Source organism: Orbicella faveolata, unplaced genomic scaffold (assembly GCF_042242905.1).
Source record: "Orbicella faveolata isolate gen_17 unplaced genomic scaffold, um_ofav_v1 contig_13, whole genome shotgun sequence".
Taxonomy (NCBI): Eukaryota; Metazoa; Cnidaria; class Anthozoa; order Scleractinia; family Merulinidae; genus Orbicella; species Orbicella faveolata.
Window position 1 is genome coordinate 15027191 of NW_028301540.1, and position 70310 is coordinate 15097500.

Genomic DNA, 70310 nt, shown 5'->3' on the forward strand with positions numbered 1-70310 from the left:
CAATATGGTTCAGTAGGCTGAATAAACAATCACCTTGTACATAAAATGCATCTTGCTAATGTCAGTTTGATTATTTCACATAATATTTATTACTGTCAGTAACAGCTTGTGTTTACCAAGTGTTCAATACTGTTTACAATTAAAAAACAAATCTTACCTTGCAGCAAGTATGCAGTATATTCATTTTAGATGATACACAGTTTCCACCAGCAGCTGCACCAACAACCTCTTCTTCCCCAAAGGATAAAGTTTAAGAAACCTTCAAATTTCGCATACCAGCAGAGCTCCAAAGCAGGAAAGGCAGGCCTGCTGAGATCATAGTTCACGAGTTCATTTGAGACTAAGTGGCCTGTCTTCAACAGTCTGGAATATCCCGATAAATTAGGACGGTCATGACGTCATGAAGCTATTGTTAGCAGGGAAAATGGCGGACCTTTTATGTGGACAAAGAAAATGTTGTTTCCAGTCTCGTATAGAGTCTGGCCAGCATTATCTAGGACTTTTTGCAACCAAACTTTGAGAAGGAGAATACACCGAATGCAAATATGGCGGACCACTCGGGCGGCCCGGGACGAGTTGCGTGAAGTCGAGGCTAGTTAGGCCTCGAACTTGTTTACAAAACACGTATTCAGCAACGCGTCTCTTGTACTTGTCGAAGTTTTAGCGAAGTTTTTACTATGCCTACGGGTTGTTGTGTCCCTCAGTGTCACCAGAAAGGGGTTAAATTGCCAAAAGGAGAGAAAGTGTCGTTTTTTGCATTTCCAAAATCACCCGAAAGAAGAAAACAGTGGATTCACGCGATCTGCCGAGATGAAGGAAAACAGTGGCAGATCACACCCGATACAAAAGTATGTTCATTGCACTTCAGACAAGAGGATCTCAGGACATCTTTAAACGGCCGACAATATATTGCCAAACGCGGTGTGCCTTCACGGTTTGCTTGGTCTGTTCCTTCTCCAACAAAAAGAAAAGCACCTACCGAAAGGGTTTCCATGCCTATGAAGAAAACGTTGTTTACACCTGAGGTGAGTTCTGAAACGAACGATGAAGGTTCGACTGCTCCTGAAACCGTGCATGTAGATTCAGGAATTCCAGATTCAGCATGTCAAACAAGCGAAATGGATCAAATAAAACGAATTCAGGAACTTGAGATCCAGCTTCTGCAAGCTCAACAGGAGTTAACAAGTCTTTGCCTCGAGAACACTGAACTAAAGAGAAAGCTTGCTGAAAGTGACAGCCAGCAGGAAGAAATTTCTTCTCGTTTATTTTCACTTGATTGCTTCAAGTCTGATGCCGATATTAGTTTTTACATGGGTCTTCCTAATTATGCCACTTTCACAGCCATTTATGAGTTCTTGAATCCTGGCGAGGACTGTGAAAATATTTGCCCTCGGAGCAGCTCAGACATCCCAGAGGAGTTTTACAACTCAGACAGCTCCGATGAGGAGGAAGACGTCCAAGTGGCGAAGAAAGGACGCCAATGAAAAATTAGGCCAGTAGATGAATTTTTTATTGTTTTGTGTCGCTTAAGAAGAGGGTTTTCTGAACGACATCTAGCCAATCTTTATGGTGTGGCACAATCTACTATAAGCAGAATGTTTATACCGTGGATCAATTTTATGTACTTGAAATTTGGTCAAGTCTGTTTTTGGCCATCTAAGGAAGTTATTCAAAAAACCATGCCAGCTGAAAGAGAAATTCCCCTCAACAAGAATTGTAATAGACTGCACTGAGGTTTTTTGTGAGATGCCTAGTAGTCTGCTTCTGAACTCTGAGCTTTTCAGCTCATATAAGAACCATGTGACACTAAAGGGGCTTGTTGGAATTTCCCCAAGTGGGGCCATCACCTTCGTGAGCCAGCTTTACACTGGGAGTATTTCTGATCGGGAAATTGTGCTGCGAAGTGGTTTACTGTCCCAAGCATTTGATGATGGGGATTCAGTGATGGCCGACAAAGGTTTTCAAATTCAAGACATTTTACCCCTGGCTGTAAGTTTAAACATCCCACCCTTTCTTGGAGGCAACAGTCAGATGTCAGCAGAGGATGTGGTCAGAACTCAACAAATTGCCAGTGTGAGAATTCATGTGGAAAGGGCAATTAACAAAATTAAAAACGTTTGGATCTGGGAAGGAGTTGTACCTTTGAGTTTATTCGGAGTTGTAAATCAGATGTGGACTGTATGCGCATTCCTCTGCAATACTCAGGATCCACTTATATCAGGATAAGTAAAGTTTTCTAGTCTGTGTGTAACTGTCTCGTATATTTTCCTCAAATAGGAAACCCCTGGCTAAAGCTAACAATAATTATTATAAGTTGTTTGGACAAATATTTTGTCATTTTGTCATACTTTTTAACATTCTCTACATTTTATTGATAAAATTATTTCAAGGTTTTACAATCTAATTTGGTTTGCTCAAAAATACCAGCACTTAAATAACATGAGTAAAGATTTTTATCATATGCATTGTCATGTATATTTACAGAGAATTATTACTCCTTCTGCGGCTAACTACTGTTGTTTGTACAAAATAATGGACAGTATTAAACAGGAACATTACTGTTTTGTTAAATTGGAGTACTAAATAACATCAGTATTGTTATAATGGTTCTCTTGCTGCTAAAGCTAGAAAGTGCCTGAAGTAATACAACTTTAGTGTTTCCCTTAAATTATTCCAGTATTGAACATCAAATGGGATGCACTCAATACTCATTCCTTTGCTGGTGTAGACAACAAAATTGCACCACCTGGCCCCAGTTACCCCCATCAAACCCTGAACTTGAGTAAAGTACTTATGCGTTTGCTTAAGTTTTGGCATCCCGTTCACTTCTTCCAAAAAGAAATTACTATCCGAACATGCATCTAGAGGAGTCACTAGATATTTGGTCTCAGGGCACTTAACTTCAGAGAGTCCAAAAGGGTTTGAACACCCGGGGTCAATGACCTTTCCATCGGGGGAGGCACCTAAGTATGGGGAATCAGAGCTTATGACAAGTCCTGACTTAAAGACCTGTACAGGCCTGCGAATTGACATCATGTACTTCTGGTACTGTTCCAATGCAATAGGCTCATATTTGAGACCATGATTCATGTACCTTGAAGTGAAGGGTTTTGGGTTCAGCAGATTCTTCACTAGGGTCTCATGGTTCCTTTTCCTGTCCCGTATCAGGCCAAAGTTTGAAGCAGTGAACCTCAATTTCCTTTCATCCTTCCACTCTTGGCAGTTTGACTGACCTCGTGTTTTTCTTTCAATTTCATTTACTTTGTTCTTATCTGCTTTTAGTTTTTCTAGTAAAGATCTCTCATCCCCAGAAATATCAGCTGGTATTTCAAATTGTTCATTTAATTGGCTGAGGGGGAATCTGGGATATTCAGTTATTTGCAAGTCATTAGAGTTGTCTGAGTCTAACCTGGGCACAGATGAAATATCACAGAACACTTTAAAGTTATCTTCAGTCACAGATAGTTGATAGCTGCAATAGGACCGCTGTGGACTTTTACCAAACTTAGTTTTCAACAGTGGTGTTGTTTCTGACCTTGGAGTCATAACTTGTGCCAAGGCCATTTTGGGGTTTATCTCCTTCAAATGCTCCAGTAATTTGGATTCATCTGTCTGCTGATTCTTCAGGGATTTCCTTGCCTCGTATAGTAGACATTTAACACCAGGGTCTCTAGACTTTGATGGCTGGTCTTGATCTAGGGAAGTTTTGTTTACCAAAACTTCCATAACCGGCTGTGGATTTATTGAGTCTCCTCTGCCCTTGCGATGCCATTGCTGCAAACTTGATGTGCAGCTACGTTTTGGCTGCATGTCCTCTTCACTGTTAAGGTCAGTAATACTTTTGCATTCGTATAAGGTGAACTTGCATAATTTGAGCAAAAGAGCTAGAATATGATTGCAGTACCCAACCTGACCAGCAACACAGGAGCAAGAGGCGTCAATGACCTCCCCACTTAAAATACACAACGCGACCTTTAAGTTGTGCGGAGGATCATTTTTTCTAAAACTGTGGTGGCAATGACAATGGAAATAAAAATAGTTATCGTTGCTTGCTGCTGACAAGGCCTTTAAATATTCGTCGTTAAGAAACGTTGTGGCTTTTCGCACGCTAGTTGGTACAGAGTGACCGTTTCTGGAGTCTACGTTTTCACCAGACTTTGAGATGTGACTGTTCATTTCAGCACGAGAGAAAAAAGGCATTCGCTTTAAGTTGCTGGACCAGCCTTGCGAAGGGTACTTTGGTAGCGGCTGCAAACTGGAAGTAGTTTTCGAACTGTCGCCGTCGCTTGCATTTTGGTGTTCCTTGCGTTTTGTGTAAATGCTGTGAGGATCTGGATCCACAATATTTCGGTCAAGGCCCTTTTTGATATACTCTTCAACCCTTGAAATGAGGAAATAATAAAGTAATCTCCTTAGTTTAGAAGGCTACAGCATGGTCTAAGTTCAGGGGTTCTTCGCACGTGTAAACATTTGACAAGTTGTAAATTCGAAGCAATCTTGCACCTTACCTCTTCACTAAAGCAGCTTTTGTTTTTAAACCCTTTAATGAATCTCGTCTGCATTTTAGCCAAAATTGGAGTTCTTCGTTTTTTAATGCTGCTGGGGCTCTACTGGCAAGAGAAGCTCCGGGAATATCATTCTCAGTAAGCACACGTGGAGCCATTCGTGACGATCAAAACATCAGGGAAAAATCGCTGGAGGCCTAACTAGCCTCGACTTCGTGCAACTCGTCCTGGGCCACCCGAGTGGTCCGCCATATTTGCATTCGGTGTATAAGCAGCCATTTTGGTAGTAGGAGAACGTTGACTGTCCTCTAATCATTGAGTTTTTTTGGTGTCAAGCGACGATGTAGACGCGATTTTGTGGCCAAATATTAAGGTTAGTATAGAGTACACGTTATTTTCTAGTATTCACATATTTTTCATTGAGCTGTGTATATTTTTTACTGGTTCTAGTGTTGTTAAAGTTTCATCATGCCAAATTACACGGTTGTAAACAACGCCAATATTTTGTAAACTCTCTTTGAATTTGAGGTGTTACAAGTGTACCTGAACCGCTGTTGTTGTAAGGCTTGAGTAATGCATCGTTCCTTCATTTGTATGACAGTTGTTTTGAATTTCTCTCTCTAAGTAGATGGAAGAGCATATTCGACTGCTCGAGGCACTTTGCCGAATTTTTTGGGAAAAAACAAAGTCAAAAGAGAGGAAAGAAGATGTCGCTAAGTAGGCGCACGAAATTAAACAAATTTGGGAGGTCTCTTTTTTGGTGGATTCACCGAATGTGCACCACAGTTTTATCACTGGAGAGCCAGCAGCCTATTGAAAACCACCTACAGCACAGAAGTGGCAGCGAAACAGACAAGCCAGGGGTAGTGCAGTGATTCCCTGTGAATGGATGCTATCAGTATCCCAAGGAATGGCACAAAGGGTAGAGAGATTGTTTGTGCTCATTTACCAGACATTGAGGGCCATGCAAACATGTAAGTTAAGGTTTGTAGGGGGCATTGTACTCTTTTTTTTTTTGGCATTTTTTAAAAACCATACACACTGCAGCTGTTCCTAGTAGATGATGATTCTTTTCACCTCCCCATGAAGCTTGAATGTACCAGAAAGTAATATTTTTGCTAAACAATTTTTATGAACGCAAAGACTGAAAAGGTACAAGAGTTGAGAATGTAGTGTCGAGTGTTGAGCATTACTAATTGTGTAACTAGTGCAAAACATTAATTGGTTGTGAACAGGAAACATATCAGTTTGGTTAAGACTATGTAAAAAAAAATAGAAAACATAAGAGTTATCAGACCACTTGAGGGCAATCTCTTTTTTAGTGAGACTAAGGTGGTAACTACATTCAAAATAAATTCATATGTTAAAACGAAAAATACATTTGTAATAATATTGACATCTGCAAGCAATGCAATAATCTTCTAAGTGCTTGTGATCTGTTTCAGGTCCTGCATTCTGCTAAGAGGCAAATTCAAGGTCGAGAGTACCTAAAGAGTGAATAAAATAAAATGGATTTCACTTTCAAGACTGAATTTGGTTTGTATACTTTAAATAAATATATCATAAAACCTTGGGACATGTGGATGGATTGTGAATGATCCCTTGTCAACCTGTTCAGGAATTATATTGATATTTTTGGGTAAATAACTTGTGAAAGTCAGCAATTATATGTAAGTTTTCATAATTTAAATGTGGAAATCAGACATGATATCTTTTAGCACAGTGACAAATAGATACAAGAAATATTTGAAATAAATCCCAAAATAGAGAAATTTCAGATTTACAAAGAATATATTGACAGAAGTTTTGACTATCCCTGCATCTGACAACAGTAAATTTTTGGATACATTTTTTCAAGCTTAGTTTATTTCGTATAAAAGAAAAAGAATTTCTCACTCGTATACGTTATTGAAAATTCTGTTTTAATGATGACTTCATTTCCACGATTTAGCCAAAACGTATAACATTTTGGACATTTACAATTTATCTCTACTGGCATATAAGAACACGTGCGTGCTGTCGATTTCGGCCCAATAATCCCCAGATAAGAGGAAAGCCCCAATTCTCATATCGATCATTTCTGTGCTTAGAAAAATGCAGAGTAACAATGCTTACCGATTGTAAGGTCTCTTTCCAAAGGATGATAGCAGCTCGTCAAACGTGGCCCGCATTGCTTTCCGTGGTGCTTCCTTCGGTCCAAGGATAATCGTTATCTGGGCAGAATGGTCTGTGACTTGGGACGCGAACACAAACTTTCTTTTTAGTTTATAATTTGGACAGTATTTAACTCAATTCGAGATAAATATATACCTCCTGAAGGCCCGCATTCATGGCATTGGAAAGTATTAGCGACTCTCTTTGTCCGCCATCTTGAATCTCTTGGTTTGTTGTGAAACACAACACTCCAACCAAAGCACGCATTCTCATTGGTTGAAACGTGAGTTTTGTGACATCACAGATGTCCTAATTTATCGGGATATTCTGGACTGTTCAAGCTTTATATAGGAGTGACACAATGGACATATCAATATAAACAGCTGTAAAGTGACCAGCTCGCAGATGGCTTGATAGCTCAGTTAGTAGAGCACTGCACTGGTATCGCAGAGGTCATGAGTTCAAATCCCGTTCAGACCTGCATTTTCTTCAGGCTTCAATTGCACAACTGCTCAAGTTGAGTGTATACCTGCAATGATCATGTCTGTCGTAGTATCACTCAGCAACCTGTCTTGGTTTCCGGTCTGTGGTCGCTTGTTAATTCCCAGGAGCCCGATATATATAAGCAGTATTCATAATGCAACTTGTAACTTTTTCTATATCACGCTCGTGTGATTTAAGTGTGTGCTTTTCCTTCGCCGTACGCCTCCTAGTTTCCTCGAGAACTACAACATGGTGTCAGGAGTGGTTGTCAATTTGTGAACTGCTCACTGCTACCGTTTCTTCAGCGAACCAGGCTGACAGTTATTCCTGTTTTACGCTCGTCGGAACCAACATGGCGGAACTTGCAGGTTTACTTATCTCAACAGTGGATTGGCATTCGCCGGATGCTCCGCAAGTGTTCAAGAAGTTTAAAGCTCAATGCGAACTTTTCTTCCCTGGCCCACTGAAAGAAAAATCGCAGGAAGAACAAAATAAGCTACCTTCTTGTCTAGTTGGGTGACAATGGCATCGAACTAGATTCCACGTGGGCCTTATCTGCCGTGGAAACGAAACTCAATACCAACTGGACTCGCTTTGAGAACTACTTGTCTCCAAAGAGCAACTCTTGGCTCTCAAGGTACAAGCTCAGGACCCTGAAGCAAGAACCTGGTGAGACAGTGCATTCATTTGTTAAGAAAATTCGAATTCTGGTCGAAGAATGTTGGTTTACGAGCCCTGATGTGAATATCATTGATGCTCTTATCTTTGGATCTAATTCCAAGCGTACGCAAACCAAGCTCGTAGACAAGGACACCACTCTCACACTTGATACCACTCTGGATATCACCCAGACTGAAGAGGTAACAACTAACCAAATTTAAGAAATTTCACCTGGTACTTCAACTCACATTGACCCATTAAATTGTGATCCTCCCATCAGGCCCCGAAGCCCCACCATTCTTTTGTGTGGATGTTGCAGCCTCGAGCACGATGTTTCTGAGCTATCTTGTCCTCCTTTGGTTCAAAATGTAGTGCATGCGGAAAAGAGAATCCCTGGAGAAATGTCTGTCGTTCATCAGTCTGACAAAAAGGGAAAAACTAAGCATGGTGGTCAAAAGCTTCCTAAACCCTCAAAAAGGGAAACCTGATAGAAGGAAGCATTTCCACAGCCTTGAAGCTCATGATCAAAGTGAAAACAGCTCTCCTAAACATCATTTCCAGATCAGCTATACTTCTATACCTTGTCAGTTAATCAAGTCACCAAGAATGACACTGCAGCCTTCCCAAAGGTGGAGGTGGTCTCAGATCACTGTAAGAAATCTCTCTTGTGTAAGGTTGATACTGACACTGAGGGAAACGTTGTCTCTCTGAGTACGTAGAAGTTGCTCTTCCCAAATGCATACTGTAACCCTGGTGGGATTCCCACTAGCTTCACACCATCTAGCACCATCATCACTACGTTTGGTGGACATGCTGTTGGTCATCATGGCACTTGATGACCAACTACTCAAACTGGATTATGGTGGCTCCTGTAAATCATGCCCATTCCATGTTGTTGATGCTGATGGTCCAACATATTAGGCCTGCCAACTTGTGTAGATTTGAACCTGATAACCATGAATTTCAGTATCACAAACCATGAAGGGGCTTCCAAGCCAAGCACTCCACCTCAACCTATGTGCAACCCAGATCCAGTTGCTGAAGAGCAGGTGCTCAAACAGTTCAATGATTGCTTTGAAGGTGTTGGTTGCTTTCAGGGCAAATATCACATCACAGTTGATCCTGCCATTCCCCCAGTTATGCACTCTCCATGAAGAGTTCCAGAGGTTCTCAGGGAGCCCTTGAAGAAGGAATTTGATTCATTGGTTTAGCAAATCTTAGCAAAAGTTACTGATCCTACTGACTGGGTCAACTCCCTTGTATGCGTCGCTAAGAGCACTGGTGCACTGCGGCTTTGCTTGGACCCTAAAGATCTGAACTGTGCTATCAAGAGGCCACACTAGTTTACACCTACATTAGAGGATGTTCTACCTAAACTTAATGGTGCTAAATGCTTCGCAATCCTTGATGCACGCAGCGGTTACTGGAATATCAAGGTTACCCAGGAGAGCTCGCTTTTGACAACCTTTAATTCACCGTTTGGAAGATACAGACTGTTATGTCTGCCTTTCGGCCTAGTTTGTGCCCAGGACATTTTCCAAAGGAAGGTGGACAAAAACTTTGGTGATTTACCATGTGTCACTGGAATCGTGGATGCCAGGATAACGGTTTGATTGGAATTTATCATTCAAATTCCTGGAAAAGTAGTAAAAACAGACTGATGGACCAGTTCAAGGGTTGTGGAGTTGAACGTGTCATTGTGACAACAGCACTTTTGCGATCTCCGTTTTATAGTTAACTGGGGCCCAGCACAATCAATCCTAGACCAACATCAAGAGGCTGGAAGAGCTGGGAGGCACGGGAAGAAGTCACGTCATTATAATTTATCACGGTCAGCAAGTTGGACATTGCGAAACGAAGTGAAAGACTTTGTCCGTGCAACAGGCTGTTTTCGTGTTTTGGCCTATAAAACTCTGGAAAATTTAATTCAGCCCCTCTCCATGACTGTAGCTCTTTTTGTTCTGAGCTTTGCAAGTGTGGGGGTGAAAGTTGCAGTGCAACCACTCTACCCTTTGAGGTTAGTGAACAAGTAGTGGAGAACCTTTCTGACACTAAGGGACATCTTAGGCAGGTTATCTGACAGGACAGAAATGTATTAAAGGAAGCCTTGTACGAGGTTCTTAATGGGATGAGCAGTGAAGCCCTGTGCTAGATGAAAGCTCAAGTCATGGTTTCTCTACACAACTAATTGATGATATCACACCAAACTGTGAGAGCATTTTTACTCTAGAAGATTTCGTCACTGGTTATCCTGTATTTCCCATTTCAAACGTCCTGAAAGTGTTGGAAGTTATTCAAGAAGTGTTTATGGACATCCCTAACTTCAAGGAATCATTGGCACTCATCACCCAAAATTTTCATGGGTCATTCTTGCAAGTGGAACCGGATACCAATGAGTGGTTTGACTTTGAAAGTATTACTTTACGTATAGACAGTGACCCAGAACTGCAGGAACTCTAATGTTCTTGTTTATATTATAAAAATATTTATGTAAGACTGTGCAGCCCAGAGGTTACAGAAAGCGAGAAGACTGTAGTAATATTTTAGTTTCTTGAAAAGCTGAGGTTTTCAATTCACGAATTTTTTTTGTTTGCCAAGACAAAAACGTAGAATTGTTTCTCTCATGAAAAGTGTACCTTGATTTGAATATGTAATAGGACTACATGCTGTCCAATTTGGAATTGGATGGAAAAAATTCCGAGGACAGCCAAAATTGGACAAGGCTGCAGGCCAAGTCCAATTTGGCTGTCAGAGTTTCTTGAATTTCTTAAATCCAATTATTTCCAAATTGGACAAGCATGTAGTCCTGTTACTTATTAATTTTATAACTTGTGAGGTAATACAGCTTCAACATGCAAACTGCGGTGATAAACATGGCGTATAAGGCTAGTTGCTGGGACTGCCAGGATTTCTACATTGGAAAAACAAAACGTAGATTGCATGACAGAAAAACTGAACATTTTAAATTGATCACAAGTAGCTGTCATGCTTCTGCTACTACAGACCACATCACGTCAACTGGTCACAACTCCAAATGGGACCACTTTGATATATTAGCAAAAGGTCAGACAGATACACATTGCAAGATAAAACAGACTCTGTTAATAAGGGAATTAAAACCCACCCTAAATGATAATGTAAGCAGCGAAAAGCTTTATCTTTATTAGTTTGCATTCTTTATATTCAAATTTTTCTCAGCTTCTGTCATTGTAATTGTTAATTAGTTACTTATTTTAAATTGTAATTCAGTTGTTACTTCTATTCCTAACAGTCACTTCTGAAGATGTATGTTGAAACATATGAAACGTCAAGTAAATGAACTTTGCTTTTTTAACATGCGTTTTATTGCCATGTTTATCACCACAGTTTGCGTGTTATTTCTTACCAAGTTACGATGGCCAAAGAAAAAGAGTAATACAGCTTTGCAAGGAAAACTACAGTAACTGTCTCTGAAAAAAAACAGACTGGGCCCTTCCGATCTCCTGAAACTTGGGAAAGCTTCGAAAATATCCGGTTATCTTCGGAGATCGCCGGAGATTGTCACAAGTCCTCAGAAATCCTGGGAAGTGTTTGGGTGATCTTTAGAAATCCTTGGAAGTGTTCAGGCAGTCTTCAGAAGAACTCAAGTGATCTTTGGAAATCTTCGGAGATGTTCGGGTGATATTCGGAAATCTTCAGAAATGTTCGGGTGATCTTTGGAAGTCTTTGGAATTGTTCGGGTGATCTTCGGAAATCTTTGGAAGTGTTCAGGGATCTTCGGAAATCTACGGGAGTGTTCGGGTGATCTTTGCAAATCTTCGGAAGGTTTTGTGTGGCCTTCAATAATCTTCGGAAGGTTAATAGCTTAATTTCATTGGCTGAGACAAACTGTCCTCTTTTTTCCCAAATTGGACAGTTTCTGCGTTTTTACTCAAAGTCCTTATTGAAAACTGTCCAAATTAAATGCCAAAATTGGACAGTTTTCAGAAATTAAAGGATAACAGCTGTGCTGAATATACTGGATTAACTGACTGCTATATCGTTATGTACTTAAATCATTCTTTTGAGTGACATTGTTGAGTATTATATTGAAGCTCATAGCAAACAATGTAATGAAATTTTGTAGCAACCTATACTTTTGTTTTTCATTAGTCAATTGAACTTATTGTTCATACAGTGTATGTATCCTGATTTTTTCCTTCTGAAGACAGCTTAACATTTACTTTCTTGTTATTAAACAAAACAAGTGAATTAATGCAGGAGTATGGGAATAACAAACTCCCAAGATACTGGTTTTTGATTAATACTTAAGAAAATTTAGGATAGTGGCCTCGCCTATTTCAATGAATCATTGATTTTACTGTTTGAAGCAGACATTCTCAGTTTGTGGACATGAAATGTCGGAAAAATACAACAGTTTTTGGTGAACCAAAATACTTCATGATACTGAAAGTATATTCATGGAAAACGTGCACTGTATACTAACATTTTTGTTTTGATAGTACACCCTGTGATGACATTTTGACTCTTTGTCCACAATTAAGATCGTCTTTCCTGTTGGTAGATGGTGCCCCATAGGTCAATATGCTCTCTAAGCCAATGGTACAAGTCCCTGTAGTCAAGGCCATGCAGCAGATTACGTTCAAACTTTGGAAAGGATGGATACCCCTCTTTACCAGATTGTTTGTTAAAAGCAACTTGTGTCATCAGGTCAATAATGATCTGATTTACCGCTTCTTCCTCCTTTGGTATCCTTCTTCCAAAGTGGTGTTCTGTTACAATGCAGTCTCTGTCAACTGAATGGTAGATGAGCTTGATTGAGCTTGATGAGCTTGATGTCTTGATTCAAGTGTCCCTGCTGTTCTTTCTGCATTTTGCTCATCAAGGTTGGCTCCAAGATTACCCCACATACACTTTATGCCTTTGTTGTCATGTTCCTTTTGCAAGTCTAGGGAAATATTCCATCCTGGCAGGCCACTGACATTGAAGGTACGGTTCCACTTCAGCTGTAGTGCTTGAGATGGGGGGAGGATAGCAATGCACTTCACTAAATACAAGAGAACTGTATAGGCATACTTATAATGGCCATGGTTCTTGTAAAGCAGTAAGGCAAGTTTGTAGGCATCAAAGAGCCTGTCACCATCTCCTTCTTTCACAGCATCCTTAAATGCAAATAACACAAGCTCAAATGCAAGTCTGGCTCTGTCGTAATTGAATTTATGGTCAGCTTTATTCTCTTCCAGGGGAGTCTCATCCGCTTCTAGCTTTTGGCCATGTTGCTGCTCTTCATGTTTACAGAGACAAAGAAGTATAGAATAAATCTTAAGTGTGGGACTGTTTATCTGAACACAGTTTGTGGTTTTGTTGCACTATTAATGTTTACACTTTTCTTAAGATAAAGTGAGGGATTTTGTAGTATTGGTACACCATGTAAGCTCACCTGTTACAGGCTATTTATTGTCTTGAAGACTAAACCACAATGCACTCTGCAAAAGTAATAACCAAATGGATCTCGTATGTCAGAGCCATTATCAAATGACAGGCTGTGTGCTTCAACTTTGTGCCTGAAAGGTACAAAGAAAGTACCTTTGATAAGATAACAGAGCATACTTTATTGTCTTTCAAGTTAAATCTGAAACCCAAACACTGATATTTTATGACAATATAGTTTAATATAAGCCTTTTGATCCACATCAAACTTTGCCTGTTATGGTTTAAATTTTTTAAGACAATAAGCCTTTTGTTGTCTGTCCATAGAGATTTTTTTGTCCTAACTTGCAAAATTATAATCGGGTCAAATCAGATTCAGTCGGCAACTTGTTGCTGATGACAAATTTTTCTCAACGGTAGCCTACTTGGGAAAATGAAGACAAACTAACTAGGGGTACGTCAACAGATTTGACTACGCTTTTGTCATACCATGCGTGCATGTTTCGACCTAACCCAGCCTAACTGTACTTTACTTTCATTTTAGTCATCAAGTAAGTATTATTTTTTAGCTCATGTTTTAGCGAGCAAGTGGCAATGAGTAGTTGGAAGCAATAAGAACAGGGCGGCTGTTTCATTTTATCTCAGTTTAATATGCTTTATATGCTATGCTACTTTGAAAATGACTTTTGTTTAAAATTTGGCGTGGCTTAATTATTTAACCAATTGCACCAGGATCTAAGAAAACGATAAACAAAAACAGAACTGTTGCCGATCAGCAAGAAGACAAGTTTTTCTTTTGCACCTTTTCATGATTAAATGATTCCACATTTCACATATTGTTGCACTGCTAAAAACAACTGAATAAAAAAGGAATAGGAAGGAAAAAATACAATGAAGACACACTGCTTGATGTCGAGAGTGTGTGAAAAGGTGGGTTTACTTAAACTATAGTTAGGCCTCGTGTTTTGTTTTTTGGTCTATTGAAGCAAGTAAACATCACTGTTGAAGGTAAAACAATAGGTGCAATTTTCGTACCTTTTTCCATTTCAGTGATTTTATTCTCCGGTTGGCCAAAAATTCTCAAGCAAAAATCTTTATCATTGCATTCATAGAGTGAAAAACAAATGAGTGTGAATGTTTGGAATTGCCTCCGCAAACTGTTGTTTTTTCCCCTTTTTTTCGTGACGACTCCTTACCTTGCATGCACTCACATTTGTCACAGATTTGTCTTTAAACCTTGCCCATGTGACACTGTTCAAAGATAAATGGGGGCAGGCCATTCACTAAGAGTATTGGTCTGGTGTTGAAAAGCTCATAAATTTCATTCATGATGCTTGCATGTAAAACTCTCGTAAACGCAAGTTATAATTACTTTGGACAATCTCTGAGAGAAGAGCAAAGAAACATGAGTAAGTTTTATGAAGCATCGAAAGCACTCGATAAGCATACAGACACTCACGGTCACATTCAGTACTTTGTCCGCTGGCATGGCTATGGAAAGAACTACGATAGCTGGGTGGAGAAAACTGATACAAACGAGTGCCTAAAACAAGTGTTCAGGACACGCCACCAAGGAACTCCAGGCTTGCTGCAGACTTTGGCAGTGTTAGTTGCAGAGAAGCTGAACATGAAGAAACCGCCAACAACCAGCATCGTGTGATGTGCATTTGTTACCATGCCAATGGATGCTGAGACCTTTAAAGAGTTGTTCAGTGGTCTTCCTTCCGCGACAAATTTTTTGTGAGCGACGAAGTTTTCTGTGCCCATTCACGAGCTTGACGCCGTAATGCCTGCTGAATGGTCATTTAACACTTTCAAAACATCCAGAACTTGTCAGTTGCAGCCCAGCAAGCCTGTCGACATTACTCTCTTAGAGCGCAAAAAAGTGTTTTTTGATCATTCGGGGTGTTTGTGCTGTCAAGACAGGAATGAAGCCCCTGTCACTTGTAAAGACGTGGTGTGGAGAGTAGTGTGCGGTTCAACTCTTTTAAGAGGGAATTTCCACTAACTTAGAGCCGGAGGTGGCACATGATGAAAAATCAAAATTTTTCTTATTTCGTCCAGAGATGGTCAGCGTAGAACCGTGGCAGGATTTTTTCTTGAAATACTTTTTAATCCCACCAAAAACGTACAAAACTGTTGAGGCCATACCGTTTTGTAATAAACAACCAAAATGGATATGACTCGTACCTTCTCAGGAACTTCGCTCTGTATATTCCACATCATACAAAACCCAGTTTTGAGCTTAGAAATTAAGAGTGCGTGTCCACAAAAATCAAAAATTGAGCGGCAAATTTCAAAATTTCAAAATCGGTCAAACATTGGCTATTAGTAGTCCATATTGAACTATTTATTGCTGTGGTTCATTTGTCAAATGGCGTTTTGTTTCCACAGAAAATGACGATACTCAATTTCGGGGCCAGGCACTGGAAAATTAGACTCAAAAATTAGCCACTTTGAAGCTAACAGCTTGCCATAACTATACACCCAGAAGACATTCACTTGAATTCAGCTTATTCTACAACTTTTGCAGGTTTTATTTTACAATTCCTATGACATTTGAAAAACATTTAGAAAATACAGCGGCTAATGGTATGCTTGTTTTATCACTAACTTGTATGATATTTTTTACGTGAACAGTGCATATGCAGTGCGTTTACTGTATTCTTTTCAGGTGAATTATACTGTTTTACCGGAACAAGAGTTAATTAATTGATACCATTTCTATTTTTTAAACAGCTGCCAATTGTAAGGAATTTATGGTTTAAAGAATCAAGATTTCATCATTAATCACTAGGGGCTACGCAATTTTTGATATAAAGCCTTGAAATGAACTATTTGTCATTGTTGTTATGGTTGCTAAAGTAGTTAGATAATGGGCATTCTGGGCCAGGTCGTGTCAGTTGACCTTGGAATTGAACCATCTTTGACCACGTTGACCTTGACCAAAGGATTTCAACCATCTTTGACCACGATGACCCTGATCAAAGGATTTTGACCATCTTTGACCACGTTGACCCTGACCAAAGGATTTCGACCATCTTTGACCACGTTGACCCCGACCAAAGGATTTTGACCATCTTTGTCCACTTTGACCCTGATCAAAGGATTTCGACCATCTTTGTCCACTTTGACCTTGACCAAAGGATTTCGACCATCTTTGACCACATTGACCCTGATCAAAGGATTTCAACCATCTTTGGCTACTTTGACCTTGGGACAATAAAACCCCCTCAAAAAAGAATTTATTCATTAAATAAATTATTCCAAAAACCTCACACAGGAGGAAACTCGGTATCCCTCAGGACGACCATCAACTTTTCTCTGACGAAACCCCTCCCCAGCCCATCCTTCAGATAGTACAGAACCGGCTCACCCTCTTTCACAATGGATCTATTGATTCTGTAAACTTTCAATGACCAATTGGGATCTGTGGCTCTCTTCTTACCGCCTTCAAGCTCGCTAGAGGCATATAGATATCTCACGTTCACCGAAGAATTCAATCGCTTCTCTCTCAAACCAACAGGTCTCGAATATCTCATTGAACTCTTCGCATTGACCGCCTTCTCCTTTATCGCGTCAACCGGTCTCTTCCCAGTCAAACGAGTAACCTCGTTGTTCAGAGCTCTCATGACTTCTGGAAGCCTCTTCTCCCATTCTCTTGATCTCTCAGAGGATTTCATGTTCATCTCTTGAGAATATTGAAAGCTGAAAAGACGTTCACTCAACGTGCAATTGAAACGTTCAACAATCCCCTGATCACAATGAACGTCCACATTTCCTGTCCTGATCCTCACATCGTGCTTCGCCATTTCTTTCCTTACTTCACCCATGAATTCACGTCCGGGTTCAACCTGAAGAACTGAAGGCCACTTTAATGGTCCTTTGTCAATTCTCTGAAAAGCCCTTGAAACTTCTGAAGACTCCTTGGAAGACAATGGTTCTGCGGCGTCGAATCTGCTCGCGACATCAATGACCGTCAACGCATACTTCTAGATCTTCCTTCCTCTCAGGAGTCGGTCATGAGGGAGGAAATGAAGATCGGCTTGATGAACTGAATTCAGGGATGAGACATCAAACTTCGGTCTTGGGATATTCTTTGGAACTGGGAGATAAATCTGCCAGATGGCCTGCTTCATCAGCCAGAGTTTTACTTCATCCTCAGAAACTCCGGCTTCCCGAGCCAACTTCTTCACGGCATCCAATCCCTTCCAGAAACCTTTGGGGCTGCAATAAATTCTTGATAGAGTCTTGTCACTCATTTTTTATTACAGGAAATGACTCACTACCAATCCAATCGCCAGGGCCGAAGCTCCAACATAAATTAACTCTCCCTGTTTTTGTTGAACACTCGGTTAGTAAAAGTTTCAATGTGTAGTCCGTGTTGTCGAAATTCTGTTTCGCTTTATCTTTGATTTTGCAATCAGTGGCTATCCAACCCAGTAACTTTGTTCTGTTTTCTTGATATTTCTGATATTCTTTTTCATATTTTTCCACAGCGAGATCGTGTCTTTTCTTTTCTTGACTGGCTGGATCACCACTCAAATATTTTGCCAGATAATTCCCTCCGATGAATGCCGTGGCATTGATAATTGCTCCTCCAATCATTATCGCAATGCTCGCCATTTTAATATTATTAAACCTTAATAATAATGAAAATTTATTCATTAGAAAGCTCTCCTCGAATCTCTTTTCTTAACATGATCATCGCCGCCTCAACAAATAAGCAGAAAGTGGCAAATCTGAAGGCGGAAACAGTTATCTCACTCATTCAACTTTATTTAACTTGGTAAAATCTTTTGATCTTCGAGATACCGTTTTGTAGCAATCGAAGCCGCCACTATCACCGTGAATTTACATAATTCATCAAATTCACTGAAGGATCAGAAGTCATCAGCTCTCTGACGACTTTTTTTGCTATCCATCCATATCCAGCTGCTATTCCAGTGACCGTCGCGACATCAGTCAATGTTTTTACGAGCTTATTATCAGACATTTTAGAGGATATAATAAATATAGCTCGCTTGAGTCGCAGACGCTGTTGCTGATCCATGCGTTTTATTTTTGATGATGTTTGATCTTCGCATCGCTCGCTTCTTGCGGGAACTTCAGGCACACTCTCTTGCTCAATCTTTTTAGGTTTAACGAGAGACATCACCTCTTCTCTCTTGAGATATAACCCAGCGAGACGATACTCACCGCTGCAAGAACTTGAGTGAGTGAGAATGAAGAAAAAGGAGAAGAAGAATTTCCATTATTTTCATTTTTAACATTCGAGCCAATATGAGTTCCTTTCTGACACGCGGCCAACCGCTCTCTCGTTCCTGACTCGCATTCCGCCTCAAGAATGTTTATTACATCTTTCAAGGCTTCTAGCTCAGTCATTTCCATTTTAGTACTCGAGATTAATTTCAAAAGGATGTCTTAGGGAGAAAATTAGTTTTGAATATTCCTTTTTTCAACTCGGAAATCTTTTTCAACCTCTCAAATTTTGTCAATCCTCCTCCGTAATTGTCAAAAATCTCTTTCATGTCCCTCCGAGAAGGGTATAGAACAGGACCAAAAAGGTGATATTCTTGCAGAATGGCTTGGCGATGCTCGTCATCTGCTGAGTTGTTACCCAGACCTGATTCCACTGTGTCTCGCGCTGAATGCCAAGTTTACCAACTCATTCATCCTCTTTTTCACATCCTTCGAACTGGTGCAATCATCGAGAATGATCAGGGAATTTGTTCCCTCAAACACGAAACTCACTATCCTCAGCCAATCATTGATTTGATCTTGATTAGGAGACAACATGAAGAAATCTGTCATCCTCGGCAAAACCCTGATATATCCTATTGAATGTATAAGTCGGACAGAGAAGGATCACGTAGTCAAACTTTCCTCTGAATTCATTGTTTAGTATTTCGACCAAATATTTGGTCTCTCCCGAGTTCGTGGGACCGACTATCAATGCTTTGAACAAGGGGGGAATTTCATATATCCCATGATGCATTGCTTCGAACTATATTATCAACTGTTATGTACCACGTGATCTTCTCATTTCAAAATGGACGCGATCAAGGAAACACGATGGCAGGCTGAACAATTCCGAAATCAAAGCCTTCTTTACCTTTATTGTGTTGATTTAAGTTATGTTTTTGAACTCACAATTCCCAGTTTGCCGTTCTTAAAATTGGAGTGCGTGTTTGCACATGTTTGTTTCCCGTCTTCTCTCTCCGAGAGAAGAATGGTGGTTTTACCTCAAAGTCATAAACTGCTCGGCAAGCTGAAAGACATTACTTCACTGTGTGTTATTGAGACAATTTCAAGCGTGGATTTCGAGGTAAAAAACCTATTCTTTCTTTACTCGATTAACCTATAATTTTGTAAGTGTTAGAGTTTCGATTGTATTTAATGCATGTGCTTTTACGTGGTTTGACAGATTCATCCTGAAGAAGTGGAAGACGACAAGGGTACATTGTTGATTTGGGATTTTCAACTCCAGGAGACGAACCTTTCCGTAACATCATCTTGATGTCTTGTTCGTCTGAAGATTCCTAGTGCACCGAACAACATTCCCTCGATGTCTCCATTAGACTTGACAGTCGTGGACTGCAACTGCAGTAATTTTCCCCGACGAGGAAACGTCCTTTTAGAAATTGTAGCACAGGGCCCCGCAAGAGGGATACAAAAATTATCAATCTCTGAAAACAATCGTTCAGAAGACGATGAGGTAAACATGGAAGGAAACTTGAGTGAAGAGGAAGATGAGGAGGAGTTTGATTTTGACTCTAGTGTTCCCAACCCCAGCAATGGTGCAAGAGAGTTCATTCCTGATGTGAGTGGTCCTTCGGGTAAAGCGGCTGAAGATTCATGTACCTTATTCACGGAAACTTTCACTTTGAAAGGCAGCAGCTTTCATGAGCATTTCCAGCTTGGTCTAAAGATGTGCAAAAAGGCCTTAATTAAAAAGGACACTGTCCCAGTGAAGCTCGTTTATGAGCCCATTAACCGAAGAGACGAGAACGCTATACTTGTTCACACTGAATGTGTCAACACATGGAGACCAATCGGCTATATACCTGGTATCAAAGTACCCAAAGTAACACAAGCCATTGAAGACAAAGAAATAACAAAGATTGTGTTAACAAATGTAAAATACCAGTTTATTTTTCTTATTTCAAGTTTTAAGTACTTTGCCACAATCTCAATCACTAAGGGAAAGTGGAGAAAAAACAGAGACTCCTATAAGTTTAATGAGGATATTTGATTTGTCATCAGTTTCCATGAGTACATTTCGACTCTTCAAGACAGACACCATCGTGCGCACTTACTGTATGTTTGTCCTGCTTATGAGCTTAGTGACTGAATAACAGCATGCAGAGACCAACCCGGTGTCCCAATTTGGAGGTGTCAGTGAATGAAGGGTTGATTGTTGCATAAATGGATATTTTGTTGCCTTACATTATTAAGAGCAAGGTTTCAAGAAATATTTTGCATTTCTTTGGTCACGAAACTTCTTTCTCCCCAAACAGTGTTCAATAGAGCTGTCACTCTATTGAACATCATCAAATCTATCCCAAATTCAATTTAATTATCACATTAATTATTATAATTGGACACCATCACTTCAACTAATGACTAATAAGTAACTTTTTATTTAGTTTAGTTCTGTTAAATCAGTTCAGCATCTTTTCTTAAGGTAATTTCCTGTAAACATTTTTTCACTCAAACTCACAGCATTGGAATAATTTAACTACAGAAACATCTTGATATGGCACTAACTTGCCAATAATAATAATTCAAAAGTATATTATAGTGGTTAAATTTTGAAATTTTATATTGCATGTAAACTGTTGTGTCCATGTTACAAGGGATAAGAAATTTGATGGACAATGTTGCAACTGTTAAAAAACGTATGGTAGCTCATGTTGCTCTTGTTAAGGTTATAAATAAATGACTATCACATGAATTTGATAATATTAACCTTGTGATTTTTTTTACAATGCACGACAGCACTGATACGAGACAAGAAACCTAGAAATAAGCGCAAATGCTTGAGATAAACACTTTTCCTGATTCAAAAATGGACAAAAATTTTAACAAACAATATTATTAATCTGACTTAACATGAGGTTTTTTTCCCTTCCTTTCCATTGGCTGAGATCCCACTGCATCACCTTCAAATAAGTCCAGACAACTCTTATTCATAAAATCTGATTTACAACTACAACCTGTAAATTGCTTCAGAACCCACAGTTTAAAAATGGTGTTTTGACTGAGATAGTATGAGAACAAAGTATAAATAATTATTATTAATTTAACATCCACGCATACTTGAGTATCCCTTTACTCGTTAGAGTGTCATTTGGCAAACAACGTCATAACTTTGTGAACATTTGACAGATTTCTATGAATTTTTAGCCCATGAAAATTGTCATGTAAACATCCGCTCATTGAAGGCATAACCTTCCTATCTAAGACATGTTTGACAACACCCACACATTTCCACCTCCTTCATTGCTACTGATGAGCATCTCAGTGGTTGCAAATGGTATATTGCACACAGGCAGAAGAGAGTCTTAATTTGCTGATTTGGGAAAAACTGCCATTTGCCTTAGGGGGTGAAGAGTTATAGGCAGTACCTAGTAATAGATGTAGGTGATGAGACATGACCATTGCACACCTATTGGGCAAGTAATGTATTATTGGGGGCAGCTGTACTGGCCCACTGGGCACCTGGATTTCAAAATACTATTCATGACCTACTTATAAAGCTAAAAATAATCTAATAAATATGCTAAATAATGTTAACAAGCCAATGCACAACCCTTGTACCCAATTTCTTGACAGAATATACCAGATTACCATGGGATGGTATTATTGATGATATAGATTTGTATGTAGGAAATTTTGAAACAAATCAGCAAGAGTTAAACTGCTTGATCAAGAATAATAATATTTGGTAAACAAATTGCAGTACTATGATTGTCTTCTGTGGGTCAATGCTTTTTTTGTTGTTTACCTAACAGCAAACGAAACAGTATTTAGCTTTGTTACATCCTCTCCTGAAATTGTCTTTAAACAAAGATAGCCAGCAGGAAACTTGCAGGGCAACCCTGGTATTTTAGAATTTCAATGGTAAATAGACCTGTACAAAAACTAACCCTGAATGAATTCCAGTACTAGGCACATGAAAACACAGCTCTCCAAGCATGCAACTTAAATTTGACAAAGCTTAAACATCCAATATCAAGTAGTTGAAGATAACACAACTTTCAAAAAAAAAGCTATACCTGTTTATGTCAATGGTTGAAAAGTCATAGCACTCGTCATACCAAGACATCCACTCTTCCAAGATGAAGTTCAACATTTGGTAGTTGAACCTGCATCGCTGGAGCTGGCTCAAACCCTGACCATCAGAAGACTCATGCCACTGAGCAACAATCCTTACATAGTTTGCCTCTTCAACATTGCCATGCCTCTGAAGCGAATCTGCAACATGATATGAAAGGAGACCTTCTGCATCTTTTACACTTTGGCGTTGTTTGCCAACCAGGGCTGCATGTGTGAGACTACTGAGTGGGTCAGCTAAGACATCTGAAAAGGCCTCATAGTTAAAGGCCTCATATCCACCATCTCTGATATGTTGAGCAATTCTCTTTAGGAGATGGTTGTGATCAGCACGATCATGTCGAACACTACTGGTAACAGGGTCAACCTCTGGAACATACAGATGCTGAGTGAAATCCACTCCTTCTTCTTGCAGTTCCCTTACCCTGTTCCTGAAAGTGTAGGTGGCAACCAAAGACCTCAGCTTGTCAAGAAGGGATTCTTCAGTATTTTTTCGGAAAGGATAGGGAGTATATCCTGCAGGGACAAGCTTTCCTCTCATGTATGGGACAGCATCCTCCACACTTAGCCCACTATGGATTAACTCATCAAGCTGCAACACTACATGGTCTGGAATGGCACTGTTGGGTCTGGCAACAATAGGACTCCCATCTGCTGCAGCTGAAAATAAGATATCATGGACTATATAGAATATGTTGATGAACAAAACCCCATAAACAATGATCAATGCCATGCATGCATTATTTTGAAGCTGCCACAAGCAATGCTTCATCAGACTAAGAACTTGCTAGTAAACACACCCAAAAAAAACCCAGGTCTGATTGCCCAGGGCAAGTAACTTTTGCTCTTGGGCAAATGAAAATGGAAGATTGTTGGTCCAGTGGTCAAGCAAAAGTAGCAAGTGATATTTTACCAGGGACAACTGGATTTCAAATATTTATTTTAAACTGTTTGACACCAGACATCAGTAAAGACCACGGAAACTATATACATCTAGTGCAGTTAAAACATATCTGTACTATTTTCATCAGTACTGCATTTCTGTAAAACAACTTACTGTTGGTCAAAATCAGCTTTTCTAGCAAAGTGTCTTTTCTCAACTTTTGTACACTTTCCCGGGCATCATGGATTAACTGCCATAAGTGAAGAGCCCTTGTTTCACCTCTTGATTGAAGAGAACAGAACTCTCCATCTGTAACAGTGCCTACAGGAGATAGAGGATGGCAATAGCAAATAAATTATCCCAGAATTTAACACTGAGTGTTACAAACTGGAACTAATCTTTATAAATGATAAAATGAGGAAAAATTGGTATAAACTGTTTGACATTGAAATGTTGATTTAATTTAACCATTCTGCTTTCCAAATATTAAACAACTTTAAATTCAATAGCATTTATTATTAATATTAATGTTGTTTTGTTAGTTAATTTTGTTAAACTCATCCAAGTCAATATTAATTAATTACAGGAAAAAGACCTGTCTTTTAAAACAAAAGTGAATGAAATTTCTAGCCGAACTACCATTCATATCACGCTTACAAACAAGATTTAGTCCTCTGTCTTGCATTACTCATGTCATGAGCAACATCATATCATTATTCATATCATGCTTACCTACAAGATTTAGTCCTCTCTCTTGCATTACTCGTTTTACATCCTTGTTCAGATCATGAATATACTGGTCCCTCAAACTCCAGTAAGGAACATATCTAATTGGCAGGGCATACAGCTTATGGCTCCTTCTTTCGTCAGAGAGCATTAGGACCAAAACATGAGTTGCTGCTATTCTCTTCTTTTTGAACAGGTTTCGAAGGTAAGTTTTGGCCTTGGAAAACAGCCCTCTAAGAGAGGTCCTGATGGCCCCCAGATCATGTCCTACGACTGGGTTTAGGTAGCTAAGTTGCTCCTCGTATGCCCCCTTCAGCTGTTGAGCTTGCTGCAGAAGTGTTTGAAACTCCACAATGTTCCAGTTTGCACTCTTCAGCTTTTCTTCAGGTGTTGACCTGTTGTCAAATTTCTTCCTATAATCTTCAACAGCCGACTTGAAACCCTCATCAAGGAAAGGGATGTCATCAGCTAACCTGTCAACACACTTTCTTAATTCCACCTCAAGACCATGCCGGGTTTGGACCACAGTTAGACTACTCACCAAGCTTACTCTACCATCATACACCCTCCGCAACTCCTGCAACTTCCCATCACCCAAGTCCACATCTCCATTCCACACCCCCGAAACAGACTCCATCAATGCCTCCTTAAGGTCAGTAGCATCCAGCTTCAACCAGAATCTACCCTCTGGATTTGCTTTCTTTAGCTGATCAACTGCTGCCACCTGTGAAGGTTATAAAATTAATTTAATATCTTAATTTAATATCACACCAGCACCAGGTTCATCAAAACCACATTAATCCAACTAACCTGAGATAAGCCACAATTTTGATTCTTGTTTTGTGACTTTTTGAGGAGGCTTTCTGTTTATATTGTTTGGTCGTCAATTTTGAATTTGAATAGTCTCAAATATCAGCAGTGAAAAACATTTCTACTATTACTCTGGTTAACTTTTAATCCTGGGTTAGCATTAGCTAGCTTTTGAACAACCTGGTCCAGTATTCCAAAGTAATGACAGTAACTTTAAACTATACACATTCCATACAAAACACATGCTTAATGATCACAAGAAAACAAATTGGAACCTCAAAAACTAGTATTATTGTTTGAGACTGTTCTTAGAGATAATGTTTACTATTAGGTAATTGAAGGTCATTGTGTGTAAATGATATTACTCTTAGTTTCTTCCAGTCACTCCAGACCAGAACTGGATGTTTACAAAAACTCCTTTGAAAGAATACAATGAAACAAACCAGAGACCTGCACATCAGTTGTTGAAGTAAACAATGACTTCTTATCTGTTCTGTATTGAGTTGCTTTACTTGAGCAGGGAACATTTACATGAGCCTGCATAAAAAGCCAAAAAAAAATGAAATCATGGTACATCAGAAGAACAGAAGGGAACAGTACACGTATATCAATAAAGCTAGCAGTCTTCATTCGTGCATAATTAAAAGAACCAAGTTGATGCTCAGCACAACTGCACTAACAACATGCATTTTATACTAATGGAAGCAAGATTATCACCCATTATACATCTTTCAGAGCACAGAAACGCTAAGTGGGAAAATACTTTTAGACTCAAATTACCTTAAGTGGGTCTCTCATATCCTGTGGATCAAGGCCACTCCACATTGGACCAGCTAAGAGCCTCTGCATTCGTTCCGGGAATTCAGTAACCATGGTTTCATGCCATAATCTAAAGTCTTCAGGTTCTTTGATCTGTAGAAGAGAAAATTAAGATCAAAACTTTGTTGAGAGTGAGCAGAAGAATTTTATAGCAGTTTTAAATATTGGTGGCATGTAAGCAAAGCACTGAAAATAATCAATAAAATTAAGATCAAATCAGTACTAACAATTTCAACACTAACAAGGTACAGACAGAGCAGGCAGGCACATGACATTTGTGCATGTGAAGTATTCATTACAGGCCGGGTTGCATTAACCAAGGCAGCATCTGATGAAATGATATTGTATGTGCTACTAATATTTGCACTACTAAATTAGCATCTCCAGTAACTACACTCTTCCTGATATGACAAACTTATCAAACTTATGAGAAGATACAGACTGGGTTGTTACCTGCATGACATTTGTGCATGTGAAGAATTCCATACAGTACTGCATTAAACCAAATGGCATCCGGTGGATCGGTATAAGGGGACCTGACTTGTCTGGTCTGTCATGTGCCAGTCCTTGGCAGAATTTAAACACCAAATTCACCTTGTTGTTATCCTCCAACCTCTTCATTGCCTCAAGAGAAAGCTGGATGAATGATCTTGGATTTGATGTGATACCTTTCTTACAAGCTACCCACGTGTACAACTTGTCCAATATGGCTATCACATCGACAAACTCCTTCTGTTCAAACAAGTTAAACATAATGCCTGTAATTGCAGACACAAAGGAATCTCCTCTTGTGCCACGTCCAAGAGATGCCAAGCCTTCCACTACAAAATCACAGATCTGATTAGCGGTAAGGCTCTTCATTTTCCCGAGTAATGCTGGTGAGACACTGAGGGGTTGCCTTTCTTCAGGGGCAGAATGACCTGGCGATTCCTCCATGTAACACTCTACCGTGATACCAAGGGCATCTTCCGCCTCCGACAGTTTTGTATTTACGCTTCAGCTCACACATGACTTGCTGCCGAATACTGCTACCTATGGGAGTTCAAGATATATCTACATTATAACTGTGTGAAATAAAACCCACATCATGCATCAGTGGTGCCCTCAAGGCATGTAGGATACAAACTACATGTATAATAGAATAACATCAGTTTTCGATATAACTAGCAGAAATTCCCGGCATATGAGGAACTAGCCAGAGCTCTTTAAAAACGAGGTAATTTGAAATAAAAGCAAGCAGTTATTGACATTAAATAACAGGCCAATAAGTTGTTGGATATAGTATATTTATATTCCTCCATATTATTAAGAATGAAACATCGTAATATTTTTTTTGTCACATGGATAACACAATAATTCAAGAACTAATAAAGATGCAGGTATGCACAACTAAAATATTTGGCAAAGGAAAACCCTTGATAAGGAAATTAAGGAAAATAAAATTACAAAGTTACAAAAAATTACTAACAAATTTGGAAAAAAACAGCTAAATCATAATGTTGTCTCAGATATAATAAATAAATAAATACATAGATAAATACATAAATAAATAATAAATAAATAAATAATAAATAATATTAAAAGCGCTTTTAACAGGGTCAATAAATATAAATAAGCGAGCACACGGTGAAATTGGCGCAATATTCGCGGCATTCGTACTACAGAATTCGACACCTTCGCTTTGCATTTTGGCGGAGAAACGGTTGAAAAATTCCGAATTTCGTAACGGACAAACCTGTTGAAATCGCGAAGTCAAAAGAGGTCAGAGAGGTCAACTAATATCACATATCTCTTCTCTGCCTACATGAATAATCTTTTCAATGCAAACTCAACTGAAAAAGTCACACTCACCTGATTGTTTAAGAGCAGTCAACCATTCCTTCATTTGCAATGCAAAACAGTGAAACAAAGAGAGGTCCTAAACAGAGAGAATATGAAATCTATTGAGCAGTGAAACATTTCTTTGCGTCATGGAAGCATAAAAAAATAAAGGCGATCTTTTCAACTTACCTGAAGTAAGCTCCGTCGCAGAGAAACGCCGAATAAATTTCACAGTCGAAACCGTCGAAAACTCAAAAGCGTGGGGCATGAAGTGAATAAAACGCCGCAAAGCGTCATGGGATATCTGAAAATCCCCCCTTGCTTTGAACGGAATATTATCTGGATTCATTTTACTATTTTTTATTCTTCTGTGACCATGTGCATAACTTTGAATTCCATCCCTCATTATCACTCTCTTGTCATCATCACGCGCAAGGGTCACCTTGTTGACCATCTCTGTGAAAATCTCATGCCGATGTGATCTGATCACGTTCCTCTTTCTCATCTGAAGTTTTTCCTTGAACAAGCAGTCTTTATAATCCTGATGTGAAATTTTCTTTTTTACAACAGACTTTTTCACTCCCTTGCACTTCTCTTCTTTTACAATGTGCATTTTGAAACTGTATAATTTAGCTCTTGATCCAACGAACTCTTCAATGATCTTCCCCACCGCCTAATCTTTCATCATTCCAATGACTTTCTTGTTGCATCTTTGAATCCCACTCCGATGATCTGCTGGAAAATCACTTGTGTCAAACTTACCTTCAACGTTTGACTTGATGTCTTCATAGAAATCTTCAGTCTCAAGCTCATACATCAGACTGTCGATGTCCATGAATAATAATTTTGCCCTGGATCCATACTTCTTATTCATGTAGTCATAATGAAAGTCGTACATCAACGTCTTACTTATTTCGAGAATACTCATTCCACAATAGACCGGTTTGTTGAGGACCAGCTTCATTCGTTTCATGTGAATCGCGACCAAATTTCATCGAATATTGTCAAATGCTTGAAATTCGGTCTTGCTGATAACTTTTCTGCGGACTACCTATTATTGACTAACTTCACATCGACTCGTTTCCTGATGTTCTCCATCGTCTTCCCAAAGACGGAGTTGTTCATCAACTTGAAGAAATCTTCTTTGAAGCTGTTCTTTGCTCCTTTCCTGAGATCTGCGTTTTTCTCAATATAACTTTACAACCATGGCTTCTCATCAAATCAGATCCCATGATGAATCTTTTTAAACTTCATTCCAAGCGTGAGGCACTGCTTCATGAAGTTCCTCAGGGTACTCCATGTCCACCTCGAGGATGCAAGGAATGTTTTCCCAGTTTTCTATCTCTCTCTCAGTCATCCATTTGAATCCACCCACTGGAAGTGGTTCACACATCGCCCATCCATAAAGATTATTGCATCGAGATATTGAATGAACTTGCTCGGTTTGGTACGATCATAATCTTCACCCATGTATTTATTATTGGCCCTTCCAAAATGATTCGAGATCATTGAGATTCCTCCATGCGTTCCCCTTTCAAATAGAAGTAACATGTCAACGTCGGTCAACAATTCAAGATCCACTCCAGTCATTTTCAAAGCGGCATCCCAGGCCAAACTGGGGGCGGTGAAATACCAAGCGGGATTGAGATCATAATTCTCAAGACAGACGTTTCTGAATTCTTCAAAGACGTCAGTGAGGAGGAGGACATCGGATTTGAGATACAGATCGTGATATTCACCCAAGTTCTCAATCTCAAACTCATTCCACACTCTCTCAGCGTGATGGTAATCCTCATCAGAGATGTGAGAATCAAATAGAGTCTCAAATAAAATGCTTCTTTAGGAGGCAATTGATTTTCTTTGAACTTTTTGAAATCACTCATGTAATCGTAAGGATAAACTCCCTTTCTCGTGATCAACTGAATCTTCTCAGGGAAATATTTCTTGGTTAAGCAGATGTGTGACAATGGATTCACAGACAAGATTACTGACGAGACCATCAAGGGAGGAGGCCATAAATTTGAAGCTATCTATGAATCTGATCTCATGCTTGATTTTGACTTCTTTTCCATCCTTGTTTTCATAAGATCCCACTTCAATTTCTTTGCTGAAGCTGAGGTATTTTTTCTCATTATTCGGAGTGCATGTCATGTCCCCCTTGCTCTTGCCGAGATTCTTGATGAACAAATGTGAGTCGTAATTGGTGAGGTTATGAAATATCACGGGAGTGAACTTTGGCTTCTTGAAATTCAAGTTACATATTTTATGCACGGCTCCTCGATATTTTCCCGTGAAATGACAGTGATCTCTGACCTTGTCAATGACTCCATTTTATTCAATGGTAAATCACAGATCCAACATTTCTCTGCTCGGTTGAACTCGAGCCTTTCCTCATCAGTGAATATCATCTTCTTGGAAAAGTTGAATTCTTTGTGAATCTTTTTGATATCTCTTTCAAGCCTCTCAACGAAGATCCGACTGACGTCTTCATCTTCACTCTGCTCTGTAGATGACAGGTTCTTGAGACCACATCTCATCGTCGAAGCAAACTATGTGGTAACAAAACCCACATGGCATGTGCTTTTGATCGCTCCGTGAAACTCTTTTCACCATTGGGTTCACAAGTGTTGATCAGTTTGACCACTGCTTCAAATTCCACGTAGATGACAAAGGGAACCCTTATCGAGCGACAATGATTTTTGAATTTAATCTTCTCACCATCCTTAGGCATGATAATATTCTCCTCCTCATTTTTCCAACAATCTGTTTCATGCCTTTCCAATCCATCTTCATCGTTGAAGTGATTCATGCAATTTCTGCAGAAATACAATTTTCCATGATAAGCTGTTGCATGTATTGATACCAATCTGCTGAAGTCCTTTATCAAGCAGTAGTGACCGCACTCTTTTCCTTTCCCATCACTTATGAACAATAAATTTACTGCATTCTTTTTCTTGCTGAATCTCTTAGGATATATCCTCCTTGCCTCATAACCGTATACATTGACTGAGATCCCCTGATTTCGTTTTTCAAATGTGGATATATCATCTATCTTCACGGGAAATTCAATTCCAGTGAAATCAAGATTGTTTTCATATTCCCTGAGAGAAGAAAGTCTTTCGGGATGATTTTTAGAGGGATGCAAATGCCTCAGAACGGACCATTTGAAACATTGGTTATCATCCTTGTTTTGGATATTAATCACGGCTTTCTTTCCTCTAAGGAATTTTGGCAGTTTGATATAAGATGAACCTCTCAGGGGGATGTAATCAACCAGATGAACGTCAAGAGATAGGACTCTCTGAAACCTCCAATTGCTCCCTTGTTGATTGAAATTTTGAATTCTTTCTTCAATGGTGTCCACCATGACGTTGAATAGCTCGGATTCATCGGTCGCCTCAAGATTCACGATCGTCTTGGTTTGGAAATGCGCTTCAAGAATTTTAATCTCTTCACTGAATAATTCTTGTCTTGTCATCTTGGAATTTAAGATCAACATCACCCTTGTCTGACGATTCTCTCTCATGAGTCGCAATACTTCTGTTCTGCATCTTTGCATGAACTCCCTTGGTCCACTGAATGATGGACCTAAAATCCTAAATTGTCTTGTGAAACTGCACAATGCACTTGCAGTCTGAGTGACCGTGAATTGGGGGTGTCGTCTATTTATCTCTTTGATCCTGTTGATTTTCATCTCTCGCTCTGTTTCCTCCAATTCCAAGGTCAACTGACACGACCTGGCCCAGAATGCCCATTATCTAACTACTGCTAATTATAAAAAAGTTGTGATACTAATTATAGGAATTTTCCCACTGTCTGTCTCATGCTATGCAGCTCAGCAATGGCGCTTTCATGCTCTTTTCAGAGAATAACTGAAACAGACTGCTCATTTGATAGGCTAGATAAAAGCAAGAGCCTTGAAATTGTTACTTTACACAATTGCTCAAAGGATATCTAGAATCATTGTTCTCACTGATCATTTTCTGGAGTGACAACGGAAAGTGAACTTATACTTGCTAGAGTGGGTATTTTCTGCGAGGACAAGACGCAGAGATTAGACACAATCTGCCCACACCACAGGCATGAACTCGGACTTAGCTGGTGGCGAAACACTTTCAAGTGCTGTGTGCCACAAATCGTATCCCAACATGGAGCAAATTGAATGTGAGAGGTCTCAGAGATACGGTTAAGAGAAGGAGCATTTTTACGTATTTGAAAGATCAGGAGGTCAATTTTTATTTTCTGCAAGAAACGTTTTCCAAAGTAAGCAACGAAGCCGTTTGGAGAAATGAATGGGGAGGTGAAATTTACTTTTCTCACGGGACTTCTCATAGCAAAGGTGTTTGTATCTTGATTAATCGAACGGTAAAAGAAAAAGTGACCTTCACATCCAGTGACGTGGACGGTAGAATAATCTTAATCATCCTCACTTAAAACGGTCTAAAATTGTCATTTTGTAACATATACACGCCCAACGACCACACACAACAAGTAAGTTTCATTCAAGAACTAAATTGTCTCTTAATTGACAAATCGGAAATTACAACTCTTATAGTAGGAGGTGATTGGAATTGTATGCTATCTAAAAAAGACAAAAAAGGTGGTTCTCCTTGGAGGCCAACAGCATATAGGAATTTGGTAAATATCACCATGGATACCCTTGACCTTGTCAACATACAAAGAACTCGTTATCTGAATGTTAACAAGTTCTCTTACAGGTCTAAAACGTTAGGCGTGAAATCAAGAATAGACTTCTTTTTAATATCCAAGCACTTGACAAAATTTGTTAAAAAAGTGGACATCCAAACCTCAATAGTACCAGATCACAACACGATATTATTATCATTGTCGTGGCCGAACGAGAATCCTCGAGGACCGGGTTTTTAGAAATTCAATAATTCTCTATTAGAGCACAAGGAATACACAACCAAAATTCTAGAATTATATCCTCAGCTTCGCAAGAAATATAATTATGTAAATGACCAACAGCTGTTTTGGGAACTGATTAAAATGGAAATAAGAAGCACAACCATTTCGTTCTCTAAAGGAAAAGCACAGGCGATTCGTAAGCATGAAGTGGAGATCAAACAACAACTTGATGAGCTGGATAAAATAATCTGCAATAGCCAGAACCTTGACAACATTGACGGAATTCTTAAACAATACGATGACCTCAAAAAAGAACTCCAACATCAATATAATAATAAAGGTAAAGCTGCAATCTTCAGATCTAAATGCCGCTGGGTAGAAGAGGGCGAAAAAGCCACAAAATACTTTTTTAATTTAGAAAAAAGGAACTATAATAGAAAAACTATCAACGAAATTAAATTGGAAAATGATGAAACAACTACTGATGAAACACAAATTCTATCAATGATCCGAATATATTATAGTAATTTGTATAATTCTCAAACAACAGATGCACAGGATAGCTTTGAAATGTTTACCGAAAGCATGGAAATTCCTAAACTAGACGATGCAGAAAGAGATGCTTTAGACGGTCCTTTGGGTTACGGAGAATGTAAAAAATCATATGAGACTTTTGAAAATGGAAAATCACCAGGCGAGGATGGTTTTACCGTAGAATTTTATAAGCATTTCTTTGATCTTGTAGGAGCAGGTCTATTAGCAAGCCTGAATGGAGCATACGAGCATGGGAGGTTATCGGTCTCTCAGCGTAGAGGCATAATTACGCTTTTACCGAAAGACGACGCTGAATTATTGCTTTTACAGAATTGGCGACCAATCACTTTACTTAATGTGGATAATAAAATTGCATCAAAAGCCATCGCAAGGCGAATTGAGCCAATGCTCTCAAAACTCGTACATCCGGACCAAACAGACTTCATAAAAGGAAGATATATTGGAGAAAATGTAAGATTAATAAGTGATATTATGGAGCAAACTCAGGTGTATTAATATCAGTTGATTTTAAAAAAGCTTTTGACTCACTGGAATGGTCTTGTATTCAAAGTGCTCTCAAAAAATTCAATTTTGGTGATAGCTTAAGAAAATGGATCGAGATCTTCTACATGGACATAGAAAGCGCAGCTTTGAACAACGGTTTTGCAATGGACTGGTTTAAACCCTCTAGAGGAGTTAGACAAGGATGCCCACTCTCGCCATATCTGTTTCTCCTGACAACAGAAATACTATCAAACAAAATAAGACAAAACTCAACCATAAAAGGAATCAGAATTTTTGGCTCAGAGATCAAACTAAGCCAATTTGCAGACAATACAAACTTATTTTGTGCTGATGTGGCTTCTGCTGAACAAGCCCTGAAAACTATGAGTGCTTTTGGGAATTTCTCTGGATTAGTGCTCAACGTAGAGAAAGCAAGGGTTAGGGAAATGGTTGAATAATAGAACCAAACCACTAGGGATGAAATGGATGAATACTCCCACAAAATTACTAGGAATCTATATTTCCTATGACAAAAAAGGTAACAACCAGATGAACTTTAATTTGAAAGTACAAAAACTGCAGACAAATTTAGACATTTGGAAATCGAGAGGATTAACACTCTATGGAAAAGTACTGATAATTAAATCTTTGGGGTTATCTAACTTAACATACTCAATTTGAAATGTTAACGTCCCTAAGGAAATAGTGCCAATGGTAAAAGATCAAATGTTTCATTTCCTTTGGAAAAATAAGAAGGACAAAATAAAACAGACTAGTATGTACCAAGACCTTTCCTCGGGAGGCTTACAGATGGTTGACATCGAACTTACGATAAAATCGCTCAGACTTGCATGGATCAAAAGACTTCTCTTCAGGGATAACTGCAATTGGAAAGTAGTACCGGACTATTTTTTTAACAAACATGGAGGTCTCAATTTCCTGCTTCGATGTAACTACGATGTCAAATATTTAAGGCACATTCCAACATTCTACAGAGACACTTATTGCATTTGATGAAATCAAGACTCTGTACAATTATGATCAAGGAACCCATGAAATTAACATTGTGCTGTTTTCTAAGAGAAATCAACATCCTTGCCTTCACGTGTTAACGTGAAATCAGCATTTTTGCCTATTTAGACCTGAAATCAACATTTTTTAGCTTATACATTGCGTGAAATCAACATGTTGCTGTTTTCTAAGTGAAATCAATAACCTTCCCGTCACGGGTTAACATGAAATCAACATTTAAACCTTTTTTGACCTGAAATCGACATTTTTGAGCTTTTACGTTGCGTAAAATTGACATTTTGCTGCTTTCTAAGAGAAATCAACATCCTTGCCGTTGTGCATTGACATGAGTCAACGTTTTAACCACTTTTGACCTGAAATCAACAAATTTGAGCTCATATAAGTTGCATGAAATTGACATTTTGCTGGTTTCTAAGTAAAATCAAAGTCCTTGCAGTCGCGGCAGGCCGATCCTTTGTTATAATAAACCGAGGCGAGACTTCGACTTATAACAAAGGCTTGGCTTGGCTATTATAACAAAGGGTTGGCTCTGTTTATCATAACAAAGGCCCGGCTTCGTTTATTTGAAGACCTCGGCGGGAAAAGGGCGCTAGGTATTTTAATCAAAAGTGAACTTTGTCGAAAACACTCCAAATTTCGCATGCAGTTTTGTTTAGGTATGTTTAACAATGTCCCATAGTTTTTACGCTAAGCTTCGCTTCGTTTTCGAGATATTGCGTATGCAGAAAAACCACTCGGTTTTCCTAGCGGTGTCTTTATAAACGAAGCAAAAACCAGCGACAAAAATACAGGACCACGTTTTTCTATTACACTGAAGAGCACATGCAAGAATTCAAGCCCTTTTGCGAAAAATTTTTTTTTCACCCAAATCGTCACTTAGCATGGTTTTGCACTCACCCCTTCAATTATAGCCTCAATTGTAACTCAAGCAACATGGTCTACTTGCTAAATTGCAGGAAATGTGCACTACAGTTTATTGGATCTACTGTATCGAAGTTTCACTTAAGGTTCAATAACCATAAGGCCAGAATGAGACGACATGGAAGATCGAATGGAACGGAGCAAGAGAAAGATGACTTCATGTTTAAACACTTTTGTGGAGACGGACATGATGGCTTGAGGGATGTTAGAGTTCACTTTTCACAGACTTACCTTATTACAGACTAAGTGAGAGGCTAAAATGAGAGAGAACAGGCAACATCAGGATCCAGAAACATCCAGAAAGATTTTCCAGAACAGTGATACCACTGGACATGAAACAAACATATGCTAGAGACTTTGTTTTGTTTTTAAGCACAAATAGCAGAGATCACTGCCTGGAAGTTTAGCTGTAAATAATTTGCTTTTAGTAAAAACTATATCATGTAAAGTTTTGTACTGGAACATACTTAATGTCTTTTCTATAGTGATGGAAAAGGCTTAGCTGAAGTATTTGCTTATTTGGTCCGGTGTTAACTCATAAGCAATAAGGCGTTGTTTTGTGGTGGGTTTTTCAAATATATGCTTCATGAAACTTTTATGTATGGCTTTGGTTGCTAGCACTTTCAAGTTCTCCCATGGTTGTGTAAGATGCTCTTGCCATACACCTGTTTGTTTTATTGCCTTTTCATATTCTTGTGGAATAGCATTTATTACTCCATAATCGATCAAAAATTTGTTTGCAGCTGACACTGGAGTTTAAATTCTTCATAACTGAGGAAATCTAGATTCCGGTCGAGAAGGTCTTTTAATGTGTAAAACTCCTTTATAAAACCAAGTATGGAAAAAAATTGTCTTGTTGTCAATTTTAATATCTTGGTCATTCCATATAATCATTTTCTTTGTGCATGGCATATTATTATTCTGCACATCCTTAAACTCAAACCAGTATTGTAACATTCTCTCATAAAAGAGTGGTAGCTCTTTGATTTTAAGATCCTTACTGCCACAGTTACAGGTTGAAAGGAAGGTTAAGCCTCCCAAGTGTAATGTGGCTTCATTGGGACTAACTGTTCATGCCAAATTCTTGTTCAGGTGAAATTGTAAAAGTAATCACATTCAAACCCGTTTTTGCATTCACTGATAATTGTGTTTTTTTTTAATTTCAGCTATTTTGTTGTCCCACATAAAATTAAAGGTGATTTTGTTTACCTGATCACAGAAGTTTTTAGGGACTGGCAATACGATGCATTGTAAATAAGCTTCAAAAGGCCCACAGATTTAACAATGTTGATCTGACCTAATAGAGTTAGTTTTTGTCTCTTCCAATTGTTTAAGGTCTTTTCCAAAACATCCAATTTTTCATAGAAGTTAAGTTTATCGCTAACCTTTTGTGAGTTTGAGAAGTGTATTCCTAAAGCATAAACAGAGTCTTTCGGTCACTTAATGTTGAACGGGGTATCTTCTCTGTTTTTCCAGAAAAAAAGAGCCTTGATGTTTGCATACTGTCAGAGATCAAAACATTTTCGGGGAACTTGCTGAATAAAACTTAAGCCTTGAATAAACATACCATGTATTGATAATCAAATGTAATAAAAGCAAAGATGACTAAGGAAGAGGGAAAGAACTGTCATTATTCATGAGATAGTAAATGTAAACAACTCCTGTTTACAAAGTTCATGACATTTCGCAAGTTGTTTGTTAGAACCGTTGACCAATTTTGTTGAGCTCAAACCATTCGAATGGATGTCAATGTTTTTGAATGGATAGCTCAAGCCATTTGAACGGAAGATAATATTTTCTGAACAGGTAGCTCAAGCTGTTTGAACAGATGCCAATATTTTTTGAATGGATAGCTCGAGCCATTCAAAGGGATGACAATATTTTTCTTGAATGGATAGCCCGAGCCTTTCAAACAGTATCTCAGCCCATTTGAACGACTATCTGTTTAAGAAGGGCTAACCGTTAGGAACGTTTTTGCATGAGAGGTCACACATCATCTTCTTGGGTCTTCTGGTGAGTAGACAAAATATTGTGTACATGGAGAAACAATTTCTTCTAAGGACTAACAAACTATCCTATTTTGTTGTTACTACCATGTTCTTCACATTTCAACCATAGATACAACTTCCCTGATGAAAATTAAAAGGTAGAGAGGGAGTGAGGGATAGGTAATACTGTACTTATAAAATTTATTCTCATCATTTTTTAGTTAGTTCAGGGTTATTTCTTGTGTTTTACATTCTTTATGATTAGTAAGACCAGTGATGACATCATCAGGCCATGCCCTTCGTCATGTGACTAAATCTGAAAAAAATGTAAAGGTTCCAAGGCAAATTACTTTAGTGCGATTTTTTCACTGATTTGATATTTTAACTTTAATCCTCATTATGCCATGCGTAGATATTTTCATTCTAAAAGGTCAGATTTTAAGAGAATTTCCAGATATCAAAAAATTTGTAATTTACTGAAAAAAGCATGATTTCACAAAAGAAATACACAGCTATGTTTCCAAGGCTGTCCAAAAAGGCTGGATTTAATAAAACTCCATTTCCTTTAACATTTAGAGGAAACCGGAAGTGCCCCTGAGATATACTGAAAGGTAACCTGTCAGCGCATGTGTAGTTTACACTACCATCGCACTTTGGTAAGATCAAACACGGCACACAAAAGCCACATGGAATTAGTTGTTCTCTTTCTTTTACTTTTCTTTTTTCTGTTTTTCTCTTATTTTGTTAAGAAATGCTCAAAAGTCACCTGAATACCAAGAGATTGAAATAACAGTCTTAATTGGGGTCAGAAGTAGTGCAAAAGGAATTTTAACACAATCACACATTCCTTCTCTAGAAAAGAACTCTGTCAAGTGGATGGAAGACCATGACCTAACCTTCTGTGGGAAAGTTCTCTTCTGGGAGCGTTTCGAGCATCCAAGAACATGCAAAGAATGGGGTGAAAGCGGATGGCCCTTAATCTTAACAGTCCTGCAAGTCCCAAATTGAAAGTGTCTAAGGGATAAATCAGATACAGACTAACCTAACCTTGCTCTCCCTGAGTTCTTGTAACTCAGTGGATAGAGCACCCGCTCGGTGTTCGGGAAGTCATAGGTTTGATTCCTGTCAGCGACTCAGATTTTTTCTTTGTACAACGCTCATGTCATGTTGATCAGTTCACTTTTCACAGACTAACCTTATTGCAGACTAAGTAACAGGCTAAAATGAGAGAGAACCAGCAACATAAGGCATAGACTTTGAGGTAACCCAGCTAGATGCACCAGGTGAAGAGATTCTTGCAGAAGAAAAGGTACTGATGTAATTGTAAAAATTCTAGAGGTTGCCTTTACTCAAATCTTAAACAACTACAGGGTAGTGTGGCGCGAGATATTCGAACTTTACTTGGTAGATTCAAACAGATCACGTCCATAGATCTAGTTCACAATATGTAGCGACTGAAGAAGTAGCAAAAACCAGTAGATCGCAAGTAGTGGTAGCAGATACGAATAGACTAGTAGTCGTACAAGTCAATGTAGTAGGTTCGAACTGAAAAGCGATAGTTAAGAATATGTCCTGCTTAGGTAAGGCATAAAATACAAATCTAACAGGATAGAACAATCATAATAAAACTAACAAGATCACAGCGTGAAACAAATAGATGTGACAATTGATACTTGAAACTAATAAAACTGAGACGATAACAGCTCTTGTCATAACAAATGAAGATATCAACAGCTAGCGTGCAAAATAGCTAAATATAGCGTGAAAGAATCACAATTTGGTAATCATATGGCAATAAGCCATAGCAATAGTAGAGCTGTGAAAGCAATTTCAACAAAACCTACATAAACTAAATGAAACCTTTTCGTGACAAAGAAAAGACTAACAATTCGTGAATTAGCAAATAACTACAACAATAAAAACTTACGTACTTTGGTTGACAACTCGCACCAAAAGGTAGCAGAGACAGCAAAATACACTTGAAATAGCAGTAACTTGGATCCTCTGATCATAGCATGGTAGCGGTGTAACTTCACTAACAATCTCTGACTAAGAGAAGTTGCATGTCGTCTTATATTGCCTATGCTACGTGAAAAAACTAGGGTGTTGTGAGAAACGTGGCGCCCACAGTAAAGACAACTTCTTAGCAGCAAAAATTCTAGAACTATTACATACGTGTGAAAATCACGATTTTATGAAAGCTTTGATTTTGAAATCATGTCCTTGGCTTGAATAATAACTGAAAATAAAACAGTAGGAAGTTGCAGAGGAAATTGATAAATGATTGGCGTTTCAAAACTAACCGCTGATAAGTACTGTGCAAAAGTAATGCATGTGATTTTCGACGAAATTCCTGAATTTCTGTGGCTTTTCGAGGCAATTTTGTTTGAAACGATATTTCACTGATTTTTCGCCGCAGTTGCGCAATGCCTATTGCTTCAATCCACGTGATTTTTTGAACGATAATTTGCTCTTCCCAAAAATTCATTGCAAATTTGCAAATGTTAATTCACTCCCCAAAAATGCACTGCAAATTTTCGAGTGGTAATTCGCTCTTCCCAAAAATTCATTGCAAATTTTTAAGTATACATTCGCCTGTTTATCACTTGCGACTGCACTAGAAAAGTTTGATTGACTACATGTAGGTGAATATTCTCTCTGTAAAGCCAGCATTACAACTGCCGAGTTTTGCTTCATAACCTGGGTCAGCTGTTCTACCAAACTCACCTGCTTATTGTCAAATTAATGCTTAACTGTTATGGTGATTCCAACACCTAAAAGCATTACAGTTGCAGCAAACTTGTAGTAATTCCTTGATGTTATTCACTCCACACATGTCGAGACCCCCACTTTCCCTTGGTATAAAACATACGAAGTTTCCCGTCTTAAGCACAGTCCCTAAACATCTGTTTTGTTTCCTACCATAGTGATGGTTTGTTTGAGGTTCATCAATATTGAAATAGAAAAAGAGGATTGTAGTGTTTATAGGGTTTTTCATTTTCATCTTTACAGCATTACCATTTATTATACTTCTCGAATGTAAAAAAATAAATAAAAATAAGTTTTAGTGCACCCCATGTGTGGCTAATATTCATGGCGCAATGCGGGGAGGCTGGTACCTAGTTGAGCGTTCGGTATATAAATGTTGGTTGAGTTACTACTGTTTACTTGTGTCTAAATGGAAATTTCTAGAGGATAATGGAAAGTATTAGATTATATGACCATTTAAGATCAAAGCTGGCTGAAATATAAGTGATTGGAATTGGATAAAGGAATTGCCTTCGTGAAGCACAAGGATCTTCCTGTACTGATTGATGCTTCGAGGTCACGGAATGTTTGAAAATAACAGCATTTCACCAAACTTTTGTTTACAAAGTTGACAACCAGTGTTAAAGGATTTATCAGTGACTACTTGCGTAAGTGATTTAACTACACCAAACAGGAGTGTTTTGGCTTTGTTCCTGGAACAAACTAAGTTCATCTTTGCAGCATATTGATTAATTGCATGTTGTAAGGTAAGTTGCTATCGATCTGTGCTTCGATCCGTTGTCGAATTCTTGCAATTTTAGATCCCCACCATTTAAGAAATGTTGTGTTCGCTGTGATTTTTATCCTTCCAATCTATTGATGAGGGTCATTGATAAGTAAGTACAGCAAGCTCTGGCATGCAGTCACAAACAGTCATCTAAATGCACGTGGTGTTTACATGACCGCTCGATTGAATCAATTGCATGACGAACTTCATTCAACACATCTAACTCTGGCTCTGTTCAAAACGAAATTTCACGTATTTGCTGGTAAAGTGTATTGGCTTTTGTTCCCAATACAAACTCAGAGCTCGTGCTTGTGGTTAAGTTGTTCTACAGCTGAATTCAAGGTGGCAAAATAAGCAAATTTTACATGCACAAGACGAAAGAAACTTTGTGTTAGTAGTGTGTTATAATTCCCTCCTAATCAATGATTGATAAGCAAATATAGCAACCTTCAGCACGCAGTTTATTCAACAGTTATCAAACTATATTTCACGTAAATTACATAACGATCGATGGAATCAGTTACGCAATTAACTTTACTTGATATGCTGTTGAACTTCGGCTCTGTGTGTCGTGAAATTTCGTGTACTTACTGGCAAAAGAACATTATTAATTGCGAATTTTCGTACAGGTGTTGAAAATCTAACAATATTTCCCTATTGTTCAAGCAAATTATTGCTCAAAACGCATTGATTTTTCCTCTAATTTTTGCGCGGTTTTTTGATGAAAATTCGCAAAGACAAACAAAATTCGCACATTTCACTTGCATTGCTTTTGCACAGTACTGTATGTAAAGCAATGATGAAGCTGGTACTCTCATCAAAAAACACCAGAGTAAGAAGGCAAGTGCCAAAGAGGTTAGGCACCAAGCTGTGTAACTTCCAGGCAAAACCAAACAAAAAGAAATGCAGATTCAGAAGAAGGAAAACCCAGTAAAAGAGGGAAGAGGAGAGGTTCTGATACTGTTGAATACCTCAAGGATACATTTGAATAAGACAGTAAACTGAGGAAGGCTAAAATGGAGTACACAACAGATGTTGATGGATCAGCAGAATGAAATGCACGAGTAGCAATAAGAAATGGTGAAGATAGTACAACAGAATCAGTCATTAATCGCTGAACTGGAAAAAGCTAAATTCACAAGTGACTATCACAAGTCTCCCTAAGATTTTTGAAACCTGTTTATACATTGCACTTGAGGGGTGTAGTAATCAAACGAAACCTTGTCTTTTGGAAACCCAAACTATTTTAAGCATCAACCAGCTTGAACTACGTTGAAAATTTATTCAATAAAAGTATTTTACGCTTTTTTTTGTGCAGTGTTTTATGATTTTTTTTGTTTCATGATTTACAAATTTGGTCATGAGAACTACTTCGTCTTTCCTCTCAACACGTTCCTCCCTGCCAACAGCGTTTTCCTCATCTGCCTCATCCGTTTTGCTTTCTTCTTGAATTCTTCCAGTGAGATCCTCCAAAGGAGCTGCATTGTTTAGGAGTGTCCGTTGCCCGTAGGCGCTGATGAGCAGAGTGCCTGGGTTATCCTTGGTCGACTTTGCTCCGATGCTCAGTTGTCGTGTGCTGTTACCATAGGTTGTTGCCTGATGCCTGATCTTCACCACATCCTCTTTGCTTCCTTTTCTTGCCACAGGACAAGGGACCTTTGGAATGTCTTCAAAGCTAAACATCCCTTTAGGAACATCATAATAGGAGTCTCGCAAGGTGAAATAGCTGAAGCCACAATTGCTAATTCGCGTGAGAGTTTCTTCTACAGCAGCAGAAAACTGATAGCAGAACTGTTGAACTGTTGGCATCTCATACATGGATCTCAGTTTTGAGTTGAAATGCTCCATGAGAAGAATTACCAAAGCTTTAATGTCTACTTTGCTTAAAGTGCCTATAAACCCAAAAATCATTTTTGGCTCATGTAAATCTTTGTATATTTCTGAGTAAAATGGCAAAAAAAATTTTATTTTCAGTCAAAACTGGAATTTTTTATGAATTTTTGAAGTCCGGGTTTGTCTGCCCCACGACCGGGTAAAAGGGAGACTGGGGCTAGTGACGTAAAACCCGCACATTAGCAACAGGGAAAACAAAGCAATAACAGAGACAAAACAACAAAAGCGGAGACGTAGTTTTCGTTGTATGCGGATGAAAACAATTTTTATTTGGCCAACATTTGTAATTAGCATACACGTTGATCAAGAAATGGCTTCAAACGACTTCAGTTTGTCCTCCAGTTCGATTCTAAGTCTCAGAAATGGAAGATTACGAGTTGGAAGTCGAAGGTTCGCCAAACTCGAGCTACATGGCTAGCAACGAGGAAGGCATGCAAGAGGCATATGCCGACGATCTGCTAGCAGACGAAGAATGGTTAGCGTTGTATGAAAGGGACAGAAAGGAGGAAGAGGTACTAGGGAAGATGCTCTAAAAGCGCCTTAATGGTACAGAAAAAGTCCGAAATTGGTAAGTTGCTATGATAATCGCACTCCTGTTGTTGCAATCAACAAGTGCGAGTTTGTTGTTGTTAACATCCAAACTGTTACATCTACATTTTCATGCCCTAAATATTACTTCCATGTGAATTTCATTAGCAGGTGTCAGTGTGGAAATTGTGACCTTCAGTTTTTGCAAAATATCAGCGAGTGTTACTGCTGTTGTGAGCTGGAGGGATGCGTGGAAGCTCTGACTAGCAACCTGCTGCTTCAAGACCTTCCTGAAGACGCCAAGCTTACATGCATTACTCAGCATCCAGGCTTTAACCCTGTCTACCTGCAGAAATGGAGCCTGCGGTTAGCATCACACAAGTACATTGCATCTTTGTCTCTGAAATAATGGAGACAGGTCGCAGTTAGTATTTGCACTTGAACATACAGTACTCTGCGCAACCGTGAATGAAAAGGAAAATGAAAGAAACAATCTCAATCAACGATAAAAAACCTTAGCTCGTTTCGAAAGGTAGACTGACCGATACTGAAAAATATCTCGCCTTTCGTTTGCTTTGTTCGCTTTCGGATTCATCTGCAGCTTTGTTGCTTGAAAGACGAGCATGCTTGTTGGAAAAACGCAAGCACCGATTTCGTCCCTCTTGAGCCTCCAAATCAGATCATTGGCAAATCAGTTTGTGTATGCTTCCTCTGAGAAGTGCTCAGAGCACATCGCCAAATGCTTGCTGGGTTCCCAATGTGCCCATTCTGATTTTACAAAATCAATCCACTTTCTCCTTCGCCTCTGCTTTTTGGAGTCAGCTTTACCATAAAAAGGTATGGGATGAAGCAGTATCCCTTTCTCTTTGTTGCAAACATTGCTACAACCAAAAACAACACATCTCTCAGGCATATTGCTTCGGTTCTGGTCAGCTATGATCAAAATCACAACACGCTGTAACATGCGAAAATCATAGTCCGGGTTTTACATCACAAATTACACTCGACCCATTCCCTTTCTGCAAGTTCTGCGGCTTGGCAATGGGTTATTGAATCTCGATTTTCCGCCACTTTAAAAATTCATAGAAAATTCCAGTTTTGACCAAAAACAAAAATTTTTGGGCTATTTTGCTCAGAATTATAAAAGATTTGTTTAAGCCAAAAATAATGTCAACTGAAAGAGTATAAGCAAGGATATAATTTTGGGATGCAATTCTTTCCAATTAATTTGAGTAGCAAAAAAACCAAAACGTCAAATGCTTTGTAACCTACAAAATGACGAGATATCGTAAAGATGGTTTTTGAAATGTACAGATACTTTACTTAACATATTTTTAATCAGCGTAAAGTAACAACTCCAATTTTCCAAAAAAAACATAGACACAGAAGGGTAATCTGAACAAAAATGAAAAGTTGTGAACCACAACTAACCTAACAAGCTGCCTTCTGGGTCTAGCAGTAGGCTTCCCACCACTTTCCACTGTTCAACGGCATTAGCTGCAGAATTTTTTTTGCCCTTCTGAACGTAAACAGAAATATCATAGACTGGCATCTTCCAAAGTACGTCCAGTCCCCCAATTTGGGTGGCAAGTAGCTCCTTACTAAGGGCGTCTAGGGTCAGGTGTTGGGGGGACTGCATAAGTGTTGCAAACTCATTTGTTGGCATGTTCTTTCCAACTTTGAAAAAGTGGAACTGAGCCTCCACAAATTCTCGCTCGTCTTTGCCAACTTTGGGCTTCTTTTGCACTGGTTTTTCCTCTTCGCTTTGGCTCGTACTAGCAGTTCTTGTTTTTTTCTTTTTAATTTTTTCACTCTTTGAAGGTTTGTGCTGCTTTGCGTCTACATCCTTCTCTTCATTCTTTTTCTTTTCTCTTTCTTGGTCTTTTTCTTCTTTTTCATCTTTTTCGAGAAAGTCACAGAATGATTAGAATCACCATCAGAACTACCTGTTCATTCAAAAGAATATAACTTAAATCCTTTCATTACATGAAGCAAAACCCGAAACAAAAAGTTCCCAATACTTTCTTGAAAAAAAATGCTGGGAAAAATACTGCGCAAAAATGCAGCATTTATATGCGGAATATGTCCGGTAATATTTGAACGAAAGTTGCTAAAAGAAAACTGAAAAAATTGTTACGCATACCTAACCTGCGATCAGGCGTTTTTTTTTTTGGCGCCAGAAAGGGGGGAAGGGAAAAAAAAGGAAGCATGACACATTTACCTCACAAGTCTCCTGCTGCCCCTTTTTTGCTTACCTGTCATTAACTAAGTTATCTTGTGTCATACTATAAATGTGAACCAATCAGATTTGGCTGGAAATTCATATGGTTGGTTGGAAGCGCAAAAGCAACAAAGCACAATGTACATGTTTACTTTACAGGCAAAGGAGAAAGGCAAGTTAAAAAGTCTCAAAAGTGCGGAAATAAGTATTAGAACTGATATATTCCAGGGGACTTCCCACAGCAGCTCAACTGGAGAAGTTTTTGACACTTTCGGAATTAATTGATAAGTGATGCTCCTACGAAATCGCATCAGAAACATGGGTAAAATTCTTCTTTTAAGCAGAGGAAAAAAGAACGTTTAGTCCTAGATTATTAACAAGTACCCAAAAGATTTTATTTCCGTTAATACTGGTTTTGCTTTTTCCCTCAGTAGATTCACTCTCATTGCTTGAAGCTAGCCTTACAACTGTTGTTTCTTTAATCAGTTTCCCGAGTATTTTACCCAATGACTTAAGCCTTCTTTCGCTTGAACGCTAAAACGTGACCGTAACACGATTTATTTACCAGGAAATTTAGTTATGAAGAGGAAGCCCAACATGACGGGAGGTGACATAATCTCCTGTGATCTAAATTCACATTTATTTGAGCAAATCATCAGGGTTTCTAGATATGATGGATTTTCCAGTGGACAATGGAAAATAAAATGGACGGAGTCATGTTTTGAAACAGTGTAATTGGCCTGCATTTTGTAGCGGTTTTGTCAACCTTGGAAGCTTCCTGGGCACTAGTAATAATAACTATTATAACCTGATGCCGAAGGTGGCATGTTAAACCCGATTAAACAAAGCAATTTTAATAACAACCCTCTGTTGTTTGGGCTTTACTGGCTCAGGGAAATTCTTCAATGAAAAGTTGCTTTGATTATTTTGATCAAAAACTAAATGCCTAGCCAAACAAGGAGACATGTTTCCATGTCATGCGGAAACATGAAATGTAGGAATTTTTTATCAAAAGGCACCCATAAAGGCAGAAAGTAATCTAGTCTTAATCCAGAGAAATACTATTATTACCAGTCCTATTTAACCTTCTGAGCTAATACTAGAGCTTGTCAGATCTGTATGGCTGTAATTGGTTAGATTCTAGAAGCCTCCAAATAAATAAAGCTTCATTGCATTAACTTTTTTTCAGTCACTCAATGGGAAACTAGTTTGCCGATCATCAAAACTAAAGCCCAAAATGCTTGTTAGACTGAATGTCACCTTATTTACATTAAATAAGAACCATATAACCAAAAAACATACCTTCCATTTTAGCGTCAGGTTAGAAAGAGATGGAAAACTTTAGATTGTGGGCTTTGGATCTAGATCTCCTTGACAGCTCTTGAAGTTCTTGAGATCCTTGAGCATCCATCCACTGACTCACGTGAAGCTACGTGACGTAATTTGACACCAACCAGTGCACAATTGGCTGTAAGCTGCTGGGATTGGTTGGAACCACCCTAGTTTTGCACCTATTGTTCTGATTTGGAGGTTTTCAGCCACATTACCAACTATCACTTGGCGAAAACAACATTTCCTATTAATAAAAGAGAGATTCCGGCTAGCGGAAAATTTATGAAGGACTCGAAGTGCTAGCTGCTCACCATCTGTATTTTTCTGAGGTGCTCGCTGCTCACCATCTGTATTTTCTAAAATGCTTGCTGCTCGCAAGAACAATTTAACAACTGGTTGTGCTCGCAAAAATAAACACACTGCTCACATGCTTGCAAATGCTCACAAAGACCATTCGATACCCCTAATTATAAACCAACAAAAAGCCAAAGGCCTCATCTTTGTCTCAATCTGTAAAGTTATTTTGAGACACCATCAATGTTGCTTAGCATGTGACCGAAATCTTCCCACTCTCAGTGACAAAATCTACTGACTGATTTATTCATGAACAAAAACCCAAGAATGACCACAACAGGGTTTAGACTTTTTATGGCTTAGCTTTACAGCTTAATATTAATCACATCATTAAGAACTTCCCAGGACCTCTTGTGTAACGGTAGCTGAATACATAGCAAGGTCTAGTAATGCTACGATTTGTTTGTTCGTCAGTACGGGTAAGAATCAACTTCTTTGGCTATATTTATTTTTACGTTTTGATCGATATAAATACTTTGTAGAACATGTAAACAGCAGCTCATGCCAATCAAAGAATTCAAAGTTTCTTCAAAATGTGCATCCGTCCATTACTTTTTCTTTGTCATTCGAACGGCTGCCATCAAACGTTTGAAACATTTTCTTAAGCTGTTCAAATGGTACCTGCCAATATTGTCTGAGTTAACAGGCGTACATTTCATAATTTGGGTTAGTCCAAATTTGAATTAAGTTTGGCTCATGAAAAGTTCGTTGTCTGAACTGAGCTTAAGAGTTTAATTGTCAAGAGTTAAGAATTTGTCGTTTTAATACTTCTTACTGCAAGTGCTGCTGCTGGAAAAATATGCACCTTGGCGAGTACCGTTTTAATATGGATCTTTGTGTGCTAAGATGTTAGCGCAAATAAGTTCTTGTGTGCAGTTGCATCTCTATCTTTAATTTAATGATCCCTTGCCCATCAGGCAAGCAAGTAAAGGGCAGAGAATCTACTAGTCCTGGACAACTGGATGGCACTTTTCCCAGCCATAATGAACTGTACATTGACAAAATGTTAAGTTTAAAAAGCAAAATTAAGCTATTTGGTCATTTTTGCATTTGCTACATTTTAACAGCTAAAATGGTTGGTACTAGATGTATCCTAATGCGCGAATTCCAGGATTGATTCAAACTTCTGACTCCTGAGTGGAGGCTACTTTGAAGAGGGCATTAATCTAAAGGGGAATTTTTCAACTTTTGGTCAAAATACAAAGTTTTTCTGTATATTTGTATTGTGTTGTTATTCATTGAAGGTATACATAATGTATGACATGTAATCCATCCTTTTTTTGTAGAGGCATAATTGAATAGCTTGGTGCAAGACTGACGTAAGTGACTTTTTCAGGTGAAAAATGATTTTTTTGTTCAAAAGCGCCCGAATTTTTGCGTGTCGTCTTCAATTGAGTAGAAGAGCATAGCCCTGTATATTTTCTTAGCTGGTTTGCGCTTTGTCTTCGGAAAAAAAGAAAGAAACATTAGGACAACGGTGACTTCAAAACAATAATACAGGGCCGCAAAACGAAATGGATGAACATGGGCCTAAGAGAAAGATGAGCCTATAGCTTGACAGTTACAGTAAAGGTAACATAACCCCACAGCTAGCGTTAGACCTAAAAGCAAACCCTAACCCTTGGCCTAGGTTTAGCATTTAGTGTTAGGGTTACCGTTTTAGTGCTAGGGTTTAGGGTTTAGGGTTAAGGCTAGGGCTAGGGCTAAGGCTAGGGCTAGGGTTAGGGTTAGGGCTAGGGCTAAGGCTAGGGCTAGGGCTAGGGCTAGGGCTATGCCTAGGGCTAGGGCTAGGGCTACGGCTAGAGCTAGGGCGAGGGTTAGGGCTAGGGCTAGGGTTTAGAGTTAAGGCTAGGGCTAGGGTTAGGGGTAGGGCTAGGGTTTAGGATTAAGGCTAGGGCAAGGGCTAGGGCTAGGGCTAGGGCTTAGGGTTAGAGTCTCTAAACACTTTGTGCTAGGGTTAGTTCTATTTTGGTACTCGCTCAAAGATGGGATCTGGAAATGAATTTCTTCAACTACGTTGTGACGTAAGCTTGCGTTTGCATTGTTTTGGCACGCAAGACAACGTCAAGCTTTCGATCAGGTAAGTTGAAACCTCACCTGTTGCGTGAAGTCCGCTTATTTGACTCATATTTGCGCCCGCCTGGCAGTGAAAGTACTTCATTAAGTCCGGAAACCCGTAAGTCACTAGCATATCTCAAAGAAGCGAGATGTGTTGCTGTTCCAAGATCGCTAAGCGGTCGAAGGCACACTGAAGCCAGGCGAGGAGTTTGAAAGCACTTCTCATGCCAAAAAATGAGTCGATGGCGAGAAGTGGCCCATTTGCCACATGTTGCTGTGCTGAATGTTTGGAAATAAAGAAGTGGTTTTAGACTCTAAAAAAATCTGTTTACTCGGCCCGTAGGCCTTGCCGTGTTGAAGTTGCTCTGGGATATCCCATAATAATCTTTAATGGATCTCGATAGGTCTGGTCAGTTGATCTCAGTCGGCAATGGAAAACGTGACAAACTTACATTTCGCGCAGCCAACGGAATATTAATTGAAACACAATCGACAGAAAAGATTTTTTTCACTGAGAAAAGTAATGTATTACTTCATTTAGACAAAAATAGCCCTAAGCCCCGATTCTTTCCAGGAATAAATGGCCAGTGTTTTCATGTAAGAGAAATGATTGATCTAAAGTCGCGATTGTTGACCATTGTTGTGTTACAGTGTGACAGTTGACCTTTTGGGAACTGGGGGAAACAAACGCCAATCATATTATGGACTAGCGGCTTTCGATCGCTTGCCTTTATTATCATGGAATCCCAATGGAATGATTCGTTTGTGAGGTTAGAAGATGGCAAGAGAAAGAGACAACAGTGTAAGTCTTTTGTCTTTAAATACGCCATTCCTTTTGCTATATATTTTCCGTTTGTTTTCGGGTTTTCCCGCTTAGATTCAGTTCAGCGTTTTCACAAATATACAGGGTATTTAATTATCGCAGAGACGGAGAAATTTCAGATTGACTCAGCCGTTCAAGTACTGTAATTCGGAAAAATCGTCTCTCTTCGAATGTCAAGCGTTAATTCCTTGTGGCAACATTTCACGAAATATCTTTTATAAGGTATTTGTTGTTCGTCACGCAGTCAAAGTAATGGCAAGCTGCGCTGTTATAGCTCATTGCATTTCAAAACGTTTTACATCGCAGTAGCACCTATGAAATGCCGCATTTCGCCAGTGATTTTCACTTTTTTTTTGAAAGAATGCAAAGCAAACTCTTTTTAGTTCTTAAGGAGTTTCATGTTTTCACTGATTGCAAAACGTTTCACGAAATATGTTTTATAAGGTATTTGTTGTTCGTCACGCAGTCAAAGTAATGGCAAGCATCGCTGTTATAGCACATTGCATTTCAAAACGTTTTACATCATCACAGTAGCACCTATGAAATGTCGCATTTCGCTAGTGATTTTCACTTTTTTTTCCGAAAGAATGCAAACCGAACTCTTTTTTGTTCTAAACGACTTTCATGTTTTCACTGATGGCAAAACGTTTCACTCTCAGAAGATAGGTAACCACCGCTAATAGACACTGGTCGTTGACTTTATTTAGATTCCCGATCATGCATGCTGTGTTTATGAAATGATGCGTTTTCTTCTTTTATTATTTTTCCTAGGCTAGCACCAAAATAGAACTAACCCTACCACAAAGTGTTTAGAGACTCTAACCCTAAGCCCTAGCCCTAGCCTTAACCCTAAACCCTAGCCCTACCCCTAGCCCTAGCCTTAATCCTAAACCCTAGCCCTAGCCCTAGCCTTAACCCTAAACCCTAGCTCTAGCCCTAGCCCTAACCCTAACCCTAATTAGGTTCCTGAAGTGTTGTCCTGCCCACGAGTTGCCCTAGCCAATGTTGTCTGACAGGCTTAACATTTTACAACTTTTGGAATGTGCAGTGCTGTAGTTTAGGCCCTTGTCTACCTTGCAGAGGAATTTCAAAACGCAACATTAAATTCTCTGTAAATTACAGGGGGTCAAAGACACCAAAGTGGGCAAGACAACACAGATGGGAGAATACATGAAGAAAATTGCCTTTTTTCATGAGAATTGAGCAGGATATGTTTAAGACCAATTAAAGGACCTCCACGGGTGCCCTGGGGCTAACCCTAGCTAAATAGAAATTTGAAAAATTTCGAAGGAAAAAAATGCTGGCTAGTTATAGCATGTATACTACACTTGAGATGGTTTCTTGACTTTTTTTTCCCAAAGTCGAACTCAGATGAATTTAAAAAATATCATTTTCTTTAAAATGCGAGGGTTAGCGCTGAAATTTGGACACGATGTAACTATGGAACTTTCATGATATTCCTGCAAGTTTCAACTTATTCTGTCAAAAAGAACGATTTTTACAGTTAGTTTTCCACGAAAACACCTCTCCAAATTTTTGGGTGGGCAAAGCTTATTTTTTTTTTACTGATTTTTTTCCTTTAATTTTTAAAAAGTTTTTTAATGTTTATATATCATTAAAAAGGTCTTTTTACGCACTACATGTTGATAGCCTTTAGAAGCCTAGCCCTTGCAATGCTTAGGAGAAAATCGTTCATAAAGGTAACGCGGGTGGGCAGGACAACACATATAAGGAGGTTGCCAAAAACAGTTATAAAAAATTAACATTTCAATCAATTTCTTTGAAATTTCTCCATTATAATGTTGAATAGTGCATTAAACTTTTTGAAAGTTTTCAACTTTTTTGACAGCATTGCAACAGAGATAGAGAAGTCTAAATTTTGCACATGTTTAAAATAGGTCTTTTTAAAGTCAAGAAAATTTTTATGTTTAAAAGATTATAACTACAAAGTTATTGAGTGAAATCGCGACTTACCTCTTGAGTTTCAATAACTTCAACTGCAAAGTGAGCCCAAAAAGTTTGGTAGAGTATTGTCGAATATTTGATGAGATATCATCGAGATTCTAAATTTATGCAAATTAGGTGAACATTTTGAAGATCTGCTTTTAAAGAGGCTTAACTCATTGTCGTTTCAATATATTCATGTGATGTTCTTACAGCAAATACTCCTATACAATAGCCATGTTTGATACACATTCCAAAATTTTTTGAAATAAACTTCATGGAATCATCACCTTTTGAAGACATGCCTTTTTTAAAAAAGCGTTTTTCTGTGACAATCTAGTGTCAAACTTTGCAAGGCTGTAGTACGCTATTGCTTCATTGGAATTCAATGAATTTTTCACAGATCTTTGCACTTGGATAATGCCGTAACATATTGAAAATTCATGGCATTCCAATGAAAGCAAAGGAAGATATAGCACTTTGCACTTGCAATTGAGTTAGAGAAATTACTTGACTCATTATAAGACTTTGTATGGGAAATTGAACTTCTCCATTACCTAGCAACCACACATGCAGAAACCTATACAAACCTACTCAAAAGATTCTTTATGTTGACAACTATCATTTGATGAAGCCAAATCACGTATAAAATGTGAAATCACGTATAAAAAGCCCTCACTGTCAGAATCAGCAGAGTGGGCAAATCAACAAAGGGGGCAAGACAACACACATAGTGGGCAAGACAACACTTGAAGGGGGCAAGACAACACACATGTGGGGGCAAGACAACACACTGTGGGGGCAAGACAACACACAGTGGGGGCAAGACAACACACAGTGTGGGAAACATTATGTCATTTTTTTAAAGCCAATATTAATACTAATCAAAACAAATAAGAACTATTAGACTATATCGTCTGTGATATTCAGCTTTATTCATTAAAAAGAAAGTAAATTAACATTTTTCACAGTTATTTAAGTACCTTGAGAGTACGCATTGCAGACCTATCTTTGTTAATAAAAAAATTGATAAAAAATTCCACAATGGGCCGATTCATATGCAGTTTTCACCAATGAAGAGGTCAAGATCTCCGCTTTCCTGGTCTGACAATTTTAACCATGGTTTCACGAAATAAGCTTTTCCATATCACTTATGAAAATTGCGCTTGATTGACAGCTGCCCATCAACCTCAAAATTTTTATTCAACTTATGACAAGAAAGAGCAATCACTTGGCTATACTCTGTGTGATTTTCAAGATGTTTGGTTAAAACGTAACTTTTGTACACGTTATCAAAGTTGTTCAAGTACCGTGTAAGAACGCCTTGCAGACCTACAAAACCGCCATTAAAGACAAGCCTTGGAAGGGTAAGTACACTTTTTTTGAGCTCCGTTATTTTTGCTGTTTGGCACCCTTAGAACACTGAGCAGAAGCAATCAAACTATCGGGAGAGGTGTCTAAGGTGCTCAGGCACCTTTCTTAAACATTTTCTTCCCATAAAAAACGGTTGCTTCTGCACAGGCTATGGTCAAAGTTTAAGGGTGCACTGTTTGACCACTATGTGTTTGAAGGACCTTGTTATTAGAACTTGAGGACCTTCTATTGATGTTTTGATGTTATATTATGCTTGTTCATGTTGTAAGGAACCGTTTGGTGTTCATTTTTGTGAAATCGGTTCCTTTGTTAATTAGTTATGACGTCATTTGTGTCGAAACGTTACACCTTAATAACTTTGCCAGGTTTTAACTATTTGGCCAGCAAATTGTCATGTTAGATAGGCCTTAACATAGGCTACGTGCATACCAAATTTTGTAAAATATGATAAAATCCTTGCAAAGTTATTAGCGGTTTAAGTTTTATACAAAATGGCGGACACAAGTTTGTCGGTACCATGCCCTTAGGGGTTTTTTAACACGAAAACGAGGTAAGGCTTTAACTTCCTCAAAGTCTTAGAGGATATTATGCCAGTGTTTCAAATTCACACATTATAAAATGGAGCAAGGGCTCTTGTTCAGGTTGTTGGTTTCACTCGGCACTAAGATATCTGTAAGTACTATGACTCAAATTTTAACTGTCCATAACTCAAAGAGAATGTAAGTGTTTCGGCTGAAATTTAGGGAACAATTACTACATATAAGGGGCTAACTGCTGATGCATTCTTGCATCAAACCGTTTAATTCTCTATGAGATATCAAAGTATAGACATGGAGGTAAATGTTTTCCCCTTAGCTCTTTGGCTACTCAAAGAAAATGGATGCGAAGTTAAATGGAATGGATCGGGTGAAGCATTTGGCACAGTTAGGAATGTGGGGAGATGAAGATGCCATCAAAAAACTATTCTTGGAGAACGTGGAGAGTGCAAAAGTCCCTGAAATAAAAGAGATCGAAAGGTCGGCAATTACCACATGCCTTAATGTAGGAGGGAAAGTATACGTAGCAGGAGTGAAAATGGGATTGAATTGTTTGGAGAACAGTGCAAAAAACTTAATGGCGCTAGCCCAATTTCTAGAAAAAGATCAGCTGAAAACAACCATTAAGCCTCAAATTGATAAAGACGATGTCTTGGTCAAAATGAGCCATGTTTGCAAGGACGCTGTCAATTGGTGTAAGAAGATTGGCGAAGAGAATGATGGAAGGTTCGTAAGGAATCTAAATTGGTATGTCGAGAAACTGGTAGATGCCCGAAATGGAGACCACGAAACCCTTAAGCTACTAGACTTTGAGCGGATGCCTTCTTTAAAAATAAAGCCAATAGAACGGGTGCCGAGTCACATGTCATTGCAGCTTGACTACAGCAGGACAAATGAGATCGCCACAACTGCTATCTACATGCAAAATACAACTTTGAGAGTAGTGAATCAGTTGACAATGGCCATGGCTACGCTCGTGGCTAGAAAGTACTATCCAGAAAAGAAAGCGCTTAGTTCTAAACCTGATGGACAAGACGTCTGCCAATCGCTGAATTCTGAGCTCAGTGAGCTGACATCGTGGATGGACTTCATAGAAGAAAACCGAAGGAAAGAAACAAACATTGAGGAGCAATTCGAAGACGAGGTACTGGATCCGTCATATCAACCAAACTCTTCAAGTGAAGAGAGTATGACTGAAGGTGAAGACAAGACAGAAAGTGAGGCAGAAGAGGGGAAGAAAGGAGGAGAGAGAGAGAGTCCACGGAGGCACGTCAAGTATCTTAAACCAATTGCAATTACAAGAGAAACTTTGCAAGCTGATTATCAGGATGCTGCCCTTTCCTTTTTGTGTGCCAAAGAACTCGGCTTGCAAGCGCTAACATTAAACTCCGGATTAGCAATCAAATATATGACTCACGTAGCGAGGGAGGAGTTTGCAATAGACCTAAAAAGAAATCATGATATCAATGCTGTAAAAGAAGAAAAGAAGGAGATAATGGCTGCAATAAAGGGTGACCTGGCAAATGCAAAAGTTGAAAAGTCTCAAAGCCAGGGAACTTCTTGGAATGAAGAAACAAGTAATGCAATGAAAACCGAAGGACAAAGCTACACAAGAAAGAGGAAACTGACTGAAACCAAAGAAGCAGAGTCAAGTCAGAAACACGCTAAAGTCAGTAACTCTAAGTCAACCTTAAAGGCGAAGTTTGACTTGACGATCAAAAAGGCATCCGAGAGCAACGATTCAGATGACAAAGAGGAAGCCTTGGAGGAAACGGATGAAGAAACTGTTGCATCCAAAAAAAGGAGTCACCACGTGGCAGTAAAATGTAGAGTTCCAGGATGCGGGCTGAAGGTGAAAGACATCAAGCGACATCTAAAGAGTCATGTGACCAGAAAGCAGCTAGAAGAGAGCGATGTCCCAAGGGCTGCTGCTATTTTAAAGGCAGGGAAGAGTCTCAGGGGGCCTCCACTAACCACCTCTAAAAAAGAAGCTGGAAGACCCGGCAGATTTAGAAAATGGTGCCCGGTGCCTGGATGCAACACCATCACTACCTACATAACCCAGCATTTGACAAAGGCACACAAGTTAAAGAGCACAGACGTTGCATACAAGGTGCACTTGAAGAGCGCAAAGAGGTACAAGGGCATACAAGAGCTTGACATGTTGCTGAGCATGAAACCAGCTACCCCTGAAAAGACAGAAATACAACACCAACGTGAGAAAACTAAGATTATGCCAGACAAAGCAAAAGCAGCAGAATTAGAAGATGAAACGGACGAGGAGGCTGCGGAACCAATTGCAGAAGATAAAAGTGAAGGAGAACAGAGTGGAAAGCTTCCAGAAGACAAAGACGAAACTGATGAAGAGTCCGAAGAGGAAGCTAACGACGAGGAAGAACTTGATCTGAAAAAGGTTAAGAAGCCAGAGTACTATTCAGCCACAACATTCTTAAATGCCCGTCACCAATGGCTCTGTGGGTTCTTCTCCTTTCTTCAACTACCCTCAGCCGGGTACAAGAAACTTCAAAATCGGCTCCAACATGTCAGTCAAGTCCAAAATATCCTTAAGGCACTCGATCCAAATGGTGACGACATCACTATTCTGGGAAACGATTTTGGCGACATTGTATGGACAAAGTGGGTACACCCACATCTCCAAAACAACACCAAAGCGCCAGGTACAATAACATCCTACTTGACGAGCCTGGAGAAGTTTTACATGTTTGTCACCTCCAATCGATACAACAAGACATGCCACCTCTGCATGGAAATTATCTGGACACATTCAAAGAAACCATTAGTGCCCTGAAAGGCTGGAGGGCAACTGTTGACAATGAAACGCAACACATCCAGCACCACGGCTTCCTAAAAGAGTGTGACACTATTCTAACACCAGCTGACCTTAAGGGACTTGAGGAATCCAAACCCTACAGGGCAGGAATAAAAGCACTAAATGAGGCAAAAGCAGGGAAAAAACTCTCACTTCAAGAATTTACAGATGCACGCGATCTACTCCTAGTAAAACTTGCGCTGCTCGTGGGCTCAAGACCTGGCCCTTTGGAAAATGCCCTTTTAGAGTACTACTACGGTGAAAAGGAGAAAGATGGCAACAGGATCATGCTAATTCCGAAGCATAAGCGATCCAAAGCAGGCCCAGCAGCTTTAGGGATGGACAAAGAGCTCCAAATGCTCATGGAAGTCTATGTAAAGAAGATCAGACCTATGTTTGCAAAAACTGACGTAGAGCATCTCTTTGTTAAAACTGACGGGGAACAATTCCAAAATAACACCATTGGCAAACGTTTTGCAGCCTTCTGGGAGAAAAGTGGTGTGAGGAAGGACAAAAGAATCAGCCAAACATCAGTGAGAAAGTTTGTAACCACCGTGACCAAAAGGCACGCTCCACAGGAAATAGGCAACATACAGAAAGTCTTGTGCCATGGAGAGAGGTCGTCTCGAAATTGTTATTTAAGAGAAGACTTGACAGAGACGGCATCATGGGCAATGAACGTAATCAAGGACGTCACATCAAAAGAAAGTGCCACAATCAGAAGCCTCTAAGGATCAGGCTTCTGAACAAAATCCTCAGTTAAGTGAAGAAAATAATCCTCCTGTAGCGACAAAGGATGATGCCAGTCAAGAAGAACCTGAGCCGAGTGAACAGAGTAGTCTTCAAGAAATGACAAACAATGATGCTCTTCCTAGTCCAAGCACACAAGACAGTAGACGAGAAAGTGAGATGGAAGAAGCCTCGACAAACGTTATCCCACCTACCATCATGCAACAGACCCCTGGCAAACCAAGTCCACTAACCCTGAGGGAGAAAGAACAGATAACAAGACTCTTTTCAAAGGAGATAGAGAAAGGAGCTACGCAACAGCTGAAGACGGTCCGAAATAAAATGTGCACGACAATTGTCCTGCGAAGACTTATAACATCAAAGTCAAAAGTTAAACAAGTGACCAACTTTGTCAACTACCTTGTAGCCAGCAGGCCGTCAGAAGATGTCGAAGATTTGCCAGAGGAAAGAGTAGAAGTGGATGAATGGCTTGAAGGGATCGACGTGGAATCCTCACTCAAATCTGGCAGCCGGCAGTTCTGGGATGAGGCAGATACAAAAACCATTGAAAAAGAATTCAAAAAGGTCAAAAAGTGCCCAACCAAACGGGAGCTGAAAGTCTTGTTCTTAAAAAACGAACGCCTTGCAGCCATCTGCGATAAGGAGGGATTCACAAGATGCTACAAAAAAGTGAAGAGCATCATGAAGAGGTTGAACAAGTAATTGTCCATCGCAATGGTTGGTCCCGGTGGTGGGTGTGGTGTCGTGTTGAGTTTGGCTAAAAGTAAAAAAAAAAAAATTAAAATGGGTTCGTCCCGGTGGTGGATGTGGCTACAAATAATATAGTAAACGACAACGCAAAATGTCTGAGATATTCGTCAGGGATCAAACACAAGCTAGGGTAACCAACCCCTGGGGAGTGCCCCACAAATCTTCTCATTCTGCTTGTAAGTCGTTCCAAAGAAAAACAAAAAAACATAAAAAACAAAAAAAGTCTAAAAACAAAAGCAAAAAAAAGGTAAAACAAAAAAAAACAAAAAAAAGTGTATAAATGTTTGTATTTATGTCATGTATTGTAATGTATATGTTTGTCCCCGGATCTGAGGGCGATTCCTATTGAGGTGAATAGCTCGATGAAAGTGAAGGGTGTTGTGACGTCCTTGTGTTTGTTGTGTGTGTGTTCCCTCTCACAGTAGCTCTACCTTGTCGCGGTTGAGAGGCTTGTGTGCCTTCATGACCCTAAGAGCTATTCTGGCTATAATTGCCGGACAGGCCTTAAGGGGAAAGGCCAGACTAAAGGGGCTACATTACGTTTTTAACAAGTTTAATCTTCAGCAATAAACATTGAAAAAAAGGACACGGGTTTTACCTGAAGGAGTGAAATAACAGACTTCGAAACTTTATAATTAATGTAACTTACCAGATAGCTCAATAAAATCGTTTACTCTCCAAGTGCATGACTACTGCTACATTTCCATTATGCCATCATTTTCCAACATGCTAACTGTGCTTGTCCATTTGAATGACACCTGTCAAAAACAAATAAATCCTTAACATTCGCTGAGTATATCCTTTGCCACTTGCTAAATCTATGAAAAAAATTTTGCGTCACAAAATATTTTTTGTTGCCATTTTAAAGATTTCATTTGTGGATGGCCCACATCTTGGATTTTTGTCTAAAGAGGTTGCATAAACCTTTTAATCAAATTTTGAGTGTCTAAAAGACTTTCTTTTACTTAGTTTATCGCGACAATAGTTCTTGTAGCTATAAACTAAGTAAAAGAAAGTCTTTTAGACACTTTCAAAATCTCCAAATATGGCAAACATGAATTCGCAATCCTAGCCCTAACCAACACCCTCAAGAGATTTCTGATGGCAAAAGAAATAATGTGTCCAAATTTAAGACAATTCACCCATAATGCACAGGATCTAAGGAAAAAAAACCCTCAATGTCCCAGCCAGAAGAGTGGGCAAATCAACAAAGGGGGCAAGACAACAAAAAAAGTGGGCAGGACAACACATTAAGTGGGCAAGACAACACACACGTGGGGGCAAGACAACACCAGTGGGCAAGACAACACACGAAAGTAGGCAGGACAACACACAGAGTGGGCAGGACGACACAGGAACCTAGCCCTAGCCCTAGCCCTAGCCTTAGCCCTAGCCCTAGCCTTAACCCTAAACCCTAGCACTAAAACGGTAACCCTAACACTAAATGCTAAACCTAGGCCAAGGGTTAGGGTTTGCGTTTAGGTCTAACGCTAGCCGTGGGGTTATGTTACCTTTACTGTAACTGTCAAGCTATAGGCTCATCTTTCTCTAAGGCCCATGTTCATCCATTTCGTTTTGTGGCCCTGTATTATTGTTTTGAAGTCACCGTTGTCCTAATGTTTCTTTCTTTTTTTCCGAAGACAAAGCGCAAACCAGCTAAAAAAATATACGGGGCTATGCTCTTCTACTCAATTGAAGACGACACGCAAAAATTCAGGCGCTTTTGAACAAAAAAATCATTTTTCACCTGAAAAAGTCACTTACGTCAGTCTTGCACCAAGCCATTCAATTATTGATCTCTTTTTTTCTTTGTTTTTTTTTGGGGGGGGGGTGTGCTTATTTTAAGCTGGGTGCTAATCCAAGCATTTACTGTACTGATCAACATAAGACAGTTTCCTCTCTATACTTAAAGAATCAGTGTTCTGCTTTCCAGTTACAAAACCTGTCTTTTGCCTAATGAAAAGAATCCCAGTAATCAATGTCAAGTACATTGGACTTGAACTTTGGGAATGAGGGATAGCCCTGTTGATATGCCAAGTTTGATACTGGCATCTGAAGATTGAGGAAACTGGAAAAAACTGATACCTTCTTGTGGACGGGATTTTTTAGTTTTTGGCTGGTACAAAAATATTTTTTCTTCTGTGCTAGTCTCATGTTCAATCACTTGCCCATTCGAGTATCCAATAAATATCTGGAAAGGTAGGAGTTACCAGGAAAGTGAGTAAGTGAAAAAGATAAAGAATGCCTGACCCCATGTTACTTCATCACTAACACACATACAAAATAATTTTATTACCTGAACACCCCAGGTTGAACACTAATAAAACTAGTCTTTGAAATTCAATCTTTTACCCAATTTGTGAGTTTCCTTTTTTGCACTGCCTGACAAGATGATTCCTCATCAACAATGTTTTTTGTTACATAATATAATTATATCTCAATACAATGACACGACATGAAACCAACATGTTATTTACCAGAAGATCATCGCGAGAAGTCTACTCGAGGAGGATGCTGAGTGGCATTGACAACCCCTTGACAAGTGGCATTTTCAGCCCCCAACAGCCAGTCACATGTCTGGAGTGTGGGAACGACTTATCAGGTGTGTCCGCAACACCATGAAGGCCATCTTCAGTAATCCTCAGGCCTTTGTTGCAGAGACCCTCAGAACCGTGTTTGCTGACACAGTCAGGAAACTAAACAGTCAACCATTGTGCCTAAGTAGTGACAACCTAAGCGACTGGGAATGCATTACCCCCAGTCATCTTTTTCAGCAGGGTCAAGGGATCACTTCACCATCCGGAGTCTTCAAAGTTGAAGATCCATTTCACTTCTGGACCACATGGCTGTGCGAGTATCTAAGCCTGCTCCAAGAACACAAGAAGTGGATCCTTAAACAAAGAAACTTAGCAATGAACAATCTTGTCATTGTGGTTACAGAGAATGTCTCACATGGTCATTGGATGCTCAACTGAGTACCAGTGCTTCAAGGCCTGGATGGTTTAGTTTGTGCAGCTGACGTCAAGAGCAAGAGCTAAATGCTATGCCCTGTTTCAAAGTTGTGCCTGTTGGAGGAGTCAAAGTGAACTGGAGTGTTGCAAGTGACCCTGAACCTTCAAACATTAAACACTCGGATCACTGAGTTTAGAATTGTATTACTTAACTATTCCGTTGAATGCTCACTTAAGTTTTAGCTTGTTCAGAGGGGAGCATGTTAAGGCCCATGCTCAACACCTTAGTTTCTGCCCAGCTGTTTCCCTTTGCATACATCCTGGGAGTTTCAGTTGCGCCAAAAAAAGGAAACAGATTCTGTATTGTTGTCTGTGCCTGTCGAAAACTCATATTTTGGGAGCTGTTTATACTCCCGTTTATTCCACCTTGGACCTTTCAGTAACCGTCAATACTCGGTAAGCAGTTTTGTGATGTTTTGCCAGTGTTTCCAGCACTTTTCTTAGGTTGTTGCTGTTATTTTTAGTCCTTTACTGCCACTCAAGCAGCATGTGTAATTTGAGTAATTTATATTTGCAAAATAAAACAGTTTTCAAAAGGATACAATGGGTCTGCTTGGTCTTATTCTTCGATCTTCATCAAGTTCCTATAGATCCCATAGACCATATTTGTCTTAGTCTTATTCCTTTATAGGAATTGTTACAATTCAAGGTCTTTTAAAGTGGATATCTGGAACAAAAACTGCACCGCCATTAGGTTTCCAAGAGCGATTTAAAATTTCATTCATCCATGGATGCTCTCACATCTGTAGGTGCGACCTCACAGTTTCAACATGTGACATGACCATGAAACATCCAATTCACATCAATAATTTGAGTGAAATATCAGAGATAATGACATCGGCACTCATGGACTGTGTTGGTTTTTGATCTAGTCTAATACTTTACAGATCATAATCATAGACCCTGCATGGGAAATTGAACTGAATAAAAATAGAGTAAGATTGCAATGCCTTAAAATGGTGTTATTTATGCGTCTGGTTAGTTAGCAAGTACATTTTCTATTGTAATGTATTATGTGTTGGAATGTGGCGCTATTTTGTTGTGTAATTTATTCAAATAGCTTTTGGGCAGTGAATTTTTAACTTTTTGCAGTGCAGATCAGAGGGTAGTATCCATAGTCGAAGCATCTAGTGCAGTTTGTTGCTATATCTCAGCCGCATCTCAGCCGTTGATAGGGAGTCCGAGCATTGCGTTACAAATGTAAGTCTCTGTTATTATCACAGGTCTTAGTTTGCGCCATTTTCGCTTTGTTTACATTTGTTTCGTTGGTGTTTGTTTCAGTTTTAACCACATTGAATCACAAGTGGTTGATCACCAGTTTAATAAAGTCTGCATTTAAATTGTCATTGCTCACTGGAGATGGTTTCGTGTCTTGTTGGTACAGTGGAACCCAAGTTTACCAAAGTTGCTGGGGACCGGCCAAATTTGTTTAAATTGAGGGTTCGTTATACTGAAAACCTCAATATAACGAATTTGAGGGGAGACGATCAAAATGTTCATTATATCAAGCTCATAGTTAATGATTGATTTGTAACACAGGTGACTTCTGTCATGCAATTCAATGCAATTTTTGTCACCCAGAAGTGCTGCATTTTGAGATGCAATTCATTAAGCATGGTGGCTTTCGATATCAATTATTTTCACTTTTGAGCAGACACGCACCTTTTGTTTACAAAAGAACGACACTTTCAGAGTAGCGATTTAAAAATGTTGCAACATAGAGGTTATACAGAAAATTGTCTATGTAAACAAGGAAACATTGCAATTCATTATATCAAAAATGTTCGGTGTGCAGCCAGGCTGTTAAAAATTGGTAAAAAAGGAAAGGAATTAAATGGTTGTCACTGGCTAAAAATATGGTTATCGGACGTTTCGGCCACTACTGTTGCCTTCTTCAGCAAAAGATGGAAAATGCAAATGTTAAACGGTGTCCTGCTAGAATATGTAATAGATGTGTGATAAAACTAAATGAGCAATAGTCTCTAGAGTATTCTTAATGAGTGTAAAAATTCTTAATGCCATTGTACACGTTCGGTAGCGCTGTGTGTTCGTTTATAGCGTTCCTGTCTCGCACGGAATGCCAAGCTTCAAGAAGTAGTCTTTGTTTCCATACTGATGATCTGTCGACAATTTCAACGTTCTCCAAATCTATTTGGTGACCGTTGAGCATATGGTGTTTGGCCAATAAAGAGTTTTTGTCCAATGTTGCTATAGCCTTTGCGTGTTCTTTCATACGTGTTTTTAACGCGCGTGATGACTGACCAACATAAACACAGTCACAATCTTTACATTTGATCTTGTAAACAATGCCTCTGGAAGCCTCTTTCTCGATCTTGTCTCTAGGTTTTTCCGAAAGAGTCGCAAACGTTCTTCGACGTTTCAATATCAAGGTCGCCCATAAACCTATTCATACCATCTCGAGCATACTCAAAAAATATATGGGGATATCGTTCGAATATCATTTGTTATATCGAGGTCTTCATTAAATAGAGGTTCATTAAATTGAGGTTCCACTGTAGTTTAATATAGCAATAATTTCTCTGTAATGAATTCACTTTTTACATGACAGAAATCAAAGTGATGAAAATGTATTCCATTGCACCAAAAGAAAGTATACATACAATTTTACCTACCAGTATTCTTTGACCATGCCTACCTACCATACAGTTTTTCCCTGGTCTATGATAATGACCTGTTTTAACGATTACTAGCACTGCATGAAATAACAAATATTAGGGGATATAAGGTGCCCATATATGTGATGTATACGGAGTAATATACTGGCATATAAGGATATTGATGTATAAGGACTGAGTAATCAGCAGCATACATTAGACTCCTTATTTCTTTGTATACTGAATGTTACACATAACTGTACACTAAGTGTTAGGACATCGTATATCCATTACTTCACCAACAATTACGAAGATGTAATTATGTAAATTCACAAAATTTACTTATCTTCAACTACTGAAGGTATTTAACGCGACATATGTGAACAAGCAACAGAAGTTTTCAGTCAACTCTGATAAACTTGAACAGTTCCCACCCCAAAGTCAAACAGCACTAGCTAAATACAGAGACTCATTCCGCACTGTCTGATGAAAGATTATCATCTTTTCCTTGCTGATCTACAGCATCTAGATTGTATAAAAGTTTCCTCTTTCTGTCAAGAGCCTTCATCCAAGTGTCTTGGACTCTGCAGAGTTCAGGAACACAAGCAAAACATGGAACCCATGGCAAGCAAAGTTTGCAAATGCATAGGCAATGCAGTTTACAATGAGGAGCCAATACAGTGCTTTCCAGGGATTGGTGCAGAAGACAAATTTGTCTTTAACAACGCAAGCAGCTTAAAGTTGTTTAGTTTACTTTCTGTTGAGAGAAGAAGAGAGGACGAAACCACATACGAGCCAGTGAGAAATGATATATTAGAGTATCTGGAAAATGTTTGGCACGTAGAGAAGAACTTTAAAGGATGCTACAGCGAGGACTATCGCACATTTACATCGTCAAAAACAGCGTGTACTGACAAGTACAGTGTATCCATTTTCCAAGAAAATGAGGATTGGAAATCAGCGAAACCTTTGGAGAGATTTGATCATAAGCCCCTCCCAGACTACAAGAGATGGAGAGACCAGGGAGCTTCATTACCTCAGTTGTGAGGCAAGACGTGAAATTCCAAGGGGACCTTGGGATGAGTGTCCTGGATTATTTCTTCCAGAAAAAACACTGGAATTTGCTTTCCATGTCTTACCTTCTCCTCTGGAAGAAGAATTGAAGGTAATAGCCCATCCAGCTTGGATCCCTGTCAACGATGCATCACAGTTTTATGCCAAAGCGCAAAAAGAATTAAGACAGCAAAAAGAAGATTTGAAATGCAAGGCTTGGAAGTTGCATCCTCTCTACAAAGAAAACAAGGCAACCCTCATTGAGAGAGCAGGAGGCTATTCGAACCTGAACTTAAAGAAGTACAAACTGGTGCAGCAAGTAACCCAATTCGCTTAAATGACGAAACTGCCCTGCTGTTATAAAGAGGCTAAGGACTGGAATACAAAGCAGACTGGGGGCAATCTTTGACAGACAATATTCTACAATAAATTAATGAGGTCCTTGGATGCCGAGGTGCCGTTACAATGAAACACGCTGTTCATGCTGGGACAGTCAGGAAAAAAGACAAAGAAAGTACTGGCACCTCCACAAATGTTCAAGGTAGTTCGGAAAGAGGAGAGCAGGAGAAGCAGCCAGATCAACAGACAAGAGGTGAGAGAAAAAAGAGCGAGAAGCAGCAGTGGTTGGAAGACCAGGAAGACAAGGAACACGGCTTCTTTAAACATATGATGGGTGACATGAAGCAACAAAGACAGGACATGAAGGATTTCATGTCGTCCTTTCAACAGAAGGAAAATCAACAAATGCAAACCATTGACACATTTCTTGGTGCTATGACCCAATTCCTCTAGTCCAGTTAGGCTAACAACAACAATATCGACAAGGAATGACTCAGGTCAATGAGAAAGGAAACTTTCAACGGAACTTTATTATTATATATAAATCGCCGTTCATAAGGAGTCATTCTGTTTTGTTCTGAACGCTCATTATACACAAGCAAATACGAATTTGATTAATGCTTATAAGCTATGATTTTTCATGAACAAGAACTGTAACAAAACTTATGTGAATTCACATTTATTTGTTTATCTTGTGATGCTTGAGGTGTTTCCTAGTCAATGTAGTCCATGAGGGCATCCCTAACATCCTTATCATCTCTGATTATGTCATTACACTGCTGTCTGTTATTTGGGTCTTGATCATCTGGAGCATTATCACCATCCCAGTAGTCATCAGCATTCATGTAGAAATGTATTTTCCTTCGGACGTTCAGCATGAGTACGCATGTGATTTATGCTAACACATCTTGTGTTAGCACATGGAGTCTCTCAAGACTCCAGTTGGAATATATATAAGGAGTGAATAGGTGATATATTCACCAAGTGCGACACTACTCGACGGTGCTTGTAGTTTTCTTGTTTGTTTCATCGTGTTTGAGATGCCCTCGAGTCCCGAAACTTTGAAGAACCCTAAAGAGTCTGCTACAGAGGACGTTTTCGAACGTTTTAAAACGTACCTTGACCACAAGATTGAAAATCTCTCATTGGGATTAAGCTCGCAATCGTCAAGTGAAACTGGAAAATTGCAAAGAGCCTCTAAGGCTGGCAAGCTTAAGTTCCAAGGCAACAAAGACCAGTCCCTGTTTAACTCCGAACTTCAGGCGACGGTAGACGAAGCCGCTAACTTTCTTGGCTTGCACGACGTCGACAAAGCTGGTAAAAAGGTGAGGACTTAAGAAAAAGTTTGCGACATCGTCAGAAGATCATAAAACTCGCAGACAAGAGCGAAGCAGGTTGGCTTGCAGTGAAGGAATATGAGGCGGAGGAGTTAGCTAGTGATTCGGACGACAAGAAGAGGATCAGGAAGGCGCAGGAGAGAGCTTTGAAGAAGAAGCAAGATGCTTTTAAGAAAGGCGAGAAGAATGACTCCCCTCTACACTCATACTTCTCGCGCTGCTGACGACCGGTCTCTTTCTCGAGGTATGCTCCTTGCCCTTTATTTGTTTTTTCAACGTGGCAGGCAGGTGCTCTCACTCTGCCTGCCTTACAGTCTTGTGTATTTGTGTTATGCTTCAGCGTTCTGGAGAAGGAAAATGATTTTCTTTCATACGAACGGAGTGAGGGAGAAGGAAAGTTGTACAAAACAGCACAGGCTACTGCTACTTTGGAAGAATATTTCTCACATATTTTTTCACACATTGCATTATTTCAAAAATCCTTTTGCCACTATAACTCGTTATGGTTGAGGGTACAAGATATTAATCAGTGACATCCAAATTTCACACACACTGAGACGTAAAACTGAGAACAGTGTCATAATTGCAAAGTTTTGTAGCCATAAAGTGAAAACCAGCCTTTACAAAGCATGGATAAAGCTGTTAAACATCAAAGCAACTGATTTGTTCCCAAGTTTTGCCTTGACTGTGGGATCGAAAGACCGGCTATTCCTCAATGAGAATTTAACCAAGTATCAAACCAGCAAACCAAAGACGAAGAGATGGATGCATAAGAAGTGTGTGGACAATGGATGGTAAAGCTTATGTTAGAACTTCCCCTGACAGGAATCCTACCACAATCTTCTCAGAAAATGACTTAGATGCCCTTTAAAATGTACTAATAATAGAGCTGAAGACAGGGAGGGTAGGAAGGGTACGCTCTTGCTTAGGAGGATTTTGCTGAAGGCCATGTCTCTTGAATAACTTTTTTAATTTTCATTGCTTTTCTTTGCTTCACCAGCATACGATTTAATTCCCTATTATAACCAGCTACGATCGACAAATTCTGTAATCAGTCATCAGCAATATTATCTGCTGATAATATAGCTGAAAGGTTGTTATGCTACTGCTATAACTATCTTCCTCCCTCCAAAATATTAAGGTTTGCAAAATGTAGTATCTACTTTTACTCAAAATCTACATGGTCAAAATTTCTATTATTATTATTATTATTATCATTATTATTATTATTATTATTATTACATAAGCTTTCCAGTAAAGATTCGCTCTTTTTAAGATCATATGCATAACTGTTCACCATGATAATTTTATTGTTAGACTTGAGACTAATTTTCGACGAAACTTGTTCACAAATGTATACACTGTAACCTAACCTGAATTTAAAAAGCGATTGATTTTCTCTTTAGAGGTATCAGTAAAAGATAAGTCTTAAGAAACACACGTTTAGTCAACATAACGGTACAATATTTTAATGCCAAAATTTTTGACAAATTCAAGTAGCATTGATCTTGCTGTCACACAATGAAGGAGGCAACGGACTTGCCTTCCACTCTTTGGGTTTTTGAACTGTTAAGATATTCCAAAACGTTTTTGCTTTCAGAAAGTCTGGAAAATTATATCATACCTATCAATATTAAGAAAGACATTCGGGGAGGAGTGACATTGTAGGCCGACAGTTACTTAGAGCCATTATTTTTATCATTTCAAAGCCAATAATTGATGTCTTAACATACTTTTAAAAGTTATTTTTGCAGGTTTGTCTAAGCGTCTTTACCTCGTTCCATGGAATTTCCCAAAACTGGATTAGAATCGTCCAAAAGAAAGAGGACATTGGAGACGGGCGGGGAAAGCATGCAAACTGGCCAAACCAACTAAGCGAGGAAACAACATAAAAGGTGGACCCCACGATTATGAACTCAGAAAGAGACTCACTAGCATTGTATTATGACCCTTGAGAAAAACTGAAGGAATATACTAGTTATTCTCCAGTTGTAATATTATTTTTAATATTAACTTTGTTAATCACGCTATCCCTTTACTACTACCCTGGTGCCTGTCATTCAGAGTGGAAATTCTTACAAGCCATATATAGTATTTCAGCAATAATTTTAGTCTGTAGCTTATTTCAATAACATCACTGCAAGCAACTGAGGTACCGGCAATGTATGAAGTAACTAAAAAGAAACACACCTGCAAGGTACATTGATGTCACGGTCTTCTTTGAAACAGCATAGTTACGATCCGAAATGAATGAGTGGCATTTAAGTGGGAACTGGTTGCCTCAAGTAATTAAGTTCTTGTACAATTATTGTTAATCTTAAGTATTATGCTAAAATTTTTACCACTGTACATAGTAGCATGATGCACGTCCATACTGTTTGCTGACCGCTCGATTAGCCTTAGCTATTTCTAAGTGGCTGTGCTCTGTTTTTCATTGCTATTTTTTCACATTGCATGTATTTATTTTTATTGTAAAATTTTTCTGGGCATGAAATAAAGATTGTTGTTGTATGCAAAGACTGCTAAGAATTTTATTACTCTTTGTTTTAGCAAGGAGTGGAACTGAAAATAACATTGGTAAGCTAAAGAGTATAGCCTATACAATTGTTTTGGTCTTCATGATGAGCAGTTGTCACCAGTTAATTGTGAACATCATTTAGTATCAAACCCTTCCTTGCATGGAACCATTGTTAACTATATTGTAATAGGAATGTTAAGTAAACTCAATTACAGTCACCTTAATCTAATGGCCATTTGTTAAACATTCTCACTTGTTCTACCTACCAAGAATTGTAAATCAGTGTGTTTAGCTCATTTTTTAAAATTGTTTTGAAACAGGTGATGAAGAAATGCCCATAACCCCAAGCAGTGCAATCTGTAAAGGGCCCCTGTAGGGCCCCAGTGGAAGCCCGCTGTGCCACCTGCTGCTGTGCTGCTCGACCTGCTGCTATACTACCAGCTGTGCCAGTCCTGCTGTTGCTTGTTCTACCTACCAAGAGTTATTATTTAGTGAGTGTGATAATTACCATTATTATTCAAATTATTTTGAAACAGGTAATGAAGAAATGCCCATAGGCATTGCTGCAGGAGGGGGCCCAGAAGAAGCACCTGCAGGAGCCCCTGCTGCAACAGCAGGTGAACCAGGAGCAGCCACCAGCAGGAGCCCCACCAAAGGCAGCTGTTGTGCCACCTAGGCCAGCTGCCTCACCTGAGGGACTGACCATGAAACAACACAGGAGTAAGTGATAACTGAAACAATTGATTATATCAATATTTGCAAATGGACATATGGTAGCTTTTTTAAATGGAAGTTACAATCAGATATATCATTAGAAAAGTAAAAATCTAAGACTTCTTTATATTAGGTGAGACCTGGAAGTACTATGGCCCCATTTGAAATGGTCAAAACTTGTTGTGGACTCAGTTGGCTGTGCCTCACGAGTCCACCACATTTTGACCACTGTGATGATGCATACTCTTGTCGCTTAGAGTACCGATAATGCTAAACCACATTAGATTTGCTAATTTGAACAGTTAATGAAATCACCTTACAGGCAGATATTTTCTATG

At 39.0% G+C, this 70310-nt stretch overlaps 7 protein-coding genes, 1 long non-coding RNA gene and 4 pseudogenes across 8 annotated transcripts; 5 read left to right on the top strand and 7 right to left on the bottom strand.

Moving 5' to 3' along the window:
- The first annotated feature begins 617 nt into the window (after positions 1-617).
- LOC110050405 (uncharacterized) lies at positions 618-1553 on the top strand. The gene has a single exon (XM_089284737.1). It carries the CDS (start codon positions 678-680, stop codon positions 1482-1484), a length of 807 nt encoding a protein of 268 aa, XP_089140863.1. The 5' UTR covers positions 618-677; the 3' UTR covers positions 1485-1553.
- A 193-nt stretch (positions 1554-1746) lies between these two features.
- LOC110050400 (uncharacterized) lies at positions 1747-2226 on the top strand. The gene has a single exon (XM_020756313.2). It carries the CDS (start codon positions 1747-1749, stop codon positions 2224-2226), a length of 480 nt encoding a protein of 159 aa, XP_020611972.2.
- A 337-nt stretch (positions 2227-2563) lies between these two features.
- LOC110050402 (uncharacterized) lies at positions 2564-5233 on the bottom strand. The gene is made up of 2 exons (XM_089284755.1): positions 4509-5233; positions 2564-4381 (listed from the first exon to the last, which is right to left on the bottom strand). Exons 1-2 carry the CDS (start codon positions 4661-4663, stop codon positions 2599-2601), a joined length of 1938 nt encoding a protein of 645 aa, XP_089140881.1. The 5' UTR covers positions 4664-5233; the 3' UTR covers positions 2564-2598.
- Positions 5234-5347: 114 nt separating this feature from the next.
- LOC149115200 (uncharacterized) lies at positions 5348-6030 on the top strand. The gene is made up of 2 exons (XR_016206006.1): positions 5348-5479; positions 5951-6030. It is a non-coding gene; the product is annotated as an uncharacterized LOC149115200 (long non-coding RNA).
- Positions 6031-9285: 3255 nt separating this feature from the next.
- LOC149115201 (uncharacterized) lies at positions 9286-10262 on the top strand (annotated as a pseudogene).
- Positions 10045-14491, bottom strand: LOC110050395 (uncharacterized; annotated as a pseudogene).
- A 7645-nt stretch (positions 14492-22136) lies between these two features.
- LOC149115202 (uncharacterized) lies at positions 22137-24941 on the bottom strand. Its single transcript, XM_089284730.1, has 3 exons — positions 24166-24941; positions 23608-23754; positions 22137-23210 (listed from the first exon to the last, which is right to left on the bottom strand). Exons 1-3 carry the CDS (start codon positions 24794-24796, stop codon positions 22435-22437), a joined length of 1554 nt encoding a protein of 517 aa, XP_089140856.1. The 5' UTR covers positions 24797-24941; the 3' UTR covers positions 22137-22434.
- A 114-nt stretch (positions 24942-25055) lies between these two features.
- LOC149115203 (uncharacterized) lies at positions 25056-27218 on the bottom strand. Its single transcript, XM_089284742.1, has 3 exons — positions 26242-27218; positions 25750-25881; positions 25056-25506 (listed from the first exon to the last, which is right to left on the bottom strand). Exons 1-3 carry the CDS (start codon positions 26722-26724, stop codon positions 25375-25377), a joined length of 747 nt encoding a protein of 248 aa, XP_089140868.1. The 5' UTR covers positions 26725-27218; the 3' UTR covers positions 25056-25374.
- A 159-nt stretch (positions 27219-27377) lies between these two features.
- On the bottom strand, positions 27378-29406 carry LOC149115204 (uncharacterized; annotated as a pseudogene).
- Positions 29407-29683: 277 nt separating this feature from the next.
- On the bottom strand, positions 29684-34370 carry LOC110050401 (uncharacterized). The gene has a single exon (XM_089284731.1). It carries the CDS (start codon positions 31301-31303, stop codon positions 30143-30145), a length of 1161 nt encoding a protein of 386 aa, XP_089140857.1. The 5' UTR covers positions 31304-34370; the 3' UTR covers positions 29684-30142.
- Positions 34371-42337: 7967 nt separating this feature from the next.
- On the bottom strand, positions 42338-59145 carry LOC149115205 (uncharacterized). Its single transcript, XM_089284752.1, has 3 exons — positions 59035-59145; positions 46937-47210; positions 42338-45312 (listed from the first exon to the last, which is right to left on the bottom strand). The coding sequence occupies exons 2-3, from the start codon at positions 46941-46943 to the stop codon at positions 44840-44842; spliced, it is 480 nt and encodes a 159-aa protein (XP_089140878.1). The 5' UTR covers positions 46944-47210; positions 59035-59145; the 3' UTR covers positions 42338-44839.
- Positions 59146-66399: 7254 nt separating this feature from the next.
- LOC149115206 (uncharacterized) lies at positions 66400-69934 on the top strand (annotated as a pseudogene).
- Positions 69935-70310: the final 376 nt, after the last annotated feature.

Coding starts and splice junctions, on each gene's coding strand:
- LOC110050405 (XM_089284737.1), top strand. CDS start 678: ATGCCTACGGGTTGTTGTGTCCCTCAGTGTCACCAGAAAGGGGTTAAA.
- LOC110050400 (XM_020756313.2), top strand. CDS start 1,747: ATGCCTAGTAGTCTGCTTCTGAACTCTGAGCTTTTCAGCTCATATAAG.
- LOC110050402 (XM_089284755.1), bottom strand. CDS start 4,663: ATGGCTCCACGTGTGCTTACTGAGAATGATATTCCCGGAGCTTCTCTT. Junction 4,382..4,508: donor AAAGCTGCTTTAGTGAAGAG/GTAAGGTGCAAG, acceptor CCTCATTTCAAG/GGTTGAAGAGTATATCAAAA.
- LOC149115202 (XM_089284730.1), bottom strand. CDS start 24,796: ATGGAGTCTGTTTCGGGGGTGTGGAATGGAGATGTGGACTTGGGTGAT. Junction 23,755..24,165: donor GAGAGGACTAAATCTTGTAG/GTAAGCATGATA, acceptor TATCTCCTGTAG/GCACTGTTACAGATGGAGAG. Junction 23,211..23,607: donor AAAGCTGATTTTGACCAACA/GTAAGTTGTTTT, acceptor TCTTATTTTCAG/CTGCAGCAGATGGGAGTCCT.
- LOC149115203 (XM_089284742.1), bottom strand. CDS start 26,724: ATGGAGGAATCGCCAGGTCATTCTGCCCCTGAAGAAAGGCAACCCCTC. Junction 25,882..26,241: donor CATGCACAAATGTCATGCAG/GTAACAACCCAG, acceptor TCTCTTCTACAG/ATCAAAGAACCTGAAGACTT. Junction 25,507..25,749: donor ATATGAGAGACCCACTTAAG/GTAATTTGAGTC, acceptor CTTTTTATGCAG/GCTCATGTAAATGTTCCCTG.
- LOC110050401 (XM_089284731.1), bottom strand. CDS start 31,303: ATGAAAATCAACAGGATCAAAGAGATAAATAGACGACACCCCCAATTC.